Below are 72,089 nucleotides of genomic sequence, written 5' to 3'. Positions count from 1 at the left end.
AAATACACAGTGGTAGCGCACTTGACTGAGAACAAAAGATCCATGGTTCGAACCTCAGAGATGAGGTTCGAACAATGGATCCTTTGTTCTCAGTCTAGTGCGCTACCACTGTGCCAAAGCTGCTCAATTAAATTAATTACGTTAAATATAACAGCTGCACATGAAGGTTAAAACCATGGAATAGAACGAGCATTAACTTGGAACCGATAAGAAGGAATAAAAGTTTCTATTCCTTCTTGAATCTAAGTGGTCACGTAGGTCCATTTATCAGCTGAGAAAGAAAGAAATTAGCCCAATGACCGTCACGAAGAAAATTAAAAAAAGAATCACAGTCAGCTTTAAGGTAGTATAAGTAGTGGGATGATAAGTTGGGTCCAAAAAAGAAGTATAATATGAAAGATTTATAGTAATCATTGCATGGCCAGAACCACCTAAAGGAGAAAAAGGAGAAACTAAATACAAGCTAGAATCAGAGACATTGGAGTGAAAGTAAGTCATTAGGGTTGTCAGGAAAACGAGTCACAAAGTTAACTGAGTTAGAGATTTAGAAATGCAGAAGTTATAGTGCTAGCAGGGTCAGTACTGATAGAGCCGAACCTTTCAGTGTAATGAGCATTAAAGTCACCAATAACAACAATATTGGCAGGTAAAGAGAGAGAGCATGGTCTATTTGATTAGAGTGAAGAGGTGCTAAACAAAAGCACATAAAAAGTGGTCAAAGGATTCGAAACTGATTTCAAGACAAATAGGTGAACTGATGCGTATGTACACTAGGGTGTTCCAAAATTATATCATAAATCGAATTTTAATGTGCGGAATACTACATTTGGCATAATTTTATTATACCAAATGTAGTATTACGCAGATTAAAATTCGATTTATGAATTTTAATGTGCGGAAGACGTGTTTAAGATGCTCCAGGTTTGCTGATGGAGTGTGCAGAGAGAGCAACAAGCAGATAATTACTGGTGTCTGTATTCTGAGGAAGCTTGTCAATTTATGGGAGCAGGCTGGGTTTAACGATGTTTTCATTGTGACAGAGCAAACTATCAAGACCAGAATCACCAAGAAAGTCAAGGAATACCTTACTTTAAAAATGCTAAAAATACTAGAACTATCAGAGGGTAGCTTCAAAAAGAAGGTGAACACTTTTTTGAAAGAGAACAGTGTTCTCTCTTAATAAAGCAAACATGTTTGATTTAATAAAAAGTGATAAAAATAGGGATGATAAGGCTAAGAAGGAAGATAGAAAATTCTTGAGGCATTGTCTGAGAGGGTATATGGTCTAATTTGGGAACATAGACAATAAATTTTGTGATAATGCTCACATGGCACAAGAAAAAATAATTAAGATGTCTGAGAAAATCCAATACATGAAGATAAAAATAAGAAAAAGGAGAGTAACTAGTCAAGCACAGACATTCAAGCATAGATAGTGACAATAAAACTGAAGCGATGAATATATTTACCTCCAGCTAAAGTTCACAAAAAAGGTTTTTAAGTGATATCAAAGTTTGTCTTCAGTTAAGTATGGAAGACATTTTTCACAATTGAATTCCAGTTATGACCAGATTAGGGATTGGAGTCAGGCCGGGTATGTATCTTTTGTCTTCTCTTTACAAGGCTGGTGGAGTTGATATTGATAACTCTAAACAGGAAAACTCATAATGTTTTGGAGTCTGAGGCACAGATAATTAGAGAGGAAAATATAGATAAAGTAATAGGTTTAAAAATTGTGGTTCAGTTCGATATCAAAATTTTTAAGAGATACGATTGGGAAAAAGGAATCTAAATATGAGGATAGAATTGCCAGGGTTCACGCACATTCACCTAAATTAATGATAAAAACTAATATTGACTATAAAAAAAATATATATACTTTCTTAAAGTTTATTAAAACCATAAATATAGAAAACTCTAAAATAGTTTTATCATTTTGTCTTTCGTAAATTTTTGTTTAGTTTTTTCCCCCCTGGATTTTAGGATCAAGGGTGCATACTTTCCCCTACGTGTTTGTTTTTAGTCTAGAATTTAGCCAAAAGCTCGTATAAATGTTTTTTATATATAAATAAATTTAATATGAATATATTTTCCAATTAAAAAAGCATTTTATGTATTTTTTGTTGTTTGGAATACTTTCAAAGTTTTTATATATAATTAAGAAGAACATGTTTATTTAATAAGATAAAAAATGAAAATTTTGAGATAAAAAATGAAAATTTTTATAAAATATATTTCTTTAGAAGCGTCATATACTACTTTACATTTATGGAAAATTTCAACACTTAATTTTAGTAACAAAAAGGTTATTTTTTTTTTATCCAAAACAGACCTTTATTTTCCACAGTGGCCCAGCTCATTACTGTTCAAACTTGTCATTACTGTTCAATCTTGGATACTAAATAGTTCTGTATCACAGCTCATAAGAATATTTTCCAGAGAAGTGATTACAAGTATCTTTGTGAGCTTCTGGCATTTTTTTTAAGAGCTGAGTTATCAAACTAATCATTTAAACGGCCTTGAGCTCATCATGAAGCAAGATTTATGGCTGACTGGATATACTTACTGGTTATTAAGATAACTTAAATATACCACTCTGCTAATCCCGAGACATTTAGAATAAATACAATAAACCATCTGAAAGCTGCAACCAACTACATAGTATTTTTTCATGGACTCTTCTTTCTAAAAAGCCCTAATGCTTCTCAAGCATCTTCAAATTATTTCATGGCGTTCAATATTGCTTTTCAGCTACAAACAGTAGACGAGGTTAAAAAATTTGCAGCTTTAGGAAGGGTTCTTTACCAGAGTCTTATGCACCATACTCGGTATCAGACTCCCCGCAACAAATAATTTTTGCTCTTGCCAATAAGAATCTGAAAATCGAAGTCAAGACCAACATGTTAAACAAACTGCTTTCTTATGATATCCCGGAGTTAAAACATCTGAGTATAAAGAGGCCTGAAATTAAGGTTGAAATTATTCTTACATCAAAATTAGAAGACTTTGTTAACGAGCAGTTCTACCTTTTGTTCTTGCTATTCGAGATCTCCAAGAAGGAACTTCTGCAATGGAAAGAAAAAGGCATTTAAGAAGTTTACCCGCCTTTTACTGACTTTTCAATGTGTGTAAGAACACTTGCAGTTTTAAATGACCGTGCAGAACGCCACATTAAGTTAATTCAAGGTTTCATTGAGAGAACACACAATGAAAAAAGGCTTCAGGATACTCTCCAGGTATTTTGTTCAATAACACGAAATGTAAATGGGATTTTTAATTGTGATTAATAATATAAGTATAAGCAGTACTTTTTATAAACTTATGTATTTGTAATTTCGGTAGTTTAGAGGAACCGGCAAAAGATTTCAAAGAACGTTACAAAAAAAGATCTTAAAATTATTTAGTTAACTATTATTTGTATTAATAATATTGGTTTATGTTATATTACAATACTACAATAAGATAAATTTTTAGAGTATAATACTATTCTGGTTTAAGGTAAATAATAAATTAAATCTCTAACCTTTATTTATTACAATAGAGTTAAATGATCGATTTGAGGTTGAAACTTAAAGGTACAGATACAGCACTTTTTGATATTTGAGATAAGTCATTTTTGATGTCTAAGATAAATAAGCAACCCCCTCAAATTGAGATGGGGGGTTCAAACGTTTTATTGTTTATAGTTTTTGAACGCTAAAAGATTTTTGTGTCAAATTTAAATTTTATAGATAAATATAGATTTAGTTGAGAATAGTAAAACAAAATAATGTATCAATTTGTTGCTTTCGCATTTGGGGCAGGTGTAGCTATTTTTTGCAAAGCATCCTTATTTGACATTGCAATTTTTTGCAAAGAATCCTTATTTGGCATAAGTATGAACATGTAAATGTGTGTAGTTTGATCCATGTCTGGAAGTTAATCATCTCTAACGTTAAAAAACGCTGTATCCGCGCATGCGCCTATATTCCTAAAATTATTGGCTAAAATGTTCATTATTTGGATTTAAAACAAATTTCTCCTTAAAATTGATGATTTTGTAAAAAAATTCACTTAAAGATTTTAAGACAATATATTTGTTTGTTAGAGACGCACCATTAATTTTTTTGTTTATTTAGTTAACAATGTAACCTGAATAATATGAATAAAGTCATTTTTAAGTCAAATTTTACTTAATAAAGTAAAAGTAAATTTACCTAAATAACCTTTCGCTTTAGCTAGAGACTTAATTTTTTGTGTTTGTTGGTATTTATGGACAATATGATGCCAAATGCAGTATTCCACATATCGAAATTCAATGTATGATATATTTTAGGGACACCCTAATGTATACCCCAGCCAAGCATGTGACTATTGGATTCTTTGTGAATCAAAGGATAGTACCCATCAACATTAAAATCAGATGAAAGGAATAGCAGAACTTAAATTACTTTTATTAAGAGCGAGAAAGTCTGATGAATTTTACAAGAGGTAATGGAAGGTTGCATCGCAGACCACGAATATTGGCAGAAAATATACTAAAACTGTTAGGTAGTAGGGATGGTTTTTTATATTTAATATTTTGGGTTACTTTTGGCATGATTTAAGTTATAAAAAAATTTAACTCATTTATTGTCAGAGCACATTTGTAACATAGGGCTCCTTATGTGGCCTCAAAATGCACACCAAAAGTACTAACAGGGACACTATCCATGCGCAACATGGCACTGTTAATACTCTGATATTTTGCAGCTGTTTATGAAATCAGCCAATGTAACACAGGTTAACATCTATGCCAGCCTAATAGATGAATAAAGAGTTCGAGGCTCGGAAGCAGAACTATTTTGATTATCTTTAAAGTCTAATCTGCTTGTTCTAACTCCAAGGTGACATCGGCCATCTTTAGGAGACAACAGCAAGTCAGATAGCGAGACAGATACCGGAGATATGAACTACGATTCCGCAGATAAAGTTGGGGATAAAAAGCTGTACTTCCTTAGTCAGAAAGACGTGAACAGTTTAATTAAGGACCTCATGTTCAAAAAATCAATTGCTGAACTTCTAATATTTATGATCAAACAGCAGAACAGTGAAAGTCTCTAACTTCTTGATTCAGCGTGATGGGCTGTGTTTCTGCAACGATGTTGCCGGTCTATTCCAGGCTATAGATATTGCACGTAACCCTATTCAATGGCGTCTATTCAGAGAAAATTCATCCCGGAGCCTAAAATACGTGTCGCTTCACAACTTAAAAACAACTAACCGTCCCACCACACCAGTGTCAAAATGTTGCTTAGTGCATTAAAGTATAACAACTACAGATTGGAGGTCATCGGCGACCTCCCATCCGTAGTTGTTTTTTCTTCAAGGAGGTTTCACAAAATTTCCTTGCGTCACAAAATTTCCTCTGTCTCTGGAACAGCCGTAACACTAAGACGCATTAATGTACAAAGGAACGGCCAAAATGGACCGAGTTTTCTGTTGGGAAGAGCAATATGAAGTGGGAGCTGCTGATAGAATCTCATAAAGTGCTTAACCCGCTGCTATACATAAATTTAGGTCTCATTAAGCAATTTGTTACTGCTCTTACCAAGGAGTCAGTAGCATTTTATTACCAAGATCTTTTTCCAAAGCTGTCCGAGGCTAAGGTTAGGGCAGGTATATTCGTTGAACCACTGATCAAGAAGAGCATAGAATGCGAGGATTTCGTAAAGTGTTAAACAGGACGGAAAGAGCGGCTTGAGTGTTGCAGTTTTTCAGGGCTTTCTAGATAATTACAAAGTTAAAAACTATTTTGAGTTACCCATTCCTTAAGGGATGCAGAGAACATGGGCGCTTACTCAGAGGAGCCAGGCTAGCGTTTTCATTAAGATTGGGCTTTGAACGTCGTTACCAAAGACAGTATAATGAAAACATGATAAGTGACTATATTTGGAAGCTACTTTAAGAGAGTTATTTACAATGCAATTGTAAATCTAAAAAATCTAAACATTTCTGAACCTTGTTAAGTTGTCTCCGACTTTGTTTGTCTATTCCTTGAGCAATTTGTGTTTTTACCTGATCATAATAACAAATATGAAAATCGCTCCATTTTTACAAAATGGAACGATTTTCATTTTTTTGAAAACAAGTTTTCTTCGTACTGTTGTCGTGTAAGCTAAGTTTGTGCATAATGAAGTCATTTTTTTACATACTTTAGACATAACCAATTGAAATATAACACTTAGAAGCCAGGTGCAAAAATTGTGTTACATAATGTAATCATATTACCTGTTTTTTCATCATTGAAGGAAATATATTGTAAGACAAATAACTTTTAAATCAGTAGATTCATCAGGAGGCTTTCTGATGAACCTACTGATGGTGAAACAAGTTGTTGAAAAAAAAAATAGATAAGTGGTTTTACTAATTTATTATTACTCTGTTCTTTAAGAACATTGAGCACTCAATTTGTAGAATACACTAACATAATATATATATATATATATATATATATATATATATATATATATATATATATATATATATATATATATATATATATATATATATATATATATATATATATATATATATATATATATATATATATGTATGTATGTATATATATATATATATATATATATATATATATATATATATATATATATATATATATATATATATATATATATATATATATATATACAGCGGCGCGTAAAAGTTTAAAAACACCAACTTTTTTCAGTTTTTAACTCTTAACTTTTCACAAACTTTCTTTTACCAATTGCGCTCTTTATTAACTTTAATTCAAAATTCAAACAACAAAGTTGTCGACAAAAATTTCGAAAAGGTTTCCTGCAAAAGTTTAGAGACAACTGAAGTTTGATTAATTTTTATTTAAAAGAAATTTTTACTAAAAATTACAAATTTACAGTTTTTCAATGAAGTAGCTTTAATAAAGGCGTTAATATTTGATGGCATATCTATTTGCTTTTAAAGCCGCATCACAGAGACAGTGCATTGAATCTATTAAACCAATAAGAACATCTTGCAAAATATTATACTAAAATTCTTCAACTGGGTAACTGATGTTTTGGATTGAATCTTTCTCCTATTGGATGTCTGACATACCTAATTCCGTCACTACTGATTGACATAAACTTTGATTCATCAAAGAAAAAGACTTTTGACCAGTGATTAACTGCCCTACTAAAGTGACCTTATGAAAATTGTATTCTTGTTTTTGAATCTGTTGCAGATATCAGCGGTTTTTTATGGAACGGTGGCAATACAGATTATTTTATTGTAATTAACGTTTAGTTTTATCGACTCTACAGTTTGTGCCATGAAAGCTGATGCATAATTGAGTTAATACTGATACATAATTGAAGTTTATTAGTAAGGTATTCTTAGAATACCTTACTAACAAACTATCAGCCATTTTAGTTTTAACTTTAGGTCTAGCTTTCAATAGTTTTGTGCTGACGAAATCATTTCATAATGTGACTTATTCCTTGGTTAGAACCATTGTAAAATTTAGAAATCAGTCTTTTATAATTAATTTCTTTATTTCTTTTGAAACTTCTTGGGCCTTTTCTATGCTTTTAATGTATATATACATATATATATACATATATATATATATATATATATATATATATATATATATATATATATATATATATATATATATATATATATATAAATTTATATATATATATATATGTATATATATATATACATATATAAATATATATATATATATTTTTGAATATAAAGCATAAAAAACAGCTGCGTACAAACTAAATTTATTCTTCGTAATATTTCGATCTGCTTTTGCACAGATCGTCATCAGACGTAAAATATAATACAAAAAAACCGTTACAAATATTACTTAAAAACGTCAAAGAAGACATTAAAAAGAAGCCATAAATGATTACATAATAACGTAAATATAAAACTAGCAAATATTATTTGACTCCTTTTTTTGGATAATTTTTTGAAACAGAGGTCTCCAACTGTTTGTAGAGATTTTAATGCCATTGTCACGGTTCAGAAGTATTGGAGCATTTTTTATTTCTTGGTATGTTGAGGCGTAATTAATTTCAAGTGATTCTCTAACTTTGCGTTGATCGTACTCTGATTTTATTGCTAGAGTTTTCGGATTTTACCAATCAAACATGCCATTACATTCTCGACCATGTTCGGTTGCACCAGATGCATCCCATTTACCTTTTAAATAGTTTTTTTGATGTTCAATGCATCTCGTTAAAATCTTTTTGTTTCGCCTATGTATATACTGCCACAAGAGCATGTGAGTTTGTAGACACCGGGATTGCTATTTGGAATTAACTTAGACTTGTTGTTGCATAAGATGTTTTTTAACGTAGGTGGTGTAGTAAATATTATTCTGACGTTGTAAGGTTTAAGTTCTTTTCTTAGTTCTGGACCTATTCTTGGGAGCCATGGAAGTTTAACTGTATATTTAAATGTTTCTGTTCTATTATAATTTATTTTAGAAAGGTTGATTCTTTTCTGAATATAGTTCTTAGCAGTTGTTTCAAGCTTTAATCTATCGTGTCCATTTTCTGCAAACATATTTATTAAAAACTGTATTTCATCATCAAGATATTTTTTGGAACAAATTTTAACGGCACGAGATAAAAAACCTTTAAAAACACCCATAACTATTTTTGGATTAACGTTTGATGTAGGTTTTATTTGTATATTAGTGATAGCCGACTTTCTATGGATTTTGAAGTTATAGTATGAGTTATTAGTATTGGTTACAGTTATATCCAAGAAGTTTAATTCCTTTTTATTGTTTTCTTTTTCTGAAGTATATTTTATTGCTGGATCTTGTTCATTTAACAACTCCAGAAACTTATCATGATTTTGTATTGAGTCGAATCTTGCATGACTGAACATCAAAAAAACTATTTAAAAGGTAAATGGGATGCATCTGGTGCAACCGAACATGGTCGAGAATGTAATGGCATGTTTGATTGGTCAAATCCGAAAACTCTAGCAATAAAATCAGAGTACGATCAACGCAAAGTTAGAGAATCACTTGAAATTAATTACGCCTCAACATACCAAGAAATAAAAAATGCTCCAATACTTCTGAACCGTGACAATGGCATTAAAATCTCTACAAACAGTTGGAGACCTCTGTTTCAAAAAATTATCCAAAAAAAGGAGTCAAATAATATTTGCTAGTTTTATATTTACGTTATTATGCAATCATTTATGGCTTCTTTTTAATGTCTTCTTTGACGTTTTTAAGTAATATTTGTAACGGTTTTTTTGTATTATATTTTACGTCTGATGACGATCTGTGCAAAAGCAGATCGAAATATTACAAAGAATAAATTTAGTTTGTACGCAGCTGTTTTTTATGCTTTATATTCAAAAATATATATATATATATATATATATTCACGTACAACAAGATATGACATTGAAACATTTTATAAATATATATGTATATATATATTAAATATATATGTATATATATATTAAATATATATGTATATATATTTATATATATATACATATATATTTAAACTTTGTTCAAATAAAAAACAACATAATTGATAGTAAGTTGAAGTTTTGTACCATACACGGCAATCATCAGCTATTAAATACTTCATGCACGAAACTTTAAGTTACTACCAGTAATGTTATTTTTCATTTAAACAAAGTTTAAACATTTATTGCTCTATTATTGTAATATTGAGCACTGTTTTACGTTTTTGTATTATTTTAATATAATATAATACATAAACAATATATATATATATATATATATATATATATATATATATATATATATATATATATATATATATATATATATATATATATATATATATATATATATATATATATATATATATATATATATATATACATATATATATATATATATATATGTATATATATATATATGTATATATATATATATATATATATATATATATATATATATATATATATATATATATATATATATATATATATATATATATATATATATATATATAATATCAATGAATGTCCTGTTGAGCATTTAGCAAAATCAATTCTGATAATAATACAGTAAACGTAATATCATCAAATATTAATAGCGATATTGAATCTACATCATATATCTGTTAAACATTCTATTTCAATAACTATTTTTATTAACACAAACATTCTTTTATGGAGATCAAATTTGAAAGATATGTTTATTCAGAGGGGCAAGTTTATGAGGTAATATTAAAAAAAAACGTTATTAAAAAACTCTTTAAATTAAAACATCAAAGTATATGATTCGATATATAAAAGGTATACCCCCTATAAAATTTGAACTCAAACAAAAACTACTTTTTTAAATTTATTTGGTTATAAACTATGATAACAATTTGTTGTTTTTATATAAAAAGAAATACGTGTAGGTGTTTAGTCCATCGTTAAATTACATTCAACATATAAAGAATACAACTAAAAGTTAAAAGATCTAAACTTTTAGCTTGTAGTGACTTTTTAACTTTTCGGCAAATTTTAAAATATAGTTCAATCATTTAAAACTTTGAGATAATCAAGTGTTTATATAACTTAGGTTGGACCCATTCCTTATAAGTAGCAAATAATATCTTTGATATTATCTGTTAATTTTAGCTTTCGATTTGATTAAAGCAAAAAACTAAGATTAACTAAGTAACTAATTGATTAAGATTAACTAAGTAAGTAATAATTATGAAAAAAAAAAAATGAAAAAAAAGGGCAGAATCAAAAAAAAGTCTGATGAAAAAAAGTACAGTAAAAGTTATTTTTCTTAAAAAACAATAAATCCTTAACTCTATATTTTAAAACTTATATCCTAATATTTCTGACTTAAAGCATCTGTTATTTACTTTTACCAAAATCCTAGATTTCGGTAGATTATGTTTAAATTTAAGGAATTTCTGAAATAAACAATGTTTTTGGTTTAAAAATGTTTTCGAATCAAATTTAAATAAATAAATAAAAAAAACGAGTTATTTTTCACATTAATATTAGTAATTAAAGGTATCCATAAGTAGTAAAAAATTTTGCTTTTATTTCTTTAAACTTTAATTAGGGCGAATGGTCAGCTGATGGAAAAAAACACGGACTTGGATATTTACTTTTCCCAAACGGAGACTCTTTCAGTGGTCGGTTTAATAATGGACTATTTTATGGCTCAGGAATTTTGACTTTAGAAGATGGGACTACTTATGAGGGTAACAATCTTTTATAAATTTGTTTAAGTTGGATTGGCGTTGTAAATACTAAAATAGTTTAATTTTTTAATATTAATGATTTTGATATAAACAGGAGAGTTTTATGAGGGCAAATTTCATGGTTACGGAGTTTACACACGCCCTGATGGCATGAAGTATGAAGGACGATTTACTGATGGCACTCCAAATGGTGCAGGAAAAATTACATTCCCGGATGGAACAAGCGGAAATCCGAAACAAGAAGGTTATTTCCGAGGGTATAGGTTGATAAAACAAGATCATGTATCGGAAGATCTTTTAAAAGCACAAATGAGCGCAGAAAAAGCAAGAGGAATAGCAAGTAGTATCAGAAAAATTTAAGAAACGTAAAAAAAATAAAATACTGTATTTTATTAGAGTACTAATTGAAAGTTTTTTATGCAGTAAAAAGATGAAGAATAACCCACTTATTAACAATTACAGTAAATGTCTGTATACAATACCTAAGCTTGTATTGTTGGCGTAACTGGGTTTTCAGTTACACAGTTAACCAGTGCATCTGGGTACCAGCTGGGACCCAACTGGGTATCCCACGTGGTTCCCATTGTGATTTTGTCAGCGGGATCCAACTGGATCCCATCTGGGATTAGTCTGGGTTTTGACGCAAAATCCCATATTAAATCCAGATATTTTTTACGGATACGTGCGTTTTCTTAATTATTTAAAGTTTGTTTCTCGCAGATTCGCGTATTTTTTTTTTCATTCCAGCGTCGCATTTTTTATTAACATAAAAAAAGTACACTTTATATTAAATTCGCTCTAAAGGCAATAAGTTGTATTAAGTAAATAAATATTCGGTCTGACATAATGTGTATGAATTAGTTTAAAGAACAGATTTGAATTTCATAATATTTTTAAGCAACAAAAAAACTACTATTATACAATGATTTGATTTAAAACTGTTCGACAATTGTTCTATTCTGCCTCAGTAGTTCTCTCATTACGCCACCATGATTGTATGATAATATTCTTCTTTAATTTGTACCGTTTTTCTTCTTTAGTGCTTTCATTCATTTTTATATTAAGTTTATAAAGTAAAAATAAAGTTTTGCACGATATAACAATTTATAGCATATATACCTCCAAAGAAATACAGATTAGTAATATTTATCGATAACATTAATTAATACATACCGTAAAGTGTGTATCTTGCACATAACAAACAAGTATTGGGCAACTCAAAACACAAGTAAAAAACATAAGCTGGCTCAATACGGTATATAAATTGTGTACATGTAAGATAACAATAGCTGGAATGAAGTAGAGGACTGGGATTTATTTATTACCATAGTTTGTTGTTACATATTAATCACCTCAAAGCAGCTTCAAAAATTAAAGTATTAAAAATAATTACTATTAAATCTCTTAAACAAAAAATTTATTATAATTGTTAAAAATAACAATAAAAATTAAAAAATAAAATAGAAAAATAAATAGTGGAGAATTGAAACCTCAATATGACACAATTTATAATGCTGTGTAAAATCTTCAGTTGCTATCACCAGTTGCAATCGCAAGTACTGACAGGCAGTCTGCGGGGAATCAAAAAGAATGTTATTTATGAGTAATGTTTGATATTATTGGGCTAGACATGAATAGCTTGTAGACAACAATGGTATAGTAAAACTACTATAAAAATACCACGGGGGTACCAAATGAAGTTTATGTGAAAACTCCTGCAAGTGTATATTCATCCCAAATTATGTCGCATTACGATATATGTACTTTTTAAAAGGCTTTTTTTAATACTTATTTAGAATATTTTATTAAAAAAAATGCAAAATAAAATATTATTGGTCTAAAAAAATGTGTTACCATTATAACATTGACATCTCCTTGTAGTTGACATATCATTTTCAAGCCAGCTCTAACTTCAGCCATAATCCATTAACAGGAGACCAGGCCAAACATTGCAAAAACATGTATATTTTAAAAATTTTGTATATTTTTAATATACAGAAACTATTTTATCTACTTTTATCAAACTCCGTTAACTAATAGCAAAAACTCGGTTAACTCCGTAAAAACTCGGTTTTATTATCACTAACTAATAGTTAGTGATAATAAAACCGAGGGAAGAAAAACTTATCTTCATGAAATATGAAAACATAAATATTGAAAATAAACATGCCAAGTTAATTGTGTACACTTACCAGGTTTAGATAATCCATTTTATAGGAGATTTTGCATAAATTTTATGTGTCAAAATTATATATGCCATATACTAACATCTGTTAAAGTAATGTACTTTCTCTTTTTAATCTTTAATTAACTCAAACCAACTCTAAAAACATAGATATTATTATACTCTTATAAAAAAGTTACTAACAATAGTGTTTAGGATGTCATGCTAAGCACTATTCTTAATAACAGAGAACTTTTTTTTTATGTTTTAAGATGTTCTAAAATGTTAAAATTGTAACCACACTGTATTACATTGTAGTTACAATTTTAACTTTCTACAGTATGAAACAATAAAGTTATTTGTGTGTAATAAAAGTTTCAATTAATTGTCACAGGCTATTATATTATTTTTTTAGAGTGTGTATAACCAACATACATATTTATGTTATTTATTATTTATATTATGTATAAACAACATACATACTTATATTATTTATTTTTAGAGTGTGTATAAACAACATACGTATTTATGTTATTTATGCAATAGAGTAGTATTTAATTTATACAATAGCAGTTCAGTGGTAATTAATAAAGACACATTATTATGTGTCTTATTATATTGTGTCTTACAACTTACCACTGAACTGCTAACGTATAAATTAAATACTGCTCTATTGCATAAATAACATGCATGGTATGTTAGCATAATGCTTTCATAGAAAATTAACAACAATAAACAAATAGATAACATTTGTAGACCTCTTTTAGACTAACTAAGTTCATAACATTAGACATAACATAAATCTATATTTTAATAGGCTAGCAATTCCTCTAATATACGAAGTCTTTTCACTAAAAAAGACATATCTAAATCAAGCTAAAAATTTTAACCTAATTTAGATATGTTTCTTTTTAAATACATTTACAATCTTAGGGCTTTTTTTAAGAGATCAAGGTCATTTAAATTTTGCATAGCGGCAAATTGAAAAAAAACTGAAACGGGAAACAACTTCATTTAATGGAAGGAAATACAACTTTATCTGATCGTTGTTATTACCATCATTAACAAAAATAACAGCAACAATATATTTTGTTGCTAAACAACAATACTGTAAACCGAAGTTTGTTTCTAATACTAGCAACAAACTTCGTAAATATACTAATTTATTTACTTATCTATGCTTAAATAGCATAGCATCTCTTTTTATAACTAAAATATTTTTATTTTTATCTCTTTGAAACACACTCTCTTTAAGTTTTCCTACTGAAGGTACACTTACTATTCATAACTTCTGCCTAAATTCATTGCTTCTTTTCAAATCATTTACAAGAGTCACAACACACACCCATCTAATCATATTCTATCCTAAACATCATCAACCAACCCTTTGTATAGTAAATCTTTCAGTTAGAAAAAGATAACTCTTATCTTGGCCCAGACACAACTTAATTTAACTCTTGATGCTTTTTCTGCTTCATCAGCTGAACCAACCGTATCTCCAAGAAAACAAAACTTACCTACACATTCTATTTTTCCATATTAATTTTTTTGCACTCAAAACCAATATTATTAACAGCAGATAGTATACTACTAGACCTCTTGTGAACAATTGGTTACAAACTGTACAAACCTTAGAGTTTGCTGCAACCTGTCTTCACACTTCATAAGGCCAGTTTTCAGTATTTCTTTTAAAATCTTCTTCTTGTATTCTTAACCGCAATTCTGCAAGCAACCATTAATAAGTTACTGGAAAACAAAAAATTAAGTTAAAGAGCTTAAGTTAAGGAAACGGTTAACAGAAATCGTGAAAAGTTGTCGGTTGAATGAGTCAGCAAAATGGGAAAAGATGAAAATTGGAGAGAGTTCCAAAGATTTAAAGTGCGGGGGAAAAAGCTAGAACAACAACAAAAAAAAAACTCTTTCTCTTTTTTTTGACCTCGTCTAACAGAGGAAGAACATCATTAGTATGACAACAGTATTCCATACAGGCGAATATGAGATTTGTAGAGGTAAAGAATAGAATCAGAAGAAAGAAAATGGCGTGCACGATTAAAAAAATTAATATTAGCAGATATCTTCTCAGTGGAAACACTAACGGGCTTTTTGATTGTTTTGATAATAATATAAAAACAAAAGAATTTTCTTTTTAAAGCAGAGGAGTGTAATGTAAAACTTGTAAAGCAAGTGTAATGTAAAAGTAGGAAAATAGCGATTGGAGTTACCCTACTTTAATCCTAAGTACTTTTTTCTAATGTAACCCCCTCCCCCCCTAATAATTTTATTCTTTTTATGATTTTATTTTAACAAAAATTAAAATTATTTAACAGATTTCAATTTTTATCCCCAAAAATTTTCGTTAAAAAGTTGCGACCATTTAAAGTTATTTGTTGGGGTAAAAGGGGTAAATAAAAGACTTGAAATACCTATAATTTTTCAACTACAATGATTTTTTGATGAAACTTTAAATCTTACGAACTATTTCTATTTCTTTTAAGATGTGACAAAAAAAACTAACTTTATTTTATTTCACCCATACATGAGGCAAGGCACCCAAATTTTCTAGTAGAGATTGTTTCCAGGCTCTAATCACCGTAACTTTCTGTAAAACATTATTATACGGCTCCAGTATTAAAATTACAAAATTTTAAATTTGCACTATGTTTGAAAGTTACTTATCTTGAACACCGAAAACCCAGGACCTTCCCATTTAACTCTCCCCAACCCCTCCTTTTTTTATTTTTTTTGTAAGACAACGGCACAATAAAAAAAGGTGTTGTGGTTTCTTGTGCACTTTTTTTTTACGTATGAAACATTTCCACAAGGGTGTGGTGGCAAAATTGCTTGAACATTTTATTGAGAAAATTTAAGTAATTTTTTGTTTTGTTTCGTAAGGCGTTTTGAATGCTCTTTGAAATAAAAACTGAAGATATTTTTCAAACAAATTATTTTTCAGATAAATTAATTATTTTCGATTGCATAATAAAACTACCAAGTAAAACTTTAATAGAATTAAATGTTATAATTAAAAATCTCTTCTAAAACCACAAAATTGGCATTTTACTCAAAATACGTTTGAAAAAAAGCTCTGATCTTTAAAAAGTATATTTATTAGGAGATAATTAGTAAAATATAACTTTTCAAATATATTAGCATATTCAGCAAGTTTATTAGCATATACAGCAAATATATAGCAAATAGATATATAGCAAAATATGATTGCTTAACATTACAAGCCATTTCATATATTGTATAATATTAAAGAATTAGTTCCGATCATAAGTTTACAAACCGAGAATTATGCAGCTGCCAAATCGTAAGCGCCATTTTAGACATGTGATATCTATATACCTTTTCTGTTATATTAAATAAACAATTTTGTAGCATCACTGCGTGATGTTACAACATATGCGAATATTTTTGTTTTTCGTTAAAAGCTGAGACTTGCAGTCTTTCTCAAAATCATTGATCTCTTGTCGCTGGTGTTCAGTCAAAAAACTTTCTGAAAGAACCACATGTAAATTTAAATAAATTGAAAGTTGAGAATACTAAGTTTCAACAACAAAAAAAAAAAAACGCTGCAAACTAAAGCTAACTTACTTAAAACTTTTTTCCTAGTTTGTTTTTTACCAAGGCACAGATTTATCAAAAAATTAAAAACCATATAAATATGACACAAAATGATAAAAGGTGGTGGTAAAGGCGGGCGATTAGCATATTCTCGAATTAAACCATAACGTTCAAACATCCATACTTGCTTAGCACGAGATTGCACGTCTTGATAAGTATTACTTTAATAAAAAATATATATTAATAAGAAAAAATTACAAAAGACTTTTATTTACATGAGACTTAAATTACATAAAAGTCAAGTCATCTTCATCAAACATCAGTAAAAATTCATTTCAATCGTTAATAGGTAAAAAAAACATTGTTATATAATTTGCAAACATGCCACTAATAGGAGTGCACCACATAATTATAACAAATATTCGAACGTTACAAAATCTTTATAAATCTTTTTATAAAAAATCATTCACATGAATTTCTTTATGTCAGAATGGCATAAGAAATAATTTTCTAGCCTTTAAAGTATTTCAGTGAAGCATAATATTTTTCAAATCAATTTTAGATTTAAACTTTGTTAAACAGTGGTCTATGACAGATGCTTTAAATTTTTTAAAGTTGATTTTTTTTAAATCATAATCTACATTTGACATCACTTATACCTGCTCATCACAAGCCTATGAACCTAATCAAAATTGGGCACAGAGCTAAAAATACTTACTTAAATATAGCAATTAGTAAATTTAAAAGCAAAACGTTAGCAATCAAAAGATACGCTCCAAGGAGTATCCAAACAATAGGTTCTGCATAATTATTGGTCATATCTGTCCCAAAACGAGTTTTATTTGCTAAAAAAAATTTAAACAGCAAAAAAATACTTTCAGAATTTCATTTAAAAGAATTAATAATAATAATAAAAAGTGTATCTATAAAAATAATAATAAAATAATAACAATTAATAATAGTAATAATAATAAAATAAAAAAAAACTCTATAAATGTATAAAAAATGTACTTTGAGCGTCTCGATCTATAAATAACTCTCCATATATGTTAAAGTAAGGACGAAATATTGATTGAACAAACATATGTTTTTCACTATCTTGTGGACTTAGTATAGAGGCAGTTGAGATACCAAATGCCAAAAGAAATACAAAAAGAATAACCAAAAAATATACCATATCTAGAAACTAAGACAAAAAAAATAAGTAAATAATTTCTTAACTATAGTGGCTTTGGGAAGGTATTAAAAAAAAAATTAATTAAATAATGATATAATTATAATAAAAAATTTGTTATATAATAATAATAATAATAATAATAATAACAATAATAAATCTAATCATAATTATAATAATAATAATTCTAAACAAAATGGTTTTTGTTTATTTCTAATCTTGATTGTGTATAATTAACTTAAATAAACACCTTCTTGACTGAAGATAGGAGAACTTTTTTCCATTTCGTTTCAACTTAAATAAACTAAAGAATTTAGATTTAAATAAAGAACTTTTTTCCCTTTCTTTTTATTACTCAATGGTGATCATTAATAATAATTAATAATTTTTTAAAATACTTTTGTTAACTTATTATATTTTTGTATTTTATAACTCTAAAATCTTAGTTTAAAAAATGTTTTAGTTTTAGTTTTTATTGCTCATAAAAAAAAAAAAAAAAAATTAATTTTTGTAATAAATTTACCATTTTAGAAATCATAACAACATATAGCCCCAGCATCCTATTAACATAAAATACATTTAGCAAACGAAGCACCCACATTCCAGCATTAATTGCATATATATTGTGAGCCACATCAGAAGTCCTTTCATCAAAACGTAACCCAAACCCAATGAAAAAGATTAATATTGCTAGCACATCTAATCTATTCCAGTAACTGGACCACCAATTACAAAATTTCCCTTTAATCAATAATGATTCTTCTTGGTTAATCTAAATAAAATTATATTATTAAAATTAGTTTCTTTGTAAAACAAGTTAATATTGTATTTAAATTTTCAAGCTAATTTAACTGTTTATATTTTCAAAATATTTTTAATTTGTTTGCCAACTTTTTAAGAGGTAAAATAAAAAGACTATTAAAATTGGTCTCATACTTTATTTATGTTTTGATTCTAATAATTTGCTTTAACTAATTAAAAATCATCAAAATTTGAAACAAAGAGTTACAAAGCCTACAAAGAATTGGACTATTTTTGACAGGTTTTTTATGTTTTAACAGTTTATGCTTTTATGGTTAAAAACAGTTTTTTGTGAGTAAAAAAACAATTTTTTTTAAATCTAATTCTCTTTAAACAAGGCTGCAAGCAAATAGTGGTTGCTTGTTAGGACTAGAAAAAAAAAAGAGTTACAGAGCAAGGAAACAGTTAGCATAAGACATGAAAAGTTGAAGGTTGTATGAGTCAAGAAAAGATGAAGATGAAAGAGAGCTCCAAAGGATTTAGGTGGAGGAAAAAAACTAGTCAAATAAAAGTTTTTTGAGCAGGCAAGAACAGATATAATAAAAGGATGCATCTTTGTTGAATAATGTGTCAGGAGAGAATGAGTTTTTGTTGTTTTATTATTATAAAAATAGACAATAATAGTTCGTTTGATCAGTAACCATGTTAATATTTTTAGAAAAGAGAGAAAGATGCAACCTTATGACAATGGGAGATAAGCTTGGTAGATAAAGCATGCCCAACTACTTTACAATGCGTTTTTAGACCTTGTCTAGAAGAGAAAGAGCATCATTAGAAGAACCAGCCCAAATATGAGCAGTATTTCAATCAGGGATAAATAGGAGATTTGTAGAGGTAGAGAATGGAATCAGGAATAAGAAAATGGCAAACACAATAAAAAGAAGCAACCTTAGCAGATGTTAACTTTACAATTGCTTGTATATATGGTTTCCATGAGAGGTCAGTAGTGAATGATAATCAAAAAAAAAGCAAAGAAGAGAACCCGGTGAAAGAGTTGCCATTCATTATTATATGAACATAAACAATTTTGCGTTACTAGCAATAAATAACCAAGTTTTGTTGGAGTTTAAATTCACAAGCCACTGCAAGCCCCAATCTGTTACAGAAGTGATATCATATTTAAGATCGACTGTTTGTTTTAAGTAATTAGATATAGCAGCTGCACAAGAAGTTGAAAACCATGGAATAGAATGAGGTTTGATTTGGAACTGACAAGAAGGAATAAAAGCATCCATACCTGCCTGGATCCAGGAGATTGTGTAGGAGGCACATTTATTAGCAAAAAAAGAATCCCAGCTATCTTCAATATTAATGATAGATAAAATAACATGCAATGATAGGCTGAGTCTGAAAAAGAAGTACTTAATGAGAATTAATAGAGATCATTGTATGGTCGAAACCACCTTAAGGTTAACAAGGAGAAACTTAACACAAGATAGGGTCAGAGACAAGACACAAATCAAGGAGTGAAGGTAAGTGATTAGGGTTGTCTGGAAAATGAGCCACAAAGTTAACTTAATGGGTAAGAGATTGAAATACAGAACCTATGGGCTTATGGTACCAGCAGGGTCAGTGAAGTTAGACCCTAGCCATTTATTATGATGAGCATTCAAGTCACTGATAATAACAATATTGGCAGAAGGGTAAAGGAAAAGGGCATGGTCAATTTGATCAAAAATTACTATAAGAGTGCTTGAGAAGTTACTATAAGAGAATTATCTATAAGAGTGCAGTCTTGGGAAGAAGGAGAATGATAAAGAACAAAGAGAAAGGTGATAGAGTGAAAATGTGCTAAGCAAAAGCACACAAAAGATTGGTCAGCTGATTCAAACCTGATTTCTCAATAAATTGGTAAACTGATACATAGGTATACATCCAAGCCAAGCATGTATTGGAGCCTTTGCAAATCAAAGGATAGTAGCAATCAATTTTGAGATCTAAAGAAAAAACAGCCAAAACTAAGTTTGTCCCACAAAGAGCAATCAAGTTTGGTGAATTTTTCAAGAGGTAAGATTCAACAGATGGAAAGTTACTTTGAAGACCACAAAGGGTAGTGCTCAAAGTAATTTTCCATAAATTCTTCCTTAAATAAGATTGCAACCTGAAATATACCCCAAGAGTGTAAAAATGGCTTCAAAAATTGTTTCCATAACAATATTATAAAGATGCTAGATTGGCCATCACAACCCATGGACATGAAACCTATAGAAAACCTGTGGAAAAAGTTTTAAAAAAAATAAGTGAAAAAAATTAGAAAAATAAAACCAAATTATGGTAACTATTAAAAGTTGCTTGGTATAGTATTCCAAACATGTTGCTGTACAACCATGTAACCAATGCATGTCAAACAGTATTTGACTCTATGGAACTCCAACCATAACATGTCAATTAGTATTTGACTCTATGCCTTTAAGATACAAAGCAGTACTGGAAGCAATCCTACCAAATATTAAATAAAAATTTTTGATATTTGATACAACAAAAAAATTTGCAACTTTTTTTTGACCTTGATTAAAACCAATTTTTCATTCAACAATTCAAGACATAATTTTTATAAACTATTTCTTGCATTTAGTTATAGAACATAGAAATTTATGTTTTTATCATTTATCACTTTAAACCAATAAAAAATAACTAATTTTAAATACATGTCTTTTTTTTTGTCCAGTATTGTGTGTGTGTGTGTGTGTGTGTGTGTGTGTGTGTGTGTGTGTGTGTGTGTGTGTGTGTGTGTGTGTGTGTGTGTGTGTGTGTGAATGTATGCAAACATATTTTGAAATTCTTTATCATAAGTGTACGCAAAGCATTGTTTTACACTTCATTATACCTCATTTATTTCTTCAATTGTAAAGGAAAGAATATAAACTGCCAAAATCCATTCCTCAATTAACGGTTTTGTATCAGACATCGCAACATATGCAAACAAAAGTAGAAAGATCAAATAACTAAACTAAAACCGCAAAAATATTTTTAAATTTTGTTATAACTTAAAATATTGAAAATAAAATACATAAGGATACAAATTTTAATTCAAAAAATATAAAAACTATAAAAAAAAACTCTTACCAAATTCGTAATAAACTTTACAACAGGTGTATGAAAATAGAAATTCCACACTTTATTTATAAAACTAATCTTTTGATTAATTGGTTTTTCTTTTGTATTCTTAATTTCTTTTTTTTTATTTTTAAAAATGGACTTTGATCTGCTTAAATGCAACGCTTCGTCTCTTGCACTGTGCATCTTTTTCTGTTCTTCAAGGTTTACGCATGTAGCGTAAACAGACCGTTCTTAAAAGTGATAAATACATTTACAACGTTTTCAAAAACTTATTATTAAAAATAAAAAATTATATATTTTAACTTAAGAGTTATTAGGAAATAAAATTAATAAACAAAAGGATTAATGCAAGGTTTGAAAAAGGTTTTCGTATTTAAAGGTACTTTTCTTTTTTTTTATATAACTTTTCAAACTTTTACTAGCCCTAATAGTAAACTTAAAGAAAACAATTTTTAAGTTTTTAGATTCTACTCAACAGTGTTAACATAACTAAAGTTAAAATCTCTTGAAAAAGTGTGTTAACACCATTATAGATCCTAGTTCTAATTTTTATGTTAAATATTAATTAAATATATTTGTTAAAATACAACATTTCTATTAATTTTCACAAAAAATTTAAGAGTTCAGACCAAGATAGAACTTATAATTAAGAAATACTGCCAATAAATGATCATTACAGATGATGTTATTAAACTATGATGTTCATTTTAACTTAGCACCTTTTTATTTAAAATCTTATAAAAAATCTGGACAAGCGATGTGTGATTAAAAAATAGTAATTTTTACGAAACAAAAAAATCTTTGGTATGGGTTTCTGGCCAAAAATATTTTCATTTTATGTTTATTAACTTCTATCTTCTAACTTCTATTAACTTCTAATATACGAAACTTGGGTAATTTTTTTAAGAAAATATATGAAACTTGGGTCATTTTTATAAAAAAATATAAGAAACTTGGGTCATTTTTATAAGAAAATATATGAAACTTGGATTATTTTTATAAGAAAATATATAAAACTTGGGTCATTTTTATAAGAATATATATGAAACTTTAATTATTTTTATAAGAAAATATATGAAACTTGGGTTATTTTTATAAAAAAATATATAAAATTTGGGTTATTTTTTATATAGAAAACTTTTACACAGTCAGAGTAGATGTTGCTTAAAAATGTTGCTTTAAGATGCTTTAACCCTTACATCATCCTTATCATGGGGGGGGGGGGGGTTGCAAAGATACAGCTTTTCAAAAGTTTGGTTATCTGAAAGTAAATTGAGCATAAGACAAGAGAAGTTTATCAATCATCTATTATAAAAAATTAAAAGCATTTTTATTGTAATATTTTTCAAAATGTTACAATAATTTTGCATTTGAAACTTGACATGGACAATAAGTAGAGTCTATTAATTTCAACTAATTGGTTGAATGTGTGATAATAGATTAGGATTAGGATTTTCAACTAATTATATCATAAAAATAAAATCTTTTAATTTTAATTAAAATTGCATTCAAAAAACAAAAACTAATTTATTTAAAAGTTCATTTCTTTTGAACATGTCAAAAATGTAACAAGTTTTTAAGTTCTATAAACTCTTCAATGATCTATTCCATGACTTTGAAGAAAAATAAACCACACTATAAACTAGGTAAAATAATTTGCTAATTAATTAAACATTAAACTAATTGTTGAATTAATTAAAAATTGAACTAATTGTTGAATTAATTAAAAATTAAACTAATTGTTGAATTAATTAAAAATTAAACTAATTGTTGAATTGATTGAAAACCAATATAAACAACAAATTCTGTTCTTACTTTTTTTACATAAAAAAGAACAACAATTAATTATCCTGCATTGATTTTCTGATGAATCTATTTCAGTATATGTAAAATTCTCTTGAAACTCTAGTAAACTTATGCATGGTGGAAATATAATTGCAAACAAATATTGAAACCACGTTAAGTTTGTCTTGATATACCCTGTCCAAACATCATTTAACAAATTTTGAACTGCATGATGGGATACAAAATCTTTGTGATATGCTAAAACAGCTAAACTTAAACATGTAGTATTCCTATTCTGAATAATGCTGCATGTGAGAAGTTTCTCAGTGAGCATTCGATCTGTCCCATAACACTGATTCAGTAAATCTACACATAATTTACTAAAATCCCTAAAAAATAAATAAATATGAAATCATAAGTTTTGATCAATCAAAATATTTTAATTTAATTTGAAAAATGTTTTTAAGTTACAAGCTAAACAAAGATAAATCAGAAAGTTAATAAAAAAACAAGACAACAATATTGAAATCTAATTTTATTTATTACGATTTCTTATTTGCGTTGTGTTTCTCAATTGCATAATGTAAATTTATATTTACCTAATGTTGCTTAACACCTTTTTACCGCTAATTTTTAATTATAATTTTCATGTTCTCAATTACAATTATGAAAAGATGTAGTTATCAAGGATTAAATCTTTTTGAAAATTAACCACTCAGTTTAGTTGTTATTCTAACAAACAATCTAACTATGTGAAACAAAATTATTTAAAAAATAATAATTTAAAAATCTCACTCGGCTTTTTGTTTTGAACGTTGCACAACATTATCAGGTAGATCAAATTCTTTTGCTTTTCTCACAAAGCATTTACAAATTTCTCTTCCAAAAAAAGCTTTAGCTAAAGATTGCTCTTCAAAACTCCAAAAGTAAGTTGCCATTTTATGCATGTTATTAACCAAAGCAAGGAAAAAAAGCTCTTTAAAAGGATAAGAGAAATGACCAGCAGTGTAATCTTTGTCCTTAATAAAAAAAGTACAATTACCAGTTAACTGAGTTGTGCCAATATATGGCCACTTGTGATTCAAGTCATGTGTTTGGTGTTATTTTTTTTTTATCAGATTAATTTGAATTTCATAATATATTTATTTAAAAAAATGCACTAGTTGTTTTACTTCAAAGGTTTTTATAGTGAGTCATATAAATTTATGAAACTATAAAAAAATTATTAAACAATTGTTTAATATTTATTGTTTAATTTAATTTTTATAAATAAAACTTCTTAGTAAAATAGACAGTCCGATTCTTTATACATAAACAGAAAACAGTAATCAATTTACAAAAAAAAAAAAAAAAAAAAGTAATAAATTTACATACATTTATTTACATACATTATTCTAAATAATTTATTTACATATTTATTTACATACATTATTCTAAATGAGCCCAGATATAGAATTTTTTCCTAGAGTAGGGAAATGCAGGGGAAATGTGGAGCAAGGGGGACAGAATAATAGATAAAAATATAAGTATTAAAATTCTTTATAAAAAACATTTTAAAATAGTACATTTCAAGGAGAAGAACAGTCACCTTAATTACTCCCTTTGGTTTCTGTCTAAAAAAATCACATATAAAACAATAAACAAAAAGTACCTTTATAAACAAATCAATTTCATGATTACTAAATAAGTAACAAGCCTTTTGTATAGCTTCTTTTACGTTTTTTAAAGATATTGAAACATGATATGGATCTAAATTTTCATATGAGCAGAGCAAATTGATCACAATCTTTAAATCCTCAGAAGTCTTATTATCCAATGCTGGTTTAAAATCTTTGACTATATTAAAGAAGTTTAACAAGTTAGGTTTATTTTTTAACTGAGTAACTTTGTATCGGTAACCATAAAGAAACTCAAGAACATTTAATGTGAGTAGAGTTTGTATATTAATGCCATAACTTAAAAACAATTTCACAAAATCCACACGATTAACTGCTAAAGCTACAACCATTGCATTTTTCAGAGCTATTTCCTAAAAATTCAACTTTTTAAAATATCAATTTATCAATGCTCATTATTTTGATTAAAATTTAATATTAAATTAATCTGCAAAACATATCTAAGAAATTAAGAGACTTTTTATTTACATTACATAAACTTATAAGCAAATCACTACTGAAAATTAAGATAAAACTGCAAATGGTGCCTGAAATATGAACTAATATTTTAATTGTCTTTTAACAAATACAATAATAAATGATATTTTATAATACTTTTAATGAGTACAATAATGAATACAATAAATAAAATTTTCAAGATCTAATATAAAAAATAAACAATTTAAATTTTTAAGGTTTCAATTTTTAAAACTTAAAGGTTGCTAAGGATATTAAAAATTTTAAAATAATTAAAAAATAATCAACAAAGGTTCAAGAATTTAAAGTTATAAAATTATACTGGCTAACCAAAACTTAAAAGAAAAAAAAACAAAAAAGACTTGACTAACTAAAAATTTATTCAACCAACCACAAATTTATTTGAACAACCATATTGGCCTTACAAAACCTCAAAAGTCCATAAATTTTGATCACTGGAAATTCCCCAGGCATTTAAGTAATTAAACTTTTTTACATAAACATAGAATTAAAATTATTTCAAACAATTATGTAACTTATATACATAATTACATTATATAGTTCTATAAATAGATTTATAAAATGCAATTTAAAACATTTTACCTCATTCTCTGAAGCTAATTTAGCAACTTTTGAAATACAATCCATGGCCTTTTCTGGTTGATTCCACCATAAAGTAATCAAAAGCTGTTTGAACAAAGATTTTTCTAATAAAAAAAAATAATTTAAAAACAAAATATTTTTGGTGTAATTGTTTGAATATATATATATATATTATATATATATATATATATATATATATATATATATATATATATATATATATATATATATATATATATATATATATATATATATATATATATATGAATGTATATATATATATATATATATATATATATATACATACATACATATATATACATATATATACATATATACATACATACATATATACATATACATATATACATACATACATATATATATATACATACACATATATACATATATACATATATATACATATATATATATATATATATATACATATATATATATATATATATATATATATATATATATATATATATATATACATACATATTCATATATATACATATATACATACATATTCATATATATATATATATATATATATATATATATATATATATATATATATATATATATATATATATATATATATCTTCATATATACATATATATATATATATATATATATATATATATATATATATATATATATATATATATATATATATATATATATATATATATATATATATATATATATATATATATATATATATATATATACATATTCATATATATATATATATATATATATATATATATATATATATATATATATATATATATATGATGTACTATATATGATGTGTATACTATATATATATAGGATGTACTATTAATGTACTATTACTTAATGTACTTCTGAGAAGTACATTAAGTTTAATCATCTTTTAAAAAATTGCAATAATTATGACTAAAAAGTTTTTTTAACTATTTTTGATAACTTTTTTTTTTTACTTATTGTTTTATACCATTTTCAAATATTTATTTTTTATTTGTTTTATTTTTGTTTTATTGATGGGAGTGTATATACATCAAATAACTTAAACAGATAGACATGCAAGGAAAGTTCATACATTGACTGATTAAACAGGTAGAACATGCAAAGAGTGTACATACATCAACTGACAAATAGGTAGAATAAATAAGGTGTGTACATAAGTTGACTGAAAAATAGGTAGAACATGTGAGAAGTGTTGCTACATTGACATACAAATAGAAAAAACATCAACTGAGTGCTGTTACATTGACTGACAAATAGATAGAATATGTGAGCTTCACTGACTGAGAGTTTGGTCTGGGCAAGAAATCTATCAATTCAAAAAAAAAATTTTTTTTAAGTTTTTAAACTTTTTTTGTCTGGTTTAGCAGCATTCCATTTAAAACGAAAGTTTATGGAAGACACTTTCGACAATCATGCAAGAGTATATATAAATAGGGTAGATCATTAATTATATATAAATAGGGTATATATATATAAATAGGGTATATATAAATAGGGTATATATAATTAGGGTAGGGTATATATAAATAGGGTATATATAAGTAGGGTATATATATAGCCTATATATATATATATATATATATATAATTAGGCTTTTTGTATCGTTATCAAATTACAAAGTAATTTGATAACGATACAAAAAGCCTAAAAATGCACAAATATGGTAAAAATAAGATCTTTTAGCAACAAATGATGACAAAAAATTTTTTTTTTTACTCACAAGCAACAATTTACACTATTCAAAGTTAAACTTTGTAATCAAATCACTAAGTGATTAAATAATGATAAAAAGCATAAAAATATAAAAATATGAATTAAGGCCCCCTGGCGGCAAAGGACGATACTAAAAAAATCAAAATGTTTTTTTCCCGTCTACTTTATATTATCCAGGAGCAACAAATTATTGTTATTCAAAGATAAATTTTTTTTAATGATCTACCCTAATATACGTATGTATATATACATACATATATATATATGTATATATACATACATATATACATATTTATATATATATATATATATATATATAAATATATATATATATATATATATATATATATATATATATATATATATATATATATATATATATATATAGCTTTTTGAATACTCATCAGAGGCCATGATCTTCAGGCAAATATATATATTTTTATATTCAGATCTCAGTAACATTTGTTAAAGTATTAATAAAGTAATTGATTGGTTTTTTGGCAGTTCTTTTATCTTAACAATTATCTTAATTTTAAAATTTTATTTGGAGAGACGAAGGTCTATTGACTTTATTTAGTAGAAACGTAAACATTGATAGTTTCTGTTTCCAACATTAGGTAAAAAAAAAGTAATAGATAAGTAAAAATATAAATTTTGAAAATTTTTCACAACCCCATTACCAAACATTTGAAAATTTTTAAAAATTGCCATTTTTTACTTTCCAGAATTTTTTTGTTTTTAAGATTCAAATAAAACTAGATAAAAATTTTGAAAGAATAAAGATAAAAAGAAAATTTGACAAAAGTAAAGCTTGTAGCTTTACTTTTGTCAAATTATCAAATTTTAGTTAGTTGCGTAGACAATTTACGCAACTAACAAAAAAGCTTTTTTTTAATATTAACTTTGTTTAAGTAATTTTAAAAAATAGTATATTAAAAAAAAACTTAACCTTCAAAGATTTGTAAATAAATTCAAAATCATTTACAGCAAATTTAATATTTAATTATTCAAAGTATAGTAGGAGGAAAATTCAAATTAAGTGATACAATAAAAATATCTTAAAAACCACTAAGTCATTATCTCTGAGATTGTTTATTAATTTAAAAAGTGAGTAATGGCTGAGTTTTTTTTAGTAAACAACAAGAAAGTTTTTTTTACAGAAGCCTTTTAGCCATTTTTCAAGATATTTTTTTAGTTTTACAATTCTGTAATTTTAAACCTATTATACATAAATTTTAGTTCTGTTTTGTAGGTTGTAAAAAAATGTAGAAAAATATTTTCTAGGACAACAACTTAATTGTAGACTACAGAATTAATAAATAATGTAGAATAATTTTTTGACATTGGATCAACTTTTTTTACCTTAATCTTAAAATTTTTACAGCGTTATAAAGTTAATATAAATAGTAAAATTAAAAAACAAATTATTATATTCACAATTATTTTGTTATATACAATACATTAAATATAACTACATAAAAAAAATAGATATAAAATAACTATTAATAATTAATTAATAAATAACCTTCTGATAAAATTGAACTTAATATTTCTTCATCTAAACTACTTTTTTCTGACATTTCTAAAAGTGTGATCTAAATAATATAAAAACATTTTTTATTATCAACTTTATTTATCAATATATTATAAAACTTATTATAACTTAAAATTATTTAATAACATTTTATTTATATTTTAAATATTAATATGAACATAATGGTGATGCACAGATGAGACACATAATGGTGATACACAAACGAGACTCCTTAGATATTGTAAAGGCAACACACCATGGGGTTATTCTGTTTAAGTGGAGAAGAACCAACAAGAATCACCTCAAATTTTGATAAATTTTTGTGTGTTGATTTATTTTAATAAGAAGTACAAACCTTAAAAACTTCAGCTCTAAATTTTCTGTGGTTTATGAGTCATTTCTATATTTCAAATTTTAATTCTTTCAACAATATAACCTTAAGTAGTAAAACATGTTTTAATTCATATTTTTTATACAATTGCTCGAAGCATATTTTTTGACAGTTATTCAAAACAAATGATTGCTTTTTAAAATGAGTTCTTGTTTTAAATTTTTCTCAAATATAATACAAAATGATAAAATATTTTCTCATTAAGGTTATTTCAAGAGCGTTTTTGTTTTTACAATTACTTGCAAATGGTATTGACTTTCTTAAATTAGATGGTTGCTACACACAATACAAATAAAAAAATAGGAAAATATTAAAGAGTTAGAACAAAAATTTGATTAAAGTTATTTAACCCAAATTTATTTATTTACAAAATAAAAAGAAACATTTTTCACTATTCATTACTTGATTTGCCAGAAAGCTCAATGCGAAATTCCATATTCAACATCAAAAAGCAAAAGAAAGCTAGACTCAATGCGTACTTCAGATTTTTTGATTAAAGTTAGATTAAAAACAGCAGCAAACATGGTTTCTTTTTCCATAAATGAAATGTTGCTAAAACTGTCAATTAAAATGGTGAAATATTTCAGTTGTTCAGTTTATTTTTAGGATTTTTTTTGTTGAAATTGAAGCAATGTAGTCAATAAAAATTTCACAAATACTTTTTTTTGTCAGCATGATCAAAAATTGCAGTTTCTCTTTTAACTCAATTATTTTTTTAATATAGATAAAGCCACAGTTCTTTATTTGCCATAAACTAAACAACCTTAAATTTAAGGAAATTATTATTCACAGTTTGAGTTGACTGTTTGTCGCATTTCCTGCTGCAACTCATTCCTTTTTTCAATTTAATCACACAAATTTGTGCCTCTTGTTTTCATAAATATTTCAAAAGTCTTCTGATCTAATATTTCCACTGCATGTTCGATTGCAGAACTGTTTTGCAACTGGCTGTATTCTTTTCTACCACTCCATTCTAACCTGCAGCTTTTTAAAATCCAAATTTAAAAAGGCTTAGCTGGATTTATTTTAAAAGGCTGCAGCCTTTTAAAAATAAATAATTGTTTATCAAATTCTCCATTTTATGCATATTTTTATACATTCTATTCTAATATATTTCTAATAATATAATATATAATTATAATTATAATTAATTATACAATTTCTAAAATTATAAAAATTATTTTATTTTGCTTAAATAATGATGCTGTAATATTCACAAAGCAATATTTTTTCCATCAATCGTAAATTGGTATCATTTATTATTACTCTGGCTTCCAAAGAAACATAATATTTCTAGTTACCTTTTCAAATTTATCAAAAAAAAAATTCAAATTACATTCAACAAAATTAAACTCATTCAGAAAAATTCATAACAGTTAGTCAATTTTAGAACTAAAAACTGTTATGGTTTTAAAACTATATTTATTCCACTAATCAAAAACATTGGGTTCTTTTATTATTAAGTAATTTTACTTATTCAATATAATTTTTTTATTTATTAATGCTTTTATTTCAAACTAAAGATTATTAAAGATTGCGCTCAAAAATGTTTATTCCACAAAACAAAAATATATTTGAATATTATTAAAAATATATTTAAACATTATAATTTCCAGAACTGATTTTGAGAGATCAAAATATCAAACTACAAAATTAAATGATCATTAACTGTCAACTACCCATTATTTCTAAAGCTTTCTTATTTATACAAATCCATATGTCCTAACATAACAAAAAGCCTTAACTAAAGCGCACCTCTATAGTTTCTCTATGTTTATGTGTTGATTCAAAAGTTTCTTTATGTTTATATGCGTGTATTCAAAAGATTCTTTATGTAACAAAAAAAAAAAAAAACTTTGTGCATAAATCAGACATACTGTATGAGGTGAAATGTACCACCATTATTTGAATTATTCATAAGAGAAATATTATTTATGCATTATCATTAAACAGGGGTAAAGGGGAATAAGAATATATCACATTTAAAACTTTGCTAAACTTTGTACAAATTTTCTTAAGCTAGATTTAACAACTTTTTTATTCGGATAGTCTTGTTCTTTTTTTTTGTTTTTTTTCTTGCAATGTTTACAATATATAATAGTAGCAAAAGGGCATCTGTAACTTTGTTGAAATTATTTTGAACCACTTTTTTTAATTTCAAGATTATGATTTTGCAATATCCACATGAATCCCTACTTCACTATCACAAATCACTACAAGAAAGTCAACAAATCTTTGTCAATCCTAAGTTTTTGCTGGTTATTTCCAAGTTATTTTACAATTTCAAGTCCAAGTCCAAGGTCTAAGTTATTTTACAATTTTTTAAGTTCTAGCTGAAGCCATTTTTAGGACTTCAAAATTACTCAATTGCATAAGCTTTTATAGAAACATACATAGAAACTAAAAAAGTACACCATATCACTTCTACAACTGCTAACTGAATATATAATATGCATTAATTAATTACAACAATAAACAAAAAATTACTTAAAACAATTTAAAAGTCATTTTCAATGTTTTTGCATTTTTTCAATGAAATAAAATATAATTTTTTTTTTTAATTCACCTCCTAAAGGCTGAGAAGGCCACTACAGACAAGGAGGCTACTAAAAGGTGGTTTTAACCCTTTTTCAACTCTATAACTCCAAAACACAAACCTTGACAAACAAGGCTGCTGCGCATAGAAACAGGTTGAGCGCCATACTACTAGGGATGTGGTGGAGATCGAACTTGGAACCTCTGGCTTATGAAGCAAGTGCTCTACCACTACAGCACTACCGCTACTGATTTTGAATAGAAATGTCATCTTGCAACTTAAGAATATATATGTTAAAACTTTAAATCCAAAAATAATTACTTGAAAATACTGATTAAAAAATTAAAAAATATCTTATTTAAAAAAATTTATTTTATAAGGAGAATTAACCATAAAAACATTTACAGGAATATAAAAATCAGCAATCAAAACTTCTTCAAATATTAAAATTTCAAAATAACTTAAATTTGTAATTAGTAGTATGTTCATTTGCCCCATGATACCCCAAAAACTGACATTTTAACTTTAATAAAATTTTTTTAAGCTTTTTTAGACTGCCATTATGGATAAAATTCATATAAAATGTCAACATTTTATAAAAGTAAATCCAGAGATAAAAATAAGAAATTTTTCTAAAATTTTTTTTTCTAATATATAAATATTTAAATAAAAAACTAAACATGATTTTGCTATTAAAAATTGTATTTTAATAAAAAATTAGAAAATTTAAATAACTGCATAACATTAACCACAAAAAAATTTAAGCTGAAACAATCAGGATTTGCTTTTCTCATTAATATAAACCAATGTTTCATAAAAATCTGAGGCGATTAATGAAACCCTGAAGTTTCTGAGTCTGCTTGGCTTAGAAGAAGGACAATCCTGACATATAACACCTAATTTAACTGTTGGAAGTGGTAGGAACTTATGAACTTTGGATGGTGATCTCCCTGACAAAAATATTTGTCATTAGAATTTAAAGCATCAATGTCACTCTTTAATAACTAATTTATTTTACCATTATTAATAATATTTAAAATATTTTAAAGTAAAAAGAATTTAAAATTCTTACATATCTTTTATTTTCTAAACAATTCATCAGTATTTTGTATCCATTTAGTTGCTTCTCTTCTGTATCTAACTCTGGTAAAAACTCACCTATTTGTTCCAGTATATTTACATCAAAATATGTTTCAGCACTTAATTTTTCTAAATTTTCATCAGATATATTATTGTATGCAAAAGCAATTAAATCAGCGCAACGACCGCTGTTAACAATAATGAAAACAGATTGTTTATTTAAAACAGCATCATTTACAATCGAGAGCATCGCTGGACCACCATTTAAAGCTATAAGAACTGATGATGCTCCACCTAAAAATATTTGGTTAAAAATTTAGATTTAATCTTAACAAGTAAAGATAAAAGCATCATCATCATCATCATCATCACCATCATCATCATCACCATCATCATCATCATCATCATCATCATCATCATCATCATCATCATCATCATCATCATCATCATCATCATCATCATCATCATCATCACCATCATTTTCATCACCATCACCATCATCATCATCATCATCATCATCATCATCATCATCATCATCATCATCATCATCATCATCATCATCATCATCATCATCAGCATTATCATCATTTTCATCATCATCTTTAAAATCTTCGTCATTATTATTATCAACATTATCATTTTCATCATTATGATCATAATCATTATCATTTCCTACATCAACTTCTACCTTTTTATCAGACTTTATCTTTACACTCTACATGTAGAAACCAACATGATTACTATCAAAACACATTATGTATGTGTTATGATGAACATACATTGCCATACAACATAACATATGATGTTTGTTGTTTTCTTTAACAATAAAACTCCTAATGTTAGAAGTGAAGACTATTCACTGATCTTTACCCAAGCACATCACACTCTGGAAATTGATGCTTCTTATATTTCACCTTCTAATCTAATTGTATCCCTTAAATAATAAAAATTTACCAACACATTCTATTATATGTACAGCCTGTGGTTATATCTTTTACATACAGTTTGTGTTATTAAAAATATTATTTGTTATTAAAACAGACTTAAAACTTGTGTTAAAGTTTGTGTTATTAAAACTTGTATCTACGGTAGCTACACAAAGTTTACACCTTGAATCGCCATAAAATCAAAGAACTCATTATTTTCAAACAAATTGAAAACAAAACAGTAGATTGGATGTTTTCCTTGAATTCATACAGGACAGCTCTTCAGTGTAGTTAAGGTGATTTACAAATTATTCAAATTCTTTTATTTGAAATTTACATGATTTTATCAGCGTTCAAACAAAAGCTTTAGATGTTATAACTTTTTTTGCTTCAGATTTTTTTAATATTTAAATATTAAAATATTTAAATTAAAAATAGATGTTATAACTTTTCTTTTTTTATATATAATTTTCAAAATCTTTTTACTACCCCTAAAATAAATATAAAGAACACCATTTTGGAGTCTTTAGATCAATTTCACTCATTGGCATTAACCTTATTTTGAAAAACTACCTTAACCCACTATAGATCCTAGTTCTAATTAGTTCTGACGTATATTAACTATATATAGTTGTCAAAATACAATATTTCAATCAGTTTTTACAAAAATTCTAGAATTCCGACCAAGAAAGAGCTTATAATTAAGCAAAATTGCCAATAAACGATCAGAACAGATCATATTAAAAAAAAATTATGATGTTCATTTCACCTAAAAAATCTATTTATTTAATATCTTATTCAAACTTGGACAAGCAATTGTGATTTTAAGAAGAACTTTTTTTTTTTTAATCTTTGGTCTGGGTTTTTTTGCTACAAACATTTATATTTTATGCTACCGGAAAATTTATCAAATTTCATTTTCTACTTCTTTTCATAATTCACAGACCTGACCATTTAACGGAAATATGTTGTAGTCAACAAAATATCATACAGATGCTATAATATTTTAAAATTGTCTTAACTACTAAAAAATCCTTACATTGTGGTAAAGTTGCTATTAATAAGGCTCTTACTAACAGTTTTTAGCCTCACTTTACCCAATATTTTTCCTCTAACTTATCTTTTGAGCCTTATGACCACACTTCTTCTGATATTCCAGAAAACAGGTTAATAAAAAATAAATATTTTAGAGTTTTGTGTTTTTAAAATACAAGCTTATTTCTAACAAAGCCTTCAAAAGAAAAAATTCAAGTTAGAAGTTATCGTAACAAAAAAGATACTTAAAGAGTAAGAAATTGATTGGCAGAAGCTATAAATTTAATGAATCAAAAAAACTATCTTCCAAACAGTCTTCTCTCTATCATTGGCAAGATCTTTAATCAACAAACTTTTAGAATCTCATCTGGAGTCAAATAACTTACACTTTGAAAATCAATACAGGTTTTGATCTTCTAGTTCCACATCAGACTTGCTTACTGTTGTAACTAAAATATTCTATTGTGCATAAAATGGAGGTCACAAGGCAAGGGCTATTGCTGATATTGATATGTAAAGACATATTGGCATGTTGGTTTTCTCTATAAGCTTGTTTCACTTGGTGTATCAAGAAAAGCTTTTGAAATTATTGAATCTTTCTAACTGCAGTATTATAATCATCCTTGAAGGCCAACACTCTTCTTCATTTCCAGTAACTTCAGGGGACTGCAAGGTTCTGTCCTTGGTCCTGTATTGTTTCTTATGTACATTAATGATCTTCCTAAAAATCGAAATTTGCTGATAACTCTACTCAATTCACAGGTAATGAATTTGTTAAAAAATATACAAAAAAACATTTTATGATATAGATCAACATTATATAATTCAACTGAACAACTAAATATATATTATATATGTATGTATAAATGTGTTATAAGTATGTATATATGTGTGTTATATATTATTTCAACCCTCGGAATTAGGAAAAATGAGGTCGGCATTAAATTGCCGACCTCAAACTGTTAGAGGATGGCAAAAAAAAATTTGACACAAAGGGGTTACCATAAAACTTAGAAACAGGGACAGCAATTTTTTTGCTGACCTCAAACATTTTAAGGTCAGCAGTTAGGTCAGCATTGCTGAATGCCGACCTTAATTCCAAGGGTTGTTATATATATATGTATATATGTGTGTTATATAGTATATATGTATGTTTATATGTGTGTTATATATGTATGTATATATGTGTATATATGTGTATATATGTATATATATTATATATATGTATGTATATGTATATATATATACATATATTTATATATGTATGTGTATATATATGTATATATATATATATATATATATATATATATATATATATATATATACATATATATTATTATTATTATTATTATTATTATTATTATTATTATTATTATTATTATTATTATTATTATTATAAATGTGTATATCTTTATGACAGCAGGTGTTAGGCAGAAAACATCACTAAAGTCACACTATATTAAGAAAAAAATTGTTTTCAGCTAAAAGATTTGTTAAACCGTTTTTTAACATCATCTAGCCCTTATTATTCATCAGCTATATAGCTGATATATAGCTGATGAATAATATATATTTATATAGCTGATAATATCTATATAGCTGATGAATAATTAGGACTAGATGATGTGAGAAAATGGTGTAAACTATCCTTTAGCTAAAAACAATTATTTTCCTAATATAGTGTGGCTTTAGTGATGTTTTCTGTAGGCTAACATCTGCTGTCATACAGATACACGCACACATATATAATAAAACTTAACGATACTAACAATTATAATCATTACTATTAATAGTAAAAATGATAATAATAACAAAAATTTAAATAATAATAAATGCATTTTAATTAATATATAATAAACACAATCTTACTCTTATTAATGTAAAGTTCTAATTTTGATCGGAGTTTTAATTCAGCACCAAATGATTGAAAAGACCCATCATCAACCAACAAGTGGTGAGTATGATTTGGATCTAAAAAAGCAACATTTGAACCCAAACTATATTCAACTTCATACAAAACATGTTCCCCAACAACTCTCAATTTTTCTGTATTTGCAATTGTTCCCCATGCTCCAATTCCAATACACGCTTTGCTAAATCCTTGTAAAGTCTCACCAACATATTTCATTATACCAGAGTTTGTTCCACCAGTTATAACCCATGTTCCTGGAGTTCCTACAATCTGTAAAAAATAAAAGCTAATTTGTTATGCTTGGCATACATTTGACAGACTTCCTAGTTATAGTTAGATAAATGTAAATCCATATAATTTGCATCTATATCTGTTTAATAAAATCACATTTATATCTATTCACATATCTCTAACTATAATTGGAAATTTTATTAAATACATGCCAAGGTTGTTCTTTATTTTGTTTAGCAGTGAAACTTGCATTGAATAATACTAAAAATGGTGACTTTATTCACAAAATTCTTCATAATTAGTTTCAAAATTTGACAGACTTCCAACATGGAGTAAAATTTCAGATTTTAATCGAAATTTTACTCCATGTTGTCTGTCTTTTATTAAACTGTTGATGTTGTCAGTAACCTTGATACAAAAAATGAGCTTATGAAAGATGAGAAAACTGGCCAGCAGATAAGGGACATACTAATTTTGTAAATATTGTTTTAATATGTTTTATAACAATGATATCTATACTCTCTTAAAATAATGTATAAAACCATTTACAAATAAAGAGTTTATTTTATACATAAAAAAAAAAATGTTTATTTAGTTATACATCAATAAACTCTATAAAAATGCCATTTAAGGTTTATTTATAAAACTATTTTTGTTTTTATGGTTTAAGGGTTCTATTTGTCAGGCAAGCAGCATAAAATAAATCTATAAATTTGCTTTAAAAAAGACTTATGATCTTATGCTTTTAAAAAGAATTACTAAACAACGAAATTTTGGTTTAACTGCTACTCATAAAAATCTAATGAATATTAAATAAGTTTTGCGAAAAAGAAAAAAATACTGTGAAAATTCAGAATAATATTTTCAAAGAATTAAATGTAAACAAATGTTTTATTTCTTGCTTTTGTTACTTAATTAAAGTCTTAATTTATTGGAAAAAATATTTAAAGATATATATATTCTGAACTAAAAATCCAAAAATCGTGGAATTACAAGGTTTTTAATTCAGAAATTTTTTTTGCTTTTTAAATAATTTTTAGTAAGTTTCTATGATTGTAAAATTCTCGTAAAGTTTTATAATTGTCTATTTGTTTTGATTTTCACCAAAATAAACTACCAAACAGTTTCTTTGATTTTTATTTTTTCTTGTTATCTAAACAGTATCATTCTTATTTTTTTATTTTTTTTTCCTTCTTTTGATTGCTTGTTTGTGATTTTTATGGTAAATAAGTCTTATTTATTTTGTTTCCCTTTTTTTTCTTCATCTTTCTTTCATTTTTATTTTCTTTCGTTTGCTTATTTATGCTTTTTATATTTATAGTCACTTTATTATCTAGTTTGTAACTAGGGGAGCATTGGGCACTTTTTTATATAAATGCTAATAAAACTGTTATTTTTTATTATATTCAAAATTTTATTTCAAATATCTCTAGCACACATATTTGGCAGTAATTATTGTTAAGAAGAGTTTTAGTATCATAATTAGTCGTTAAGTTACAAATGATTTTCGAACACATGTCTAATGTGCCCAAACCTCCGGTGTTTGGGAGTGCCCACTGTATTTAATACGCACGATATTAGCAAGTTTCATACGGGAAGGTCTGGGTACTAATAATTAAGCTGTAGGGACAAAAAATTTTATTGCGTTTGTTTATATTTATAGCAGTTTAAAGTGAAGCAAAATATAGCTAATATAAATATAAACTAATTTACTATTACTGTTATAAATGGAATTAAATATTAATGTAGTTAACATTTCAACTGTATCAAGAAAGATTTGTGTTGAATGGCTTGTTAACCACGGACTGGGTGTCACAAGCTCTGTTATAGAATTGCAAGGCAGAATTTTGAAGTTCTTACCATATCCAAAACTAGTTAAGAAACTTTATCTAAAAGCAAAAAAAAACTACTTATTCAAAACAAGCTTATATGTAGACGAGATACCACACATGTCTCAAAATTGGACTGGAAGTGAAAACCTCTACCCTTGTGTAAACTCTGAACTTTTTAAAAAATACATACTCAATAAAAGAGAGGGACATTTGGACAACAGCAAAAAGCATACCAAATGTTAACTAGCAGAAAAATTATATCAGTTAAAATACATTCAGATAACAATATAGTATATGTAAGAGCTTTCATAAGGAAATCTTATAGCCATGATGCACGCCCTGCTTATTTACTTTTTGTAAGAGGGACACCTCATAAAGATTATAGTGAATGCCCCGTTGGTCTTAGTGGGCTTTGTTGTCATGTTTTAGCTATCCTTCTTTACTTAAAGCATTATGATGATACAAAGACAACGTGCACACAAGTGATACAGAAATGGCATAAAAGATCAAAAAAAGGTTCTATTCCAATGGTCCCACTATCACATATTAAAGTAAAATCAGCAAGAAACAAAAGCACAATTGAAAGCTTAAAAATTACTCCAGCAGATCCAGAAAGTTCATTTTTTAAAAGAGGTGTTTTAAAAATGAAGCAAAAAATTAAGAAAGGGTTGAAAAAGGAACCCAATTTTGAAGACACGTATATGATACTCTTTGTTCAATAGATCTTGGATATGAATCTTCACTAATGGGGCACTTAAGATTTTGATATGACCCTGAAAGTTTTAAATCCCAATTCAATAAGTTAAGTTCTATAAATGCAAAAAGTCGTACTTTAAATAAACAAGCAGTAAACTCACAAAAATGTCAAGATAATTATAGTGAAATACCAACAATATTGCAAATACTAAATCGAAATAAAGTAAACACAGAGGTATCGTATTTTCGCCTGAACAAGTTTTTGTTTTAGAAAAAATTAATAAACAACTTTTAAATGAGGATCCTGTTATTTGCATTGATTTGACAAATCTGATACCATCACAAGGACAATACACAAATCATATTAATGTCAAACAAAATACACAGGAGTGGATGGACACAAGAAAAGGGAAAATAACGGGGAGTCGATTACCAGCGTTGCTAGGAATATATGGAAAGGAAAAATTTACAAATTATTGGAAGTTAGTTAAGGAAGGATTAAATGAAAATGATATTATAACACACAAAACATAAAAAATTTTGAGTGTGGTCATAAATATGAATTTATTGCACTTCAGCACTTTGCAAAGATGTCAAAATGTTCTCCTGAAATGAAGATTAAGAATTGACCAATCACGTACGCATCCTATGAATCTCTCTACATGAATACGGGTAGAAGCTATATTAAAATTATCAGCTACATCAGCTTGTGGGAACTGATGGCTTGATTTTTGAGATGGTCGATTCAGATATATTCCTTTTGAAGCGCATAAATCTTGAATTGAAAACCCTCTATCTGCCATAACTTCGTGTTCTTTCTCAACTAGTTCTAAAATATGAGATTGTTCTGTTAATTCATTATCTGTGATCGAACCAGGGTATATGTTTCCAAAAAGCAATCCTGACCCATGTGGAGAGTTTTTATACACTTGAAAACATTAAAGTGTTAAGATCATAATTGGTTGGTTTTTGAAACTTAAATTTTGAAACACAACAATATCGGTTTCACCATGGCCAGTTTTTTTAAAAACAGAAGACATCATCAGGGAAATATAAGTGCTTTTGACTTTTAAATTTATCTCTGAAAATATTGTGTCTAGAAATACAACCCATCCAGTGAAAACACAATACATGGTGCTTTTAGAAACGCCAGCCATAAATCCAATAACACCAAGATAAAGTGCATGTCTGCACAATGTTAAAACTGAAAACAATTCGGTTTTCTTTTCAAGGAATCTGGTTCCTATACCTTTGCAATCCGGATATTCAATTAAGTGGCAGTATGGTGCTACACAATTATAAAGGAGTTGAAATTGCAGGACAGTTAAACCACATAAATATTTAAACTGCTTTGGTTTGTCTTTAAGTTTGGAATATTTAAACATTCCTTTTTCAAATTTGTCTAGTTCTTTTTTTTAAATTTGATTTCTTACAGATAAAATTAAATATTTTTTATGTAACATATCATTCTTTACTTTGTTTATTTTTTTTTCTTTTTTAAGCTGTTTTATATAATTGTTTGCATTGTTTATTTTTTCTAGAGGAATTTTGTTAGCATCTGCTTCTTTTTTTAATTTGGAAAATAACTGTTGTTTTGTTGGTTTAAGTAATGATAAAGGAGATTTTGTAACATAAGAAGGTCGGTTTGTTGGTTTTTTACGAATAGGACAAGGTTTAGACAAGGATATCATCATACTAAGCTTACGTTTTAACCCTTTCAAATGTTTTTTATCAGCTTCAGTCGTTTTTCTTGATTTAATTAATTTGGCCAGAGCATTTGCGTATTTTCGTTCCATTATAGCAATTTGGCTTGGTGGTGCAGCTATGTCTGGAATATCAGTGCATAACTCTCTTATTCCAGATGAAAAATGTTCACAACAAATATGCCCATTTCCGAAATTCATTCCCTTTGTATTTAAAACTCGGATATATTCTTTCTGAATAGAAACATCTTTGGGAAGCTTGTAAAACTTTATACGTTCTCTGTTAGTAGTTTTGGTTCTAAAGTTGTTAAAACATAATGCTGCGCCACAAAACCAGTTAACCATTTCTTTTAAGTGATACAATCAATATAATTTGATATCTAATAATGTTTAATATCTTTTTATTAAAATAAATAATAATTACATATCGCTAACTTATTTTATTAGCATATTAAAAAAAATATATTTGTTTTGATTTTTATATATATTTTTGACTCGATTGTATCAAGTACTACGCTATTTTTAGTAGTTTAATCGAGAAAAAAACTGAATATCGCTTAATCTAGAAACATTATCTGATTGGCTAGAATTTTATCCCTACAGGCAATATTCGCTTAGTTAAACCGCGTCGTATGAAACTTGCTAATTGTTTTAAAATACTACTATGCTTAAATATTGTTATAAAATTGTTATAAAAACTTGTAATGCAAACATTTTTTGTTATCATAGACTTTGCAAAAAATTAAATAATGTCAATCGATACTGCACGATGCTGGACTTAATAAGACTTATCTTAAATTTGGTATGACCCGAAGAGGTTTGTCAAATTTATATTTTAGGCTGCCACGTTTTATCCTTGTTGTTAGTGTAGGCAATTTTGTCTTTATATCCTCCAGGGATATAAAGACAAAAATGTTTCTGACATCGAGGACGCTGGCCACGTCCTCGATGTCAGAAACATATAGATATTTCTTATCTTACTCGCTCTCATGAATTTGACAGTTGCCATGTAGTGTTAACCTCTTCGACTATTCCAACATAATGATAAACAGTTTTTTTGGTATCAAATTAAACCAACACAAAGTTATTGACCTGGAAATTTCTATCCAAAACAATCACATTTTCTACATCAAAATCTTATTCCGATGAATCGATTTCAACAAGGGCTTTGTCAGAAACGGAAAAATTTTCTATTTCATCATCACTGTTAATCTTCCTGCTTTTCTCATTTTTAGAGCATTTTCGATTTTTGTTGAGCTCTTTAATCTTATTTTTTCTTTGTCTTTCTTTTTCTTCCATTTCTATAAGTCTTTTCTCAGGTGTGTCTGTCAATATTCTAGTTTTCCTCTCTTCCGTTTCATGCCATCCAATTTCCTATGGTCTTACTAAATCAGGTATTACATTGACAGCGCCCCTAGTCTGGCTTTTAGATAAAGATTCCAGTTGAAATGACTTTTTTTTGAAATGACCCAATGACTTCCACATTTGAACTTGTACAATCCTCTAGACTCATATTTTATTCTGTTGACGACTGTTTCATAATAGGTTGGTCTGAAATTGATTTTTCTGTAGCAACATTATTCTCTTCCGGCAAGCAGCGATCAGTTATAGAAGAACAAAAGAAATATTCATCACAGAAAATGTTTGAACTGAATAGCCAAATGCCAGGTTTTTTAAATCCCGTTTGAACATTTTTGCAACTTGAATGCAAGTGCAAAATATTCAAACTTTTGCTGCTAATTTTGGGATTTCATAAACTGTTACTGTTTTGCCAGGATTACATACCATCCAATCTGTTATAACAGTGTTATAATAAGTTTTGAGTGGCCTATAGAAAGTCAGGTCTAGGGGTTGCAGTTTATGGCTGCAGTGCGGTGGAAAAGTCATTAAAATAATGCCTAATTCCTAAAAAAAATCTAGAACTGGTACTGAAATTGGCTCTCGTGATTGTCCAGCAGCAATAGAACTGGTGAGGAAGGCGTTGGTTTTGCGTGTTTTGCGAAATGGTGTATGTATTTTAAAAAACATGGTGCTGTCATCCACACTAAAGGATGTGCTGCTCTATCTGAACCAACAGGTGCAATATTTAGCATATATGTTTTGAAATTAACCTATGGGAATGAAAAAGGGTGGTATTGAGTTACCCAATGCATTAATACCGCAGCAAATCATTACAAGTGTCCATCTTTCAGCTGACGTTACTTGCCCAACTTGCTTAGTGCCTCTGACAGCAATCACTTTCTGGGTTCATTGTACTGTTGATAATCCAGTTTCGTCTATTTTATAAATAGACTCAGAGCCGAAGCGATGCCGTTCATATACAGTTTTAAGATTTTCAAAAAAATCTCAGACATTTTTCTTATTGAAACTTGTGGCACGTGAGAGACTGGTAGCTTCTGGTATTCTTATCGAAAGCTGAGGTTGTCTTTTAAAAAATCCCCTAAGCCAATATTTGGATGCAAGATTCTTCTCTGTCCAGTTGTCTGGTATTTTTTTATTAATGGCAGTGGCGTAGTCGTAAACCAATTCGCGTGTCAGTTTTGACATTACAGGGTTTAGTTTAAACAATGTTACAAGATATTCTGAAATTTTTTCTTCTTCATCTTTCGTAAATATTTGGGATGATATATATATATTTAGAAGAAATAGCTTTCACAACGCCATCCTGCTTTATGTATCTTTGAATGTTAGACCTGAGTGTATCATATTTAATCGCAGTAGTTTTAATTTTTCCTCCTTCAGAAACCTCTTCCAATGCGCGCGAAATAACATTTTTAGGGATTTCATGTCATTTATTTTTCTTTTTAAATGAAAACGGCATTGTCCTGAAAAGAAATGATTAACCATGTAGTCCAATAGGCATAGCAAAAAAGCACAAACGTATGACACTAAAACACACTAAAAAAAGAGGAAGCATTGGGCATGCCCAAACCTCCCTCCTACCTACGTACCCAATGCTCCCCATAACCTCACTTTTCAAATAGATTTGAACAAGTTTATTTTTATCAAATGTTGAATCCTAATTGCCAGGTAAATATAACGTTCATTAAACGCAAAAGAAGAAGTTAACACAGATCCTTAGACTTTCTTGCAGATTTCATTGTTATCTTTCAACAAATCACAAACAAAATATTTACTTTTGTACACAACAAACCGTTAAGCGCATGTAACTTGATAACCAAGTGAAATGACAGCTGACACTTTCAATGAGTGGTGTTGTCAGTTATAAAACTATAGTGCTATGGTAGAAAACAAAAAATATCTAGAATAGATTGTGAGAAATGAGCTCCTCTACCTCCCCTATAATTATTTTTTCCTCTCTAGTAGGGAGGAAAAAAAAATTAATTTGCACAAAGGGGTTTTCGATTTATCTTTATTGAATATTTCTGCGCAACTTCCATTTAAAAACAAAATTTAGCATGACGCACTTTATGGATGACCTCTAAAGTAAAATTTAGTTTTCTGCTTTCAGTAATTTTTTTTAGTAATAATGTGGTCATTCGAGCTAAAACTTATTTTAATAATTTAATGAAAACGCTAGTTCGTAAAAACATTTAAACGTTCATAAAAAGTAAATAAATTTTTTGAATGTTTATAAAAAGCGAAACCGATAAAATATTAAAGGAATTGATTATTTTTTCTAACTTTAATTTCATTATCATTACTCGTTCAATCATTGAAACTGCTAAAATTTATTTTGTTTTTATTGCTAATTAACAATATATTTCATAGATAATTTTATTTTGGTTCTTTATTTTTGCTAACTTTGGTCAATTTGAAAAAAAAAAGTTTATTTTTAAATTTAACATCAAAAAGTTATATTACATTTTCTCTAATGTATAACATTTATTTTCGTTAATGTATAACATAAGAGAAAATAAATTTTTTACGTTTTTTAACGATAAAATTCTCAAAAATATCTTTTTCTAAAAAATAAGTTTAGGCTATTTGTACTTTCTCGGTGTAGTTAAGGCGATTTACAAATTATTCGAATTATCTTATTTAAAATTAACACAATTTTATCAGCAGTCCAAAAATAAGCTGTCGAAGTTATAATTTTTATTTTTAGCTTCAGGTTTTTTTTATATTTAAATAAACTTTTCTTTTTTATATATAATTTTCAAAACCTTTTTTCTAAAGAATACCATTGTGGAGTCTTTAGATTTTTTTTTAAATGTATTTCATTTATTTTAACAAAAATAATCAACATACATACATACAAGAAAGAAAAAATATGTCCGTAAAAATGAAGAAGACAGTAAAATCTTGTCAACAAACACCGTATTTGTATATACAATATATTATGTAATTTATTCTTATTGCAATGATCTTTTTAAAATAAAGAATTAAACAGACGGGAGCTCAAAGAAGATAAAGATGACAATACGTCATCGCAATCTTTTCATAGAGCCCCTAATATACTTTCAATAGAATATAGATATTATATCAATAACTATAATGGGCTTAAAACTGCTGCGCTGATCAGTAAATCAAATAAGGATAAAAAAGACTTAAAAAATGGAATCATCAAACTTCAGAGTTACTCAAGCTTTAAAAATTTGTTTTTTGATTTGAAACTTAAATGAACTTAATGACTTTGCCATACATGTAAATCCTGTTTGATAGATATTCCATATATTTGATAGATATTCCATATATGTGATAGATATTCCATATATTTGATAGATATTCCATATATTCCATATATTCGTGGCTGGATAGCTCAGTTGGTTAGAGCGTTAAACGGAAAGTTAAGACCCGGACTGTTGCACGATACGGGTTCAAATCCTGCCACCGCCAACTCAGCGCTTGAGTAGTACTTCTGTACGCAAAAATGTTGGTCAATAACGGACGCTACTTTGGATTAGTCTTAATGACTATTTGTGGCTGTTCCTATGCTAAGCCAACAATATTTTCGGATAAAAACATTGTATAGGAAAATATAGCATGAAAATTCCAAATAAAAAAAAAAAAATATATATATATATATTTGGACCTCAATATGCAATGCTATATTCAGTATATTTATTAGCGTTTTTAGGCAGTTTATATGTATCATTTATATTTGCTTTTTGATAATAGTTATCATTTCTATTTATTTTAAACTTTTTGTTAAGATTTTCAGGAGAGAGATTATTGAATCGATACTTAAAAATTAAGTATTCATGTCTGCGTATAATTTCTTAATATCATTGTTAGTAAGAAAAAGATTTGTATCATCGGCAAACATGACGGAATTTAGTTTTTAAGACGAATTGCAAAAATCATTTATATAAATTAAAAACAAGAGCGGACCAAGGATAGATCCTCGGGGAATTCCACATAAAACATTTAATACTCTAGATTTTATATTACATACATGTTGTTTTCTATTAGTAAGATAACTTTTAATCAAATAGTAAGTTTTATTAATTATACCATAGTGCTTTAGTTTAACTAATAGGATGCAGTTATCAACTGTATCAAATGGTTTTGATAAATTAATAAAAACACCTAAGGTAAATTTATTTTGTTTAAAACCATTATTTATTTGATCAACTAATTTAATGATTGCATGTAGATCAATTTCGCTCATCGGCGTTAACATGAACTTATTTAAAATCTTTTAAAAAAGTGCCTTAACCCACTATAGATCCTAGTTCTAATTAGTTCTGACGTATATTAACTATATATAGTTGTCAAAATACGATATTTCAATCAATCTTCACAAAAATACTAGAATTCCGACCAAGAAAGAGCTTATAATTAAGAAAAATTGCCAATAAACGATAAGAACAGATCATATTTTTTAATTTTATTGTGGTGCCCCCAAAATGTTTTTACAGTCTTATCATAGAGCATCGCGGATGAGCATTTAATTGGAAGTTAACGCTTCTTTCTTAACCGATGTCGTCAAACTTGCCCAGAGGTGGGGTTTGAACCACAGATCATTTGTTTCTGAGGCAAGTGTTACCGCTGCGCCATGGCTGCTTTCCTAATACTATCAAACTATGATTTTCATTTCACCTAAAAAACGTATTTATTTAAAATCTTATTCAAATTTGGACTATGGATTGTAATTTTAAGAAGATTTTTTTTAAAAAAAAAGAAACTTTGCTCTATGTTTTTCCACTACAAACATTTATATTTTATGATACCGCAAAATTTATCATTTTAATTTTTTTCGTCTTTTCATAATTCACAGACCTGATCATTTAGCAAAAATATGTCGTAGTCAACAAAATATCATTCAGACGCTATAAAATTTTTAAATTGCCTTAACTACACCGAGTTCGTTCAACAAACTTTAGTATGGAGAAGCGGATCTAAAGCCCGTCAAGTACTGCAACTAACAGGGTAAAAAAATTAATATAAATATTGACATTATGACGTCTAACATCCTCTAAATATAAGACAGCTGATTTTTTTTATTTTTGTTAGGAAATGTATTTTGAAAAAAGTTTTCAGTGAAAACTATGCTTTGCAGAGGATGAAAAAAATATTTTACAAAACTTCCTAATGTAAATCATACTTTGCAGGAAATGAGAAAATTGGAAAAGTTAATTGGTTCCTTACTACTAAAAATAGCAATCAGATACGTTTAAAAATAAACTCTGCAGTGTAAACTAAACTTCGCAGCATCTGCAGCAGTATTTGATTATCCTACATTTTCTTTAACATTTAAAGAACTAATAAGATTCTTGACAGTCAATCTTTAACGGTTATTCGTTATTAAATAAAAATATATCTAAAATTATTGGTTAAAACTTTTTTTTATTAATTTTTATTTTTTATTATTCTGCAAAAAAAAAGGCGCTCCTTAAACACTGAAACAAGGAGCCTGGTGCAGGCATCTTTTTCGGACAAACACTGAATAGAAACATTTACATTTTATTTCTTTGTTAAACAGGATAAAAAAATAAATTGTGTACTTATAGATAATGAGTTAATTTAAAAATATAAAGAAAAAATCATAACATGCATCAGGGGCGGGTTTTATCACTTACCAAGGATGAGGGAGGGAGATGGGACCTAATTAAAATTCAAAAACTTACTTAGCTGTATTTTATTTATAACATTTTAAATCACATGAAGGTCGTCTTTAAATTACGTCACACTCTAGGAGAGGGGGAGGGGAAGGGGTTAGCGGTTTTGTAAAGACTTGCACGGAACTTTTTACAAAAGCGTTACGATAATTAAGTCCGCCTGTTTTTTAATTTGAAGAGTACACAGGAAAAAAACGGCGGATTCACAATTAAAAGTTTTGAGAAAGTATATATTAATCATTTATAAATGTTTTCATATAAAGCATAGAAGTAAATTAGAAAAAATTGTTTTTTGATTAATTTATCTGAAGTTTACATTTTTAATAAAATATTTGTAACTTTAATTAAAAAATTTTTTTCCTTACTTTATACAAAGACTTTAATAAATGATTAGTATATATTTTCTCAAAACTTTTTAAATGTGCCGTTTTTTCCCGTGTTAAAAAAGGATAAATAAAATCAGATCCAACCAAAATCCATATCTTGTATTCTGATTTAAAGACTTTGAGTTTAAATAACATACAGTATCATCAATAAAAGTTAAAGGTTCTAAAGTATCTTTTTCTTTACTGCAAGCAGTGTATTTTTCATTTTCAGATAATTGAGAAGTGCACGATATCGAAATGATTAAGTTTTTTGTTTTCTTAACCTTTTCTGGTAATATATATTTCTTGTTATAATATGTAGAAATATTGACTTGTTTTCTTTTTGCAGTAGTTTGCAGTACTTTTTTACTATCTTCATTGGCATTGCTTATTTGTTAATTATGTTACTTGACATAACACACATAAAAATTTTAAAATCTATTAAAATTTTAAAAATCAAATTTAGAATTAAAAAATAAAATTAAATCAAATACTGTTAATTCCTGGTAAGTCAAACAACTCGTTAACTCAAACTTTTGTTATCTCGAACAATTTTCTATAATCCCTTTAAAAGCAATAACAATTGTTTTACTTCGCTTTATTGAATATTCATTTGGTCGAACCGTTTTCCTTGGTCTCTTAGAGGTTCGAGTTATCGGAAATTTACTGTATATGGTTGTAAATGTTATATAAAATATTATGTATATAGTATAGATTATATTATGTAAAAACGCACGAAGCATTATTGCATTTCAACAATAAAACCTACTAAGTTATGCTGCATAACTTATGCATATGCATATATGCATAACTTATGTATATGCATACATGCATAACTTATGCATATAAAGATTATTAGTATATTTTCTTACTCGCGTAAAAAAAATATATAACATAGTCCCAAAGTGAAGGCTACTATCCCCATGGTCCCGACCTCCTTAAACCCGTCACTGACATGCATCCTCTAAATCTAATGATTTCTCTCCCTATCCTAATTTAATGCTAATGTATCTCCACCCATCCTAACAATAATATCACCCCAATCTTTAAATTTTTACTGTTGCGCCTACTTTCTCGAACTGTTCAACTAATCTCTTACAATTAGACAGATAAATTAAAAACAAGACGTATATAAGCTTACTTGCTGCATTGAGAGAATTTTCATGGTAAATTCGTTTTATAAAAAAAACTTAAGTTGAACAATAAAATCTTAAATTGAGTTCTATCTTATACAACGAAACTGTTGGAGATCCGATTTAAATGTGGAAAAACAAATTGGGCTGTAGAAACTTTTTACAACTTAATTCAATTTATATTGTCAGATCATAAGCCATAATGTTTTAAATGTTTGAGTAGTTACTCACTTAATTAAATGAGACTTATGCTTAAAAAAAAATTCTTAAAGATGGAATCCTATAAAATAAAAATAAAAAAATCTATACCCATGCAGTTGTTATTTGGGAAAAAATTAAAAAAAGAAAGATTTTGTGGATCCACTGGTGAAGAATACTCATACAAACAACAGTTAAAATTTATTGAAGCGTGTAAGATATATTTACATTGATTTGAATGATTTTTTAATAATTCCTTCTTTCCTTTACTTTATTTAACATAAAATAAAATTTAGATTTTTATTTTTACAATATAGCGTTAAATATTTAAAGAAAATTACAAGTTAATAATAAATTCAAAAAGAATGTTTAAGTAAATAGGTGTTCAAAGAAAATAAATATAACACCGCGTCATCACAATCCTTTTATCGAACTAATTTATAAACTTAAATAATGTATCATATGGTATAAAACTCATAATTGGAGTCAAATAGATTTTTAAAAGAATAGCTAAAAAGTTAAGGTTAAAATCCATTTAAAAAACTAAACTAAGAGAATAAAAAAAATAGAAAACTTTTTTTAAACATGAGATTTGGAAAATTTCTTTTTGTTTGAAACTTGAATAAATTTAAAGACTTCGCCATATATTTGCATTTTTTTTTGACAGGCACTCTATATTTTAGGCCTTATTACAATTTTCTAAGCGTTTGTTTAGTTTTCTAGGCAATTTATAAATATTACTTGCATTTGATCTTTTTTTTTGATTTTTCTTAAATGGCTTTGCATGTTCAAGCGTGTTATTGTAGCCTATAAATTGTTAGAATTTTTTTTTTTTTGCGTACTTGCTCATGATATATTAGCAGAGTTGATGAAACAGTGAATGAGGCCAAAATATATTAGTTTAAAAGTTTGCATAATAACGTATGAGCTAACTCGATACATCACATCAATAGTTTTGATAATTTTTGACTGAATATGTTTTATTTGCGGAAACCAGGTTAAGTTTTTTTCAATTAAAATTTTTAAAAATTATTGTTTTTTATAAGTTTATTATTTAAAAAAAGATCGAGCAAATTTAAGAGGTATGTTTAGTTCTAGTGTTTTTTTTTTCATGGAACAAAGTATAGTTCATTTTCTTAACATTAAATGATAGTTTATTTGCCCATAATGGTATTAAACAACTATATACAGATGTGAATATTGATCTAAAGAATATAAATATCTGGTTCAGGGAAAAATTGGATTTGTTTCGTCAGGAATCATTATTAAATTCAGTTTTAATTATGCATTGCAAAAGTCAATAACATAAATCAAAAATAGGAGTGGACCAAGAACTGATCCTTGAGAAACTCCGCATAAGAAACTAAATATTCCGGATGATATATAATACACAGACTGCTTTCTATCTATGAGATATAAAAAACTTTTAATCCGGTTATTGGTTGTATTAGTTTTACTCTTATTTTTTATTTTATCTAAGAGAATTCGATGTTTAATTGTATCATATGCTTTAGATAAATCGATAAATACTTTTATAGCAAATTTGTTTTTTTAAAACCATCAGTTATTTGGTTGACTATTTCAATATATACAGGTTCGATCAAATGGTTTTTCTGAAATCCTAAACGTGTTAGGTAAATAAGTTGTTTTTAGTAAAAGATTCGAAGATTCTATTTATAAATTAATCGTTCAAACAGTTATGAAAATACAGAAACTAATTTTTCTAATTTTTCTACTTGTCTGTCCAGTCATTAAACTCTATAAACAAAATGAAAATTAAAACAGCTAATTTCACGGCCACAAATCTTTTAAAAGCACTGCGAGAACAATAACATTTTTTTGATGATAATCAAAGTTCTAAAGGCTTTTATAGAACGTTTATCCTTTGTAAAATTAATGCTTCTTTTCTTTTTTAACATGTTAATTTTAAAAACTCTTTTAAGATTAAAAGCGCAATTATTTTCGTTAAGTTATTATTTTCATAAAACAAAAATATTTTTGCTTATTTCTTCACATATATTTCTATATATTTTGCTTAATATATACTTCTATATATTATTTAATCTATGAAAAGTTTATTTTATTTTTTCAGAACTGTGTCCAGTGAGGCAGTTAGTATTTTGTGGTTTTTTAATTTTAACCATGGTGGTATTGTGGTTTATCCTCCTCCGTCTAATTGCCATTTAAGACCACATACCATGGTCTGCGAAGACGAGTTCAGATCACTAAAGAGCTTCATAATCCGCTTCAACGGACCAAAAGTAAGTAAGCTTAAGAAGAACGAAGAGTATTGAAGTGACATACTGAAGAAGTCGAATTAGAAAGATAGCATATAAATAGCGAAAAGATATTGCACTGGATGTCACAATGTGCAATTATAGATTAATCGGTTACAATTAATTACTGTTTTTGATAAATTTTAACCATGGTTGGATAAACCAAAAAAAGTTAATTTCTAAAAAAAATTCTTTTAATAATAATTTTATATCGTTTTATAATGCTGTTCATTTGCAAAAACTTCATTTTTGAATATTAAATTAAGATTTTAATACGCTTATTTTTCGTAATATCACGTCGTTTTTCAATTAGTAAATATTATTAAAACCAGTAAAAGTTAAACAAAATTCGATTTAAAAGTAATCATAAATGCATTAATTATTCACTTAAGGCATATCTCTTTTTTTTAAAAAACAAAAAACAAATGCTATTTAACATTATTCGCAATCTTAATTGCTTATTCTAATAACGTACGTATTTGGTGAACGAACCCTTATATACCAAATATGAGAGTAACAGGAAGATATTTTTTTGCTACCCTCTAATAAATTTGATAAATTAAAAATTTTAATTTTGGTCTTCAAAAGTTATAAAAAGAACCACTTAAATTCATAGGGTGTGAAACTTTATAAGTAGGGTGTCAAACTTTATATCTAGAGTGTCAAACTTTATATGTAGGGTGAGAAACTTTACCTGGTCATAATTTTCGAATACTAAAAGATTATTATAAGAGATTTAAATTTTTTTTTAAATAAATTTTAAAAAACGGTATTTGACGCCCCTATTTTCAGTTCGTTTAGTTCTGATCTTGACTTGAGGGTCTCATTTTCAATAGGTTTATGAATATCTAATGGGATCATTAACTTGTGCTAAATATTTGTACGTGTTGTTTACGCAGTAAGATGTAATTGTTTAAGCTTTTGTTAAAAATCTTTTTTTTAAAAATTAAAACAACTTATGTTTAATAACTTCATTAATTATTTTATATTCATTTCCTTTTTTTATCGTAGAACCGTTATTTTCTCTGGATTATGTTATAAAAAAACAACTTATTATATGTGCATTTAAAAGTTGAAATTTTAAATAGATTTTAAATAGTGCTAAAAAAGTTAAATTTAAAAGTTGAGATTTTAAATAGCGCTAATTTTATGAACAAATACACAATCTATACTACGCTAACAGAGGTACCATTGCTATGTGTAAAAGCGGCGCCATTTTATTTTATATTAAATATATAAATAGTTTTATTATGTAGAGAATTCAAGCAGTTATAGCAGACTTTGCTTCTACGGGAATATTATGATTTGTATTGGAGCATTACAGTAAAAAAAAACAAATTAAACACAAAAAAGATTTTCTTAAACCCTCTGTTTTATGACCAAGAAAATTATATATGCATAAATGCATTTATACATATATAACGCATGTATAACGTATTTATGCATTAATGACCCAGAAAATTATATGAAAATCATAATATAATACGAAAATACCATAATAATACGAAACCAAAAAAAGTGTTAATATACTTATCATTATTGCTAATATCCTAGTCGGCCTCAGACGCCACTATGACGTCAAAGCCGACTGGTATGCTGCTGTTGTGTTAACTTTGCTTAATCATACCTTCAAGATTCCAACTGTAAACCAGTTTTTTAGCTCCGGATTCAAAGTAAAACTTGTTGCTGAACCTGTTACAGATACAACGAGGCGTGGTTGGCCTAGCTTCCATTTTTTTACAAACAGATCAAAAATATGTTCTATCTTGGAGTTGACATCTATTTTGGCAAACTAAAACAAGATTGTTCAATTTACTTTCCAATAAGTTCTATTTGTTAAAAAATAATAAACTACTTTATATCTTAATAACTTATTAAATATATATAAGTTATTAAATATATCATTTAAAAACAAATTTTTATAACAATTTTAAATGTGTAAGAATTTTATAATACCTTGGCTGTTTCTCTGTTTGCTCCACCAGTAAAATGAATTTTCCCGTATGATTTTCTTATGTCAACGTTATTTAACATTTCCTCTTCTATAATTGTTTCCATTATTTATTGTTTCATTTTTATACCCTTTTATCTTTTCAAAATCTCAACAAAGATTTACGGTAAACGGTTCTAGCTAAATTAGTAAACTGCTTTTTAGTAATTATAGATGATAACAATGCTTATTATTTTGATTACATGCTTATTATTTTGATTCTAAAGGGGTTGGTAACTAATTTTCTAATTTGTTTTTCAGTGACTTACATTGGCTTCAGTTTGCATTTGTCCCAAAAGCATTTATTAAAACTTGAACAAAAATATTTTTGAACCATTATATGATAGTAGAATAAGAAAAACTTTAATTTTGTTTTTAAACAATTAGCTTAGTGGACAGCCTCATCATGTATATAGCATAGTGTAGCATAAATATAGTTATTTATAAAAACTAAATAATACTCATGAAATTAATAGATTAATTGATGTATATAGCATATACATTATCATGTATACAGCATAGTGTAGCATAAATATAGTTATTTATAAAAACTAAATAATACTCATGAAATTAATAGATTAATTGATGTATATAGCATATACATCATCATGTATACAGCATAGTGTAGCATAAATATAGTTATTTATAAAAACTAAATAATACTCATGAAATTAATAGGTTAATTGATGTATATAGCATATACATCATCATGTATACAGCATAGTGAAGCATAAATATAGTAGTTTATAAAAACTAAATAATACTCATGAAATTAATAGATTAATTGATGTATATAGCATTTACATCATCATGTATATAGCATAGTGTAGCATAAATATAGTTATTTATAAAAACTAAATAATACTCATGAAATTAATAGATTAATTGATGTATATAGCATATACATCATCATGTATATAGCATAGTGTAGCATAAATATAGTTATTTATAAAAACTAAATAATACTCATGAAATTAATAGATTAATTGGAAAACATTGTTATTTGAAATAAAGAATCTTCTGATTTTTTGCTTTAATAATTTTTTATTAACAACGTAACAATAATAATTTTATTTACACATTATTATTAGTTTAATAACCAGTTTAAAAAAAAAACAAAAAAACAGGCTTATAACCAGTTTCAATAAAAATTAGAAAAAAAAAGAGTAATAATATTATTCTATTAAAGTCACAAAATTTCTTCTGTATTTAAAATTTAAAGTTTAGTCACCAAAACATATTTACTTCAGAAGGCTTGAATCAAATTCTTTATATTACTTGAATTTTATTTAAAGTTTGTCCCACGTCGTTAATAATGAGAAAACTTTAATAAACAATTTTAAACTTTAAAGCTTTTAAACATGAATAGTTTTAAATATTAACAAATGTTTCATTTATCATAAATAATGGTATATAGAACATACACATATTTAATCCCAAAAGTTTTTTTATCGGAGTTTTTGTGTAATAAAATATTTATGACAATATATTCATAAATATTTATGACTATATATTTACAACCATTTTGTGTATAACCCAATGTATATTGCTATAATCAAATGACCTGTAGCGATTTTTTTAAGAAACGAATAATTTAGAAAAATTAGTAATTATAAATTAGTAATTATAAATTAATAATAGTAATAAACTAATCAGAATCATAAAGTTTAACAATAATAATAAAAATAGAAACAATGATCACAAAAATGATGATGATAATAATAAAAATAATAATTGTTATTTATTGCTGAAATTTTAAAGAAATCAAAAATAAAACGAATTAAATACAATGACTTTACATAAAAATAAAATGTTAATGTTTATAATTCTAAACGAGAGTGTGTAATCAGGACTTTCTATATCAGCCAGTAATATAATATTCGGTTTAAATGAATTTGACTTAACGTACTTTAAACATTTTCACCGGTTTATAACATTTAGTGAAAGACGTTTATATGTAGCGGATATTCTCTCAAGAATAAAGTTTCCTCTTAATGGACACCTTTCTTTTAATATTTTTTTTCAAATTTAATAGGATTTTTTTTTTATATTTAAATTAACTTTTTAATTCTTTGACTGGTTTATTATTTTTTTTTGAATGTACACCAATTGACTAGGATTAAGCAGTAGCAAGTTTTACTCCATTAAACCTCCTCTTATCGACAGAGTTTCATAACTCATTTGTGAGAAGTTTCTTGGTTAAGTTGCTCTTCTTTGAACTTATTCAAGAGCTGATTTATCATACTTCTTTTCTTGATTCCAGATTGGTGCTGTGTATTTGGTCGAAGAAATGTTTTATAAAATATTTAAGCAATTAAGTTTGTGTAGAATTCAAATGTTCCCATCAGTAGAAATCATAACGCCAAGGTCTTTTTTTTCAAGTTTTATCTTCCATGCATGACACTATCAGCTATTTTGTTTATATTAATTTGTAATTTATTTCTCTGCGTCTCAATTTATTCCAGCTCGGAAAGAATTTTTCCATTTTCTTCGTATATTTCTGTTACGTAGAAAAGTTTACAAGGAAAGTTGTTTACGAATATTGTTTATAGAAGCAGTCTTTGTATTACCCAACAGCTAATTTGACACTAATCTATATGATTTTCACATAGTATTACTTGTTGTTGTCTGTTATTTAAGAAAATTTTTATTTATCTTGCAAAATTATTGTTATAACCGTACAACTTAATTTTACGGATACAATATTAATTTTACGGATACAATATTAATTTTTCGGATACGATATTCATGCGGTGTCAAAAGTTTTCTTGAGATCAGTGACTAGAATTTCGGTTTGATGTTTTGATCAGAGTCGGACTGGCGATGGGGATTAGGGGGTTTTTCTGCCGCGATGTCTAAAGGTCCTGGCCCCCTCTTAAAATTAAGATACACAAATAATTTTTAAGAAAAAAACTATGTGATAATGGGTTAAACGTAAAAAAAAAGGTACCTAAAAAAAAAAAAGGTCATTTATATATAATATAGGGAAATTTTATATATAGGCAGCCCCCCATCTATTATTATTATTATTATTATTATTATTATTATTGTTATTATTATTATTATTATGTATTTTGCCGATAAGAAAAGTTTACAAGTTTATGGAATACAAATATATAAATACATGGCTGGGGCAAGAAGAAGACAAGTTCTGTCTTATCACCAAGCCCCTTTAAATAAAAATGTCAATAATAAAAATACAAAACAAAGTAACTCGTTAAATAAACGTTAAACAAAACGTTGCATTAAAATAAAATAACGATAAATAAAAACTAAAAAACATTTTACGCTATATTACAGTGTAATATATCCAAAAGTATACGAAGATTTTTTTATTAATTATTTTAATTAAATTAATTTTTTACTAACTGGTTTTAGATTTATAAACCTTTTGAATTTAAATCATAAAATAACATAAAATAATACACGAACAACAAACAACCAAACAAAAAAAAAAAAACATTTTTTAAAAACATTTTTAGTATCATAATGTGTCTTTTATATATGTAAAGTTTTATTATATCAGATAAAAAACAACGTCATAATGTACAAATTGAACTGTATATAGAATATATATTTAAACCATATTTATAAAGGAATAGACAAAAGTGATTACTCCTAATCAAAGGCTTCAGAAAAATTTTAATTCGTTGTCATTTATTAAAAGCTTTTGCTTAAGTTTGTTTTTTAATTTTTTAATAGAAGAAATAGTTTTTAACTCATTATTTAATAGCGTGTTCCAAAGTTTAGGACCTCTGTTAGCTTAAGAGAACTTAGTAACAGAGTAATAGATTTTAGGTTGAACATAATTGTTTTCTGAAAATCGTGTTGGGTATAGATGATATATTTTTTCCAAAAAAGAGTTAAATAAAATAGGTGCTATTTTTTATTAACTTTGAACATAAAAATAAGAATTTGATAAAGATTTAGTTGAAATACGTTGAGAATATTAAATTTAATGAATAGAGGTTTAGTGTGAGAGAAACGATCTACATTTCCAATAATTCTTAAAGCATGTTTTTGTTTAATTAATAGTTTATTTATTTTAGTTACGTTAGTGCTACACCAGGCAACGTTTGCATAACTTAGTTAGCTATGAATAAATGAAAAATAAATGTATTTTAAACAGGTTTGGTTAAATAACTGCTTAGCTTTTTAAAGTAGACCAATATTTTTCGAAATTTTATTTAGAATTATATTTATGTGCTCCTTCCAACTCACATTTTCATCAATAACAACACCAAGAAATAACAATGAACGCTCTCTTATTATACAAGAGTTATTTACAACTAAAATTGGAAGATTTAATGGGATGAGTCTCTTTTCATGAAGACGATGGAAGAAAGTATATTTTGTTTTTTTTTATGTTTATGGATAATTTATTTGCTATAAACCATTCACTTAGTTTTGCAAGCTCTTTGTTTACTGTTTCAAATAAAGAATTAATATCCTTATCAGAATAAAATAAGTTGGTGTCGTCTGCAAATAGGATTGAATTTAAGATACATGAAAATTTATTTAAGTCATTTATATAAATGAGGAATAAAAGGGGCCCTAAAATCTATGCCTTCCTTCCACCCCATCCCCGGGCTCCTAAATGCTAGTCCGACCTAGTTTTGATTATAGCTGTGTAATATTTTATAATATTTAATTTATAAGTAATATTTAATAGTAATATACACTGAGCAAAATTTTGTTATTTTATAGTAAACAAAGGTTTTGTCCATTTGTGTGCCTATTGCGCATCTTGGTTAGTGTTAAATATTACTAATGCACCTTAGGTATGCACACAGATTATAAAAAATCTTTAACAATGTTCATATTATAAACCTATCCAAAGTAGAATAAAAGGAAACATCTAAAACAGTTGTTTTCTCTATTCACCCCACATGCGAGGTCATAAGGAACATAAAGAAAAATGAAAATAAAAATAAAAAAAAGATCAGCCATTAACATTAATCCAAAAAATGCATAATTTTATAAGAGCAGTGTAAGGCTATACTTAGTACCACAAAATGCAGTCACAAAACTATATCTCAGTCAATGGTACTAGAAAAACCCTACAAACTCTCCCTATTTGTCACATTTTACGGTACAGTATCAAATGCTTTCCCCAAATCAGTAAGTAAAATGTCGGATGGATTTTTATTAAAGTTGTACTAACAAAGAGTTGACAATCTATCAAACTTGTTACACAACTCCATTGTACAAAATCATTTTGTTACAACGTGATAAGATTATTAGTTGTTAAATGTTCAATCATCGCGAATTACACTTTCCATTATTTAACCAATGACTTATGTGAGTGAGATAGGCTAACTATTTGCAATAAATCGTCTGCCGGTTTTTGTAAAGTCTTCCTTTTTTTTTGTTGCTTTTTTGAAGTTTTCATTTTTTTAATTATCTTTTTTTAAAAGTCTCAAAGTTTTAATTATTCTAAAAACATTTTGACAATTAAAATTCCACAAACATTTGTCAATTAAAATACCAATCTACTTTATTCAAAATGTTAAAACTTATGCAATCTATAAAAATGCGATTGTTTATTTTAGGGGTTGTCCATAAAGCTTTTAATAACAAATTTAATCGCATTTAATTTCATCGTATTGCTCTTATATTTTGATACTTGCCCTGAAAGCATTAAGGTCATTCTTGGGTGCTTTTGTAGACTGAGAGCATTTTAAAAACTATGGTGCATAAAGAATGGCGATAGAAAAACTTCCTTTTTATACCTCATTTTCTTTCTTTTCTGTCATTACTTTAACAAATTTTTTTGTCATTTTCAATGTAAGGTAAGGTAAAGTCCGTCTGCCATAAAACGTGCCTCATGAAGTTGGTGGAATTTAAAAATGGTTACATTTCCACCAAGATAAAGAACAACATGCGGGCAAAGGTTCCTATGATCACTTCAAGCAAAATTATTTTTCAGCAGAGCCTTAGAACAGAGTTTTGCAAGAGTGTACAACACTGAATCAACTTTTAGGTTATCCCAACTCATTTTTACAATATTATTTAAAGTGTTCACTTCTGTACAAACTTCATTCCACTTTTTTTAACTTTAAATACAATGCTCTATGGGGACCTTTTGTCTTTCCTGAGAGAACTTACTTGAAGTTAGACATAAACACCTCATAAATTTGATGCCTGCATAACAACTAAATCAAATGGAGGTTAAGTTTTACGCTCAGCAATTGAATCACTGCATATTTTCCTTGTTACTACTCGTTGCATCGCAGCAGAAAGCAAACAGTTGATAACACACTCGTATTAGCGCTATTGACTGGCATGCTCCAGTACCTTCTTTGTTCTATATGAAAAAAAAAACATCTTTTTTGTTTCAAAGAAACAATTGGTGATTTATATATGCGTTATTATCATATTTGTGTGCTTCGTATACTTATGTTTTTTATATATTTTTATATTGGGTAAAAGATTTTTTTTTGCTGTATTTCGCTTTTTGAAACTTTGCTTAGTTATAACCTTTTACTCATATACTCTCTTTAAATAAGATATGCAGCAAAATGTACAAAGAAAATATTAAATGTGTAACTATCCCATTTTCATTGCGTCTTATGGTTTTTACTTAAAAACAAAGTTACTTAACCAATATATTTTTTGCGACAAGAAATCTGTTTTTTGCGGAAGAAAAAATTATTTTTTACGTCATTCAAAAAAATGACTGTTATAAATTCTTCTTTGAAAAAAATTAAATAAATTTATAAAGAAACATTAAGATTTACTGTATTTTAGCTTGTAAGAATAAAAGTAATTTGAATTTAAAATATACATATTATTAAAGATTTTTATTCTTCTTTTTAGCAACAGGTTCAGACGACTTAAATAATTTTCCCACTTTCCCAATTTTCCATCTTTATTTTATTTTTTTTATTTTCTTTTGCATTATTTTTCATTCTTCACAAATGTTTTTCCTTTCTATTTTTTCTTTTCTTCGTCTTCTTTTTTATACATTTCCATAACTTCGTCACTCGTAAAGATTCTATAACTAATTTTCTTGTATTTTCTATTTGTTTTGCGTTTAATTGTTTTGGAAGTTTGAGCAAACCCTAATTTAAAGTTGAAGAAACTGGAGCTGCCGTTTCATTATGAAATGCTGATGAGAGTATATCAAGCTGCTGCTTCATAACTAAAGAATTCAAAACATAGTAACCAGGGGTGTAGCTAAAAAGGTTATTCAATGGCTCTATACTTTCCAGTATTTTCGAGACGTAATGAAGAATAGCTGTTGCCTTATCAATTGGTACACAAGAAGATTCTACAAGAAAAAATAAAACGTAAAAATTTTTAATCAAATAAATAAATTTTATTAATACTGACAAGCTTAAACAGGAGCAATTAGATCATTACTGCTAATGTTTTGATGAAGCTGCATTTAAAAAAGTATTTCAAAACATTCAGAAGTTACTTTTGTATCTGAATCACAGTTGTCCAAAAAAAAGGGGTCCTAACCTCTTTGAAAATGACCCAAAAAATCCCTTAGAAGAGTGATTCTATAGGTTATGGTGATCACTTTGAAATAACAATTAGAATTCTTTAATAACGTCCGCAGGAGAAAATTGCATTTAAAGTTTTTGCCTAATTTGCACTAAGAAACTTGATTTTCAAAATGCGTTTCCACTGCTAAAAGTTACTAAAAAAACCTTTTTGTTTTGTCTTAAATGTTGCAAATATCTCTAAACAACATTGTATTAACTTATTGTTTAACTTTTTTTCCTTCTTTATTAAAATTTTAAATTTAAAAGCAATAAAATTGAAATATGTTGACGCCAAATTTTTCCGCTGAAACAATGTAAACAAATAAATTGGCTCTTTTGTTAAAAATTAATGTCTTTGTCAAAAATATCCAATTCAGCAAAAACTCATGGTGATTGCAGAAAATCTGTTTAATTTTGTGTTTGAAGAAAAGTGATTGCATATTAACTTATTTTTTGATTGAAAGAATCAAGAATATTTATAAGTCTAATATTAACTTCAATGATGAGAAAATTCTAACTGGCATTTGCAATTCATGTAGAAGCAATGACTTGATACTGCTAGTATTATTGAACAGATACCAGACTTGTACAATTTCAGTTCGATTATCATTAAGTCATCTACAAGGTACTCTGGTGCTTGCAAATGTATAATTTGTAGGGTGGCCAAATCATATATATTGATTTATTAAATCAAAAAATAAAAGTCTACCCTGAAACTGACCGTATCAAAGTTTTCAGTCCCGAATCTTCATTATCACAGCCAGCTGAAAAAAGATGCAGAATTTGTTTGTCAGTACTTGCGAAAGGACGCCCACACTTTTATACTATAGGTACAAGGCGGGAAAATGTACAAAAACTTGCTGTAGAGCGCCATAAGTGTGCTGAACAAATAGCAGCTGATTTATTCTCTAAAAAAGATGTCTCTCCAGGAGGTACTGTTAAACTTAGTCGAGCAAGTGAAGGTAAATCTTTAAAAGTTCTACCAGGACATTTAGCGAAGTACAAGCAGCAACTATTTACTGCTGAAACATTGGTCCAAGTTCAAAACAACACGAATCTTTCCAATGTTGGTGTGAAAAGGCTTGCATCAGCTCTAAACAACTCAATTGAAAAAAGAGCTGTAGAGGCAAACGTGAAGCGAAAACTTGACAACCTTTGGAAAAAATTAGCAGATTTTTTCATGATGTCAAATGTTGTCATTCTGGACAAAGAAATGAAAAAACAAGTTCGAAAAGTTGTTCACTGCAATAACTAGAATGTCTTAATCAACCATATTCTCTTAGTAAGAGGACTTACATCACATCATTTAATTAAACTTGAAATTGATGGAGGTGGTTCATTTTTGAAAATTACCCTCCGCGTAATTGACATATATTCCAAGCAAAGTTATACTCAAGGATCATCATGTATTCCTGAAACAAATGAAAATCTTAGGACACTATTGAGCCTCATACAAATTGAAGATGTGTCTTACATAATTTCATGTGACATGAAAATAGTAAATATTTTATGTGGTATCCAGTCTCACTCTAGCAAACACCCATGTTGCTGGTGTGATGTCGAGTCTAACAACCTCACAAACTTTGGTCAATCAAGAACATTTAGTTCTTGATTGCAACAGCTATGCTGGATTCCTCTCTTTAGACGCAGAACTTCAATCGACTAAGAATTATGCAAATGTTGTCTATCCTCCATTAATTAACCCCTACAGGCGATCTGGGCTCATTTTTGATGCAATTCCTCCAATGGAACACCATTATTTTCTTGGAATCTTCAACCATATTTTTAAACAACTCCTTGAAGTATGGGATCAAGCACAAGAATGGCCAAATCTCTTCCACCTACAAATGCTAGCATATCACGGGGACAGTTCAATGAAAATGAACGCAACAAACTGTTTTTTTTTTTAAACATCTTTGCTTCCAAAAAGGCTGCAAGCAGCCACCAATTAAAGTTGGAAGTTACTGAAAGAGAAAAGATGGAGATTGTAGAGCAAGATAACGATTGACGGACGACTTAAAGGATTGCAAATTATATGAATCAGGAAAACAAGATGAAGGAAGCGAATTCCAAAGAGCTGATGTTCGAGGAAAAAAACTAAACGAATAAGCGTTTTTGGAGCACTTAGGAACAGTCAGAGAAAAAGGATGACACTTAATTGAATGGCGAGTAACACGAGAATGAATTTTAGAAAATGGCACAAGAAACGCTAGCTCTTTAGAGCAGTGCCCATTATAGTATTTGTAGAAAAGAGAAAGAGAAGCAACATTACGACGATGTGACAATGGTTGGAGGTTGGTTGCAAAAGCAGGTCCAACTATGTTTACAATGCGTTTTTGCACCTTGTCTAAAAGAGAAAGGGCATCATTAGAAGAACCGCCCCAGATATGGCAACAGTATTCCATACTGAGATAGAGAATAGAAGCTGAAGTAAGAAAGTGACGAGCTCGATAAAGAGATGCAACCTTAGCAGATGCTAATTTTGCAACTGATTTGATATATGGTTTCCAAAAAAGATTGGAAGTAAAAGTTAATCCTAGAAGATGAAGAGTAGATGACTCATAGAGTACATCACCGTTCATAAATATAGGAAGATCTAAATTATTGCGATAACGATTGGCTGAAAAAAATTGAATTTTATCTGTATTGAAGTTCACCAGCCACTGTGAGCCCCATGCTGTAGCAGAAGTGAGATCCTATTCAAGCTCAAATGTTGCCTCCAAGCAATCAGAGAGTGTTGGTTTCTTATCACAACAAGAATAAATGGTAGTATCATCAGCAAACAATGCCACCTTAGATGTGAGAATATCTGGAAGATTGTTGATGTAAATTAAAAAGAGTATAGGGCCAAGGATAGAACCTTGAGGAATCCCTGAAGTTACAGAATAAGAAGAAGAGTGCTGTCCATCGAGGACAACTTTTATGCTACAATTGGAAAAGAAGGATTCAATAATCTTAAAGATGTTGCCAGATACACCATAAGAAGTAAGCTTATGGAGAAGACCAGCATACCAAACTTTATCAAAAGCATTTGAAATATCAAGAGCGATGGCCTTAACCTCTCCACCTTTATCTAATGCACGATAAAACCTATCAGTTATTCCTGTTAGCAAACCAGCTGTAGAACGAGAAGACAGAAATCCATATTGGTTGTCAGAAAGTAAGTTATTAGATTCAAGATAAGAAACTAAATGTTTCTTAATTAAAGATTCAAAAACCTTGCTTATGATAGGAAGAAGACTAATGGGATGGTAGTTAGACGAATCAGATTGCTCTCCAGAATTTTTGAAGATAGGGATAACGGATGCCGCTTTCCAGCAGGCTGGAAAACAAGACTCTGATAAGCACTTGTTAAATAGTTTTGAGAGTATAGACGACAGCTCCGGAGAACACTTCTGCAAGACAAAAACAGGTATGTTGTCCGGGCCATAAGCTTTAGAAGAGTCTAGACAGGAAATCACTTTAGATACAGGAGCTGGAGTGAAACGAATGTCAAGCAATGAAACAACCTGTTTGTTGGCAATATCAGGTAGAACGCAACTAGTGGAATCAAAAGATGATATTGATGAAAAGTTTTTAGCAAACAATTCAGCTTTGTCTTTAGGTGAGATGACAAAGTCTGAACCATGCAAGAGAGGTGGAATTAAAGATTTGCCCTTATTATTGATACTATTAAAGATTCTCCAGGAGTTACGATAGCCTAATTTTTGAGATGAGATACGAGATTTCATGACCTGAGAATAGCGGGCTTTGGCGTTAGACAAAACCTTTTTACAATGGTTTCTAGCAGTAATAAACAGACGTCTGTTTTCTGGAGAATTGTTTTGCTGATAAATATGGAAGTAACGGTTTCGATTGGCAATCGCAGCAGCACAGTGTGAGGAAAACCATGGAGGAGAGTGAGGCTTGACCTGGAATTGTCGAAAGGGAACAAAAGATTCCATACCAGCCTGAGTCACGAGGTTATGTAAGATGTGCATTTGTCGACAGGAAGACGAAAGATTTCTACCCAAGGGCCATCACGAAGAAAATCACGTAAAGAATCCCTTTACAACTACAGTAAAGGGAAATCACGGAAAGAACCTCTTACAACTACAGTAAAGAGTCAGCTTTACTGTAGTTGTAAGAGGTTCGATAATAGGGGGATTCAGGTGATGAAGAAGAATGAGATATTAGTTTTAGAGAGATCAAACTGTGATCAGAAGCACCTAAGGGTGAATGTGGAGAAACTGAGCACTGACTAGAATCAAAAACAAGACATAAGTCGAGTAGAGAAGGTAAGTGCTTCGGGTTGTCAGGAAAACGAGTTGGAAAGTTGACTATTTGAGTTAGGGATTGTGAAAGGTAAAAGTTGTGGGCTTTAAAGCCTGCAGAGTCACTGACACTAGAGCCAAGCCATTCAGAGTGGTGAGCATTAAAGTCACCGACAACAACTATACTAGCTGATGGATAAAGAGAGAGTGCTTGGTCAATATGATCAGAAATAACATCAAAAAGAGTGCAGTCTTGAGATGAAGGAGAGCAATATAGAGCAAATAGAAAAGCAATAGAGTGAAGTGGCGCTAAACGAAAGCACTGTGGATTCAAACCTAGTTTTACGACAAATGGGTGAATTCTTACGAATGTAAATGCCCAGGCTAAGAATGTGACTATTGGAGTCTTTACAAATTAAAGGAAGATAACCATTAACACTAAGATTGCAAGATGAGATACTTGAACTCAAATTAGTCTCACAAAGTGCAAGTATTTCTGGTGAACTTTGCAAGAGATAAGACTCAACAGAAGAAAAGTTACTTCGAAGACCACGAATATTAGTGAATGGTTTAGAGAACTTGGTGATGATGATGGTTTTTTGTGTTTTATAGTTTTTGGTACTTTATTCATTTTAAAATTAGATTGAAGAACTTGATTCAAAGCATAGATAGTACTCCGAACACTGTTTAATAGCCCAAGCAATTACCTCATTACTACTAATAAACCCTAAGCCGTAACAAAGGGTTCCAAATGTGGCCTCCGCAATGCACACCAAAAGTACAAACAGGGACACCATCCATGCACAACATGGCACTGTTAATACTTTGATATTTTTCAGCTGTTGATGGAATCAGCCTCTCTGAGAGCTACCACAGAGTTCGGGAAACCTGACTGCCAGCCGGCCTCAGAACCATAAAACTATGTTTTAGAGCTGTACCCTCATTAGGAGATAACAGAATGAGTTGCCTAGTCATAAAAACAGAGACACAAGCAAAACCCATGAATTGAGTCAAGAAGATCCAGCATTCAACATCCTAAACTGGAAACAATGTATTAAAAATACATCTGCGCTAGCCTAATAGATGAAGAAGGGGTGCGAAGCTGGTCAACAGATAGAATCTGTTTACCCCTTAATAGAATCTGTTTACCTCTGTTGAAAAATGTTAACTTCTTCAGAGTCTTGCCCAAAAGCATTGTGCATTACAAGCAATGCCATTTGTTGATTGCTTCAGAAAGCTTCAATCTGTTAAAAAAGCTTGTTTTGGAAAGATCTTGGCGACAGGATTCTGTCAAAATATTTCAGAATTCAAGCATTCTTATCTAGCTCTTGGTATTTCAATTATTCCCAAAGCACATGTAATTACTTATCACATTAAGAAATTTGCTGAAAAAAATGAAACTGGGATTGGAGTTTTTAGTGAGCAAACCACTGAATCAATGCATGCCAAACTCAAAATCCACTAGCAAAAGTTTAAAAGGCAACTTTCTCATCCTGAATATGGGGACAAACTTCTGAGTTGTGTTATTAATCTTAACAGCAAACACATTTGAAATTAAATTGTTGTGGATTAAAAACTCTCAGGATAAAAATCTCAGTTAGAGTATATTTTTGTGAGTGTAACTTATTTTTGTCAGAAGATCTACAGTCTCAAATTTGTATTGGTTTAAGCTATTTTGTAATTTAGTATATATATATTTAAAATATATGCACATCCTATTGAAAAAAAGTTGTTTTAAATAATGCCATGCTTAAGAACAAAATTTTAATTTCTTTTGATTTTTTATCCTACTAAAAAATCGAAAAAAATTTTATATCTATATTGTATATTGATACTAGTATTGAAATGTATTTACAAATACTCTTTATTAAAACATAATTTTGAATCTAAGGGATATTAGTTTGTGATATTTGTAAATTTTACAAATGCAATTTTCTTTAAACTTTAAATGCAGTTTTCTTCTGTAGACGTAATGAAAAGATTTTAATTTTTTCTTTAGAGTGATCCCTATTACCTATAGAATCACCCTTTCAAAGGATTTTTTGGGTCAATTCCGAAGAGGTTAGGACTCCTTTTTGGACAACTGTGATTTAGTATCATTATCTACTCTAATACACCGGTTTAGAATTATTATCTACTTCAATACACCTCATAAGATGAACATTCTCAATATTTAGTGGGGAAATACCTGTGGGAGAGACCGGGACTAGTTGCCTCTGTTTTTACTCTTTGATCTCTGTAGCCCTAACAGCAAAACTTTTTGTAAATATTAAAGTGCTGTCCTAAAGTATATGAGTTTAAGTAACATTTTTAACCTGCATTCATTATAAAAAAAAAATTTTCTTGGGGCACTTCTGGAGCCTCAAAAAAAAAAAAAGTTTGTTAACTTACCCCACCCCAAGGTAAGTAGGCGCAAACTATAAAAATGATGTACTAATAAGTGCAGATTTTATAGAAAATTTACTATTTCTTTTAGAAACAATTTTAAGCCAAAAATTTAATATTACTTTTAGCTGGTATCAAATATTAGTTAATTTAACAAACCAAAACAGTAGCTTACATTTTATCTGTTAAAAAAAAACAATTTTTTTTTTAATTTGTGTATAAATAAATTTTTTCAATATTGTTAAAAATAAAAAAATAAAAAATTAATTTTATAAAAATATATTCTTTTTTCATGGAAAATGCTATGAACTTGCCCCGTGAAAATTTTTCCAACTTACCCCAAAAGCTTTTTTTTCAATAAACAGTCTATAGTTCCTAAAAAACGGCAACTATTGAAAAAAAAAAAAAAATCATTGGAAATAGTAAACCCATTGTAGCTGAAACTTTTTTAACAATTTTTTTCATACAACTAACTATATTCTTTGTAAAGTAAAAGGGAAGCGATGTTCTACAAGTTACGTTTTTGTCCAAAAAAACACATAAATCCTAATATCTCCGACGCGCATGCGCGAATCCTAACAATACTTCAGTAAAAAATGAAATGGTTGATTAGGAAGGTTCTTTGTAGATTTTGGCACTTTCTAATGAAAGGTTTTGAAGATAAACACAGTTCGTCAACTTACCCTTGCTGCCAACTAGCCCCGGTCTCCTTTACCACGGAAACCCTTAACTATTTTTGATTTGGTCGTAATTCTATCATTCATCAGTTTTAAAAGTTTTATAAACTCAATCTCGTAAACCTCCTCGCAAACATTTTTTCTTTTCCAATTATTAACTTCTTTTTTCCTTTGGCTTCCTTTGGCTGGTCCAAAAACTGATGTATCACACATTTGAAGAATGTGAGTATAATTAGGAGAAAAAGACAATATGTGAATTCTCCGATCCTTTCACTGTTTAAATAAATGATAATTAATGTGTACTGGATGATTGTCTAAGAATATAAAAACAGGACGTGCAGCATCTTTCAATCGCCGTCAATGCTTTGAATACAATCTCTAAAGGAGCGTTGGTTTTGTTATCCAGATTCAGTTTGAGTGAACAAAAAATTGCTATTGCCAACTTCAGAAGCATGAACCGGTTTTTGCATCCATTTAAAATAAACATGACATCCATTTAAAAAAACCACGACATTCATTTAATACAACCATAACATTCATTTAAAACATCGTGATAATTAATTAAAACAATCGTAAATTTTCAATTGAGTTTTTCAATTAAAACATTTAACGCATGCGCAATCTCAACATTCTATATTATTCAAAAAAAAGGTTTTATATATTTATTTATTTAAATTTATTTTTTATTAATGTTAATTTATTTTAATTTCATGGAGTTTATTTTAAATTTAAATGGATGTTATGTTTGTTTTAAATGGATGCAAAACCAGCCAAGGCCTACACACATGCATACATTTATTCAGCTTGGACTATTTCATGCCGTTTAGGTACACGTTTTTTACATGGCCTTATCTTAATGGTAAAACAACCATAACGTTCATTTAAAACATGCATAATGATTAACACCTTTTTATTATATAATAATATTTATTTTGCCTGAGTCAGTAACTGCGCTTTTCGCTGCTTTGGATAAGGCGTTCTCATCATACTCGGAAAAGACACAGATCGAATCTCCAAATGGACGATTTACTTCTTTTTCTTTAATATTTTGTTGCTCATATATTTGCTGTAACACCATTCCCCTATCCTTTTTTTAGAGAGTACACATCTCTTAACATCAAGCCTCTCAGTGTATTTTCTAAGTAAGGCGTACACACATATGCCAGGTTTTGCATCCATTTAAATCAAATACATCCGTTTAAAGTTATAATAAATTCCATTAAATGAAAATGAATTAATATAATATTAATAAAAAATAAATTTAAATAAATAAATATATAAATAAAACCTTTTTTGTGTGTGAATAATACCGGTTTTTGCATTTAATCAAGCGGTTTTTTGCATTTAATCTGGTGTTTTTTTGCATTTAATCTGGCGGTTTTTTGCATTTAATCTGGTGTTTTTTTGCATTTAATCTGGCGGTTTTTTGCATTTAATCTGGTGGTTTTTTGCATTCAATCTGGCGGATTTAAAATTTATGTTAATTTCATAATGCATGTTATGAATTGCTTAAATGATAAGTAATAAAAAATATTCCACATATTCCAGTTAAAAAAAAATTTAGATGTGTAATAAATAGTATAATCCAAAAGCATTGAGTAATAATAGCAATAATAATAATAATGATAATAACAATAATAACAGTAATAGTAATAATAAGAAATAATAATAATAAATCAGTAAAAAATCATTTATTAAACTTAAATCATTTTACACTGCATTTAATCAATAAAGGCTTATGAAAGAAATGATATTTTCAGAGATAATTTATATATATATATATATATATATATATATATATATATATATATATATATATATATATATATATATATATATATATATATATATATATATATATATATATATATATACATATACATATATATTAAAACATAACAAGTTCGAAAAAACAAATTTTTAAAAATTACGACTTTTATTCTCTATTAATGCCATCTCCATTAACACATTGCATAATAAAAGATATGCAGTATTTCAGTAACATTGTTGCAAATCAAGTTTAAATACCATGAACTATATGTTTTTAAAATTCTGTGACAAAATTTTAAAACATATGGTCTTAAAATTTAGTATGCGTAATTTAATCTTTTTAACCATCGCCATAATGTAGAGACATTGACATCAATTCCCAATTCTACTTTTATCTCCTTTAGATTATAGCTTCTGTTA

General features: G+C 27.7%; 2 protein-coding genes across 3 annotated transcripts; one reads left to right on the top strand and one right to left on the bottom strand.

The window, feature by feature from the left end:
• Positions 1-10,060: 10,060 nt before the first annotated feature.
• Positions 10,061-11,691, top strand: LOC100206369 (MORN repeat-containing protein 4). Its single transcript, XM_065812484.1, has 3 exons — positions 10,061-10,218; positions 11,069-11,210; positions 11,305-11,691. Exons 1-3 carry the CDS (start codon positions 10,168-10,170, stop codon positions 11,568-11,570), a joined length of 459 nt encoding a protein of 152 aa, XP_065668556.1. The 5' UTR covers positions 10,061-10,167; the 3' UTR covers positions 11,571-11,691.
• Positions 11,692-16,303: 4,612 nt separating this feature from the next.
• Positions 16,304-56,373, bottom strand: LOC101239020 (transient receptor potential channel). 2 transcript variants are annotated; one of them, XM_065812482.1, is made up of 17 exons: positions 56,337-56,373; positions 55,058-55,232; positions 54,729-54,893; positions 37,600-37,912; positions 33,762-34,063; positions 29,754-29,823; positions 26,497-26,600; positions 25,413-25,790; positions 24,557-24,780; positions 23,792-24,150; positions 21,983-22,206; positions 21,744-21,866; positions 18,639-18,887; positions 17,953-18,127; positions 17,660-17,786; positions 16,972-17,162; positions 16,304-16,873 (listed from the first exon to the last, which is right to left on the bottom strand). In XM_065812482.1, the coding sequence occupies exons 2-17, from the start codon at positions 55,157-55,159 to the stop codon at positions 16,758-16,760; spliced, it is 3,222 nt and encodes a 1,073-aa protein (XP_065668554.1). In that variant the 5' UTR covers positions 55,160-55,232; positions 56,337-56,373; the 3' UTR covers positions 16,304-16,757. The 2 variants fall into 2 exon arrangements, with proteins under 2 accessions (XP_065668554.1, XP_065668555.1); XM_065812483.1 differs by lacking the exons at positions 37,600-37,912; positions 54,729-54,893; positions 55,058-55,232; positions 56,337-56,373 and adding an exon at positions 36,117-36,412 and having other exon boundaries at positions 16,505-16,873.
• Between the last annotated feature and the right edge of the window lie 15,716 nt (positions 56,374-72,089).

This window comes from Hydra vulgaris, chromosome 12, assembly GCF_038396675.1.
Source record: "Hydra vulgaris chromosome 12, alternate assembly HydraT2T_AEP".
NCBI lineage: Eukaryota > Metazoa > Cnidaria > Hydrozoa > Anthoathecata > Hydridae > Hydra > Hydra vulgaris.
Note: the sequence above shows the minus strand (reverse complement) of the source record. Positions and strands in the feature narration are given on the sequence as shown.

Excerpts from the sequence above, each read along its gene's own strand:
- LOC100206369 (XM_065812484.1), top strand. The coding sequence starts at position 10,168 with ATGGAGATCAAATTTGAAAGATATGTTTATTCAGAGGGGCAAGTTTAT. Across the intron at positions 10,219-11,068 it reads CAGAGGGGCAAGTTTATGAG|GGCGAATGGTCAGCTGATGG; the intron begins GTAATATTAAAA and ends AACTTTAATTAG. Across the intron at positions 11,211-11,304 it reads AGATGGGACTACTTATGAGG|GAGAGTTTTATGAGGGCAAA; the intron begins GTAACAATCTTT and ends TGATATAAACAG.
- LOC101239020 (XM_065812482.1), bottom strand. The coding sequence starts at position 55,159 with ATGGAAACAATTATAGAAGAGGAAATGTTAAATAACGTTGACATAAGA. Across the intron at positions 26,601-29,753 it reads AAGTTCAATTTTATCAGAAG|AAAAATCTTTGTTCAAACAG; the intron begins GTTATTTATTAA and ends TTTTTTTATTAG. Across the intron at positions 21,867-21,982 it reads TAAAGTTTATTACGAATTTG|TTTAGTTATTTGATCTTTCT; the intron begins GTAAGAGTTTTT and ends TTGCGGTTTTAG.